Raw genomic sequence first — 58765 nt, 5'->3', positions numbered from 1 at the left:
ATTTCTGCTCACCTGCCATTATCTTCCGTGGCATATGTACTAATTTGACTTCCAAGTTAACTGAACGCAGACATTATTTGAATATTATTTTTCTACTTCACTAAATCAAAGGCTTGAATGGATAATTGGATATATAAATGCATCTTTTCTGAACCTACAAAATCAAGTTACCGTCATTTTAAAAAGAAAAATCATAAATTATTCTATATGACGTGGTTAAGTTATAAACATTGAATTACTTGGACGATCTAGATATTGCAAAATACATATAAATGTGTAAATTCTAAGATGCTGAGGCTCGAGATCGTACGAGATGTTGAGTAGTGTTGAGAGAAAATGTCATCCTATTCACAAACACGCCCCTCACTGATTGATGGCTAACTGGATATTTTCCTTAAGATCGGGGCACGGTGTAATAAGAAAGACTCCGCTTCTAGAAGAAGCCCCATTAACTCAGAGAAATGTACAAGCTATTTAAACAGCCACTTTTAATTCAACTAAACATTGAAGAATTAGGTTGTAAATCTAACGAGATAAGGATCACCATCCCTAGATTTTGATTTACTGTTGGTTTTAAAAAATAACAAATGTTTATTGCTTTTCTCCCTAAATAAATTATCATTATCTCTCGTTGATCCGTGTCAAAATAAAACTCCATGCCATTGAGCCATCTCACTTTCAGTGGCATAAGTTGTAATTTAGTGAAACGTTAGGGTCATTTTGACCCGCTGTAACGCATATAATGTCATGGCCCAAACCAACCAAGTTTGAATTGCCAGCCATTACTTCTCCAAGTTTTTCCCGGTAAAAACACAGAACCGGAGCAACGAACTCAACCACATCAAATGTCGAAAACACACCAATCACTCTCCGGCATCCCATCCTCCCTTCTCCTCCTCTGCATCCTCATCTCCCTGCCCTTCGAAGTAATTTCACAATCCACCGAGCAGTCGATCCTCCTCAAGCTCAAAGACCAATGGGGCAATCCGCCGTCCATCCATTCCTGGAACTCCTCATCCTCACCGTGCGATTGGCCAGAAGTCAACTGCACAAACGGCGCGGTCACCGGACTTTTCCTCCGCCAAAAAAACATCACGGAGAAAATTCCAGCGACCGTTTGCCACCTGTCGAGCCTCGCTGAGCTCCACCTCGCCTGGAATTTCATTCCAGGCGAGTTCCCCGACTCTCTCTATAACTGCTCGAAGCTCCAAGTCCTCGACCTCTCACAAAACTACTTTGTGGGCCGAATTCCAAACGACATTTACAGGATGTCGTCTCTCCGATACTTGGACCTTGGCGGGAACAACTTCTCCGGAGATATTCCGGCGGAAATTGGCCGGCTGCCGGAGCTACAGACCCTCCGGCTTTATGAAAACTTGTTCAACGGCAGTGTTCCGAGTGAGATTGGGAACCTGTCGAATCTCGAGATATTTGACATGCCTTTTAATGGAAATTTGGTGCCTGCCCAAATCCCAGCAGACTTTGGAAAGTTGAAGAAGCTCAAGCGTTTATGGATGACGCAGACGAATTTGATTGATGAGATTCCAGAAAGTTTTTCTGGTCTTTTGAGCCTCGAGACATTGAATCTTGCAAGAAACAATTTGGAAGGAAAAATTCCTGGTGGGTTGTTTTTGTTGAAGAATTTGAGCGAGTTGTTTCTTTTTCATAATAAATTGTCAGGGGAGATACCAAGTACTGTGGAGGCTTTGAATTTGGTTCAAATTGATCTCGCTATGAACAATTTGAGTGGTTTGATCCCACAAGATTTTGGCAAGTTGAAGAATCTGAATGTTCTGAACCTGTTTTCGAATCAATTAACGGGTGGGATACCAGAGAGTTTAGGCTTAATTCCGGAGCTGAAGAACTTTCGGGTTTTTATGAACCAGTTGAATGGGACTTTGCCACCGGAACTAGGCCTTCACTCCGAGCTCGAAGCATTTGAGGTCTCGGAGAATCAGCTGAGTGGTTCACTACCGGAACATCTATGCAGCAGTGGCCTTTTGCAAGGAGCTATTGCATTCTCTAACAATCTCAGTGGAGAGTTGCCTAAAGGTCTTGGAAATTGTGGTTCTTTGCGGACACTTCAGGTCTACAACAACCATTTTTCGGGTGAGGTTCCTCAGGGACTTTGGACTGGACTAAATCTGTCCAGTTTGATGTTGAGTAACAATTTGTTTTCGGGCCAGCTTCCCAGCAGCAATCTGGCTTGGAATCTATCTAGGCTGGAAATTAGCAACAACAGATTTTCTGGTGAAATCCCATTTCAAGTCTCTTCTTGGGAAAGTTTGGTTGTTTTTAAGGCTAGTGGGAATTTGTTTTCTGGGAAAATCCCAATAGAGTTGACCAGCCTTTCTCAGCTAAATACTCTGTTACTCGATGACAATCGACTTTCAGGGGAATTACCATCGCGGATCATCTCATGGGGGTCCCTGGATACTTTGAATCTCTCAAGAAATGAGCTTTCAGGCCACATTCCAGCAGCTATTGGTTCTTTGCCCGACCTGCTTTACTTGGACTTGTCAGGAAACCAATTCTCAGGTGAAATCCCAGCTGAGTTTGGCCACTTGAGGCTCAATTCCCTCAACTTGTCTTCCAACAAGCTTTCCGGGAAAATCCCAGATGTGTTTGCTAACCGTGCATATGAAGACAGTTTCTTGAATAATTCCAATCTATGCGCCGGTACCCCAATTCTAAATCTTCCCAGATGCTACACCAACATTAGTGACTCTCACAAGCTGTCCTCTAAAGTCCTTGCCATGATTTCAATGCTTTCTATTGCTGTGTCTCTAGTTACTGTTTTATTGACCTTTTTTATAGTCAGAGACTACCGGAGGAGAAAGCGCGGTCAAGACTTGGCAACATGGAAGCTCACCTCATTCCACCACAGATTGGATTTTACAGAGTTCATTGTGTTGCCCAATTTGACAGATAACAATCTCATTGGAAGTGGAGGGTCAGGGAAAGTTTATCAGGTTAGTACTAACTGCCCAGGTGAATTCGTGGCAGTGAAAAGGATATGGAATACCAGCAAATTGGATGAGAGGCTCGAGAAGGAATTCATTGCTGAGGTTGAGATACTGGGCACAATCCGGCATTCGAACATTGTTAAGTTGCTGTGCTGCATTTCCAGCGAGAATTCGAAGCTTCTTGTATACGAATACATGGTGAATCAGAGCCTGGATAAGTGGCTACATGGAAAGAAGAGAAGGTTAGCATCAGGCATGGGAGTGGTTCACCATGTTGTTTTGGACTGGCCAACCAGGTTGCAGATTGCAATAGGGGCTGCACAAGGCTTGTGCTACATGCACCATGACTGCTCTCCGCCAATAATTCATAGAGATGTCAAGTCCAGCAATATCTTGTTGGATTCTGAATTCAAGGCTCGTATAGCAGATTTTGGGTTGGCCAAGATTTTGGCAAAGGATGGAGATCACCACACAATGTCTGCTATTGCAGGCTCCTTTGGCTACATGGCACCAGGTAGGAGCTTCCATATATTCCATTGCACTCTCTATTTAATCTCTTAAATTGGTTTGTTTTCATTCAATTTTTCCAGATATCACTTTGACATTGTATGATACTTGCATTGCAGAGTACGCTTACACAACGAAAATCAACGAAAAGATCGACGTTTACAGCTTTGGTGTTGTGCTCTTAGAACTAACAACCGGGAGAGAACCCAACAGCGGGGATGAACATACGAGCCTAGCAGAATGGACATGGCGGGTATATAGCGAAGGAAAGACCATCACCGATACCCTCGATGAGGAGATAACGAAACCGTGCTACTTGGAAGAAATGGCTACTGTGCTGAAACTAGGGCTCATTTGTACTAGTACATTACCTTCAACTCGGCCTTCCATGAAGGAAGTTCTGCACATTCTTCGTGGGTATGGTCCCTCCGAAGGCTTTGAAGTGAAAAAGATGGGAAGTGACTTTGATGTTTCTCCCCTCCTTAGCAGTGCCACCTACCTTTCCAGTTACAAACGCAGTAAAAAGGTGGACGATAGCTTAGTTTACAGTGTGTGATGTACTCAAGAAATCTCATGTTAGTCATATGCCGCCAAACCACTGGTAGGGCTGGCATTTGACACCCCTTTAATGGAGAACTTTCCTGTCACTGGTTGTATAGGGCCATGTGTCTCTCTCTTATCACGCACGTGGCTAGTTACGCAATGTAATAAGAGAAATAGATACATGCCTGCATAACCAAAGACACGTAAGATTTTCTTCACATTATGAGACTCGGTTAGCCATCCTCGAACTTAAGACTCGTTTAAAGATCAGTATAGCTTGCACATAGGTTTTGACTACTCTTTTTGAAGATTCAGCTCCGTAAGACCATCCGGGAAGTATTGCATACACTTTTGTAGTTACAAAGGCTTTTTAGGCTTTTTACACAGTTTTGTCGTTGCTTTTTAGTCTCAATTTTTGCAGTCAAGGTTTCTTCTCATGCCAAAATATTCTGATTAAAATGAACTTTTGTTGCTACCTTATTCACGAATTATCTACTGCTTAAGGCAGCCTGCCTTTATCAGAGTTTGAAGTATGAGAATCTCTCTACCAACAAGGATATACAAATCTGTTTGCACGAGAGACACAGAGAGAGAGAGAGAGAGAGAGAGAGAGAGAGAGAGAGAGAGAGAGAGAGAGAGAGAGAGAGATTGCAAAAAAGTATTGATTAAAAAACTGTATTTACAATGGTGAAGTTACAAACTATAAAAGTTTGATGAGTGCTATACAGAACCAAAACAAGAAAGAAGACGCCTACTCAATTCTTGAACTCTACTCTTTGGCCTGGTTAAGGTGACTTCCATTCAGAGATACGGAACTTCCCACACCCACAACGAAAAGTCACAACAGCTCAAATAACCGGATCCTTGGAGACTACAAAGGACCAGCATACTTCCATGAAATTATGGTGCTTACATTTTTACAGCCACAGTGAAGCCCCAAGACCATATGCTAAAGCACCAAGCTATGCAGAGTAGTTTGCATGGCTAAAGCTTCCCCAGCACTTCGCAAGACATAACACACACCCACACCTGGAAACCCTAATGAAAGCCAGCAAGTTAATACGGTGCTTACCATTGTGCTGGTTCTTTCCTTTACAGAAGTGACTCCACCTTCAACGACTCACCTCAAAAAGGTAATTGACCTCACACTCAACCTGTTACAAAAGAGCCAGAAACAAACAGGCCAGTATAAAGATATAATGATTTGCTTAAAAATCATCATGAGTTTCAAACACTTGCCTTACTGTTGGCCAATGCATAGATTCTGTCCTAGCTCCAACGTCCAAATTGAAAGCAATCCAGATTGCAAAAGTTGGCTATACAACACAAAATCCAGGATCAGAAGACTTGGGTTCCCAAAATGTATTGGAGAAGAGGGACAAGATAAACACGAAGGGTATACAAAACTAGTAAGGTTTTAAGCACGGTTGCTGGTAAAAAGCACGTATAGTGGTGCAGGACCTGCCACCACAATATGCACCAGTTAATACATTGTCTGTGCAAAAAAAGAAGATAAAAAACTTAATGTAATCAAATAATCACAGAAGATCTAACAATATTAACCTCACCAATGTCACACAAATTTTTTATATAAACAAAATACCAGCATGTGAAGGAGCAGCACATAACCAAAGATTACACTATTACAATAGAAAAAGTGGACTGGCAAAAAAAGAAGTGCTGACCCAAAATATAGTGAAAGACAGAGGAAGGCATATGAAGTACCTAAGTTTTTGTTATTATAAGAAAGTGTAGAAAAAGAAAAAAAAAACGAAAACAGAAAGAAACAGGTATGCAAACCAGCATGCACAAGAGAGTTTACGTTCCAAACCTCAAATTCTTCTGACAAGGCATTTTGATATCTCCCATTCGCATTTATAGAGCCATTTTCCGAAAGCGACTCTGGTTCTACCAGAAGTGCATCATCCTGCAAATATCCCCTTCTCTCACTATTCCCTCCAGAAATGTCAGATTTCTCACTTCAATCTGGTAAAAATTCGAATCCACAGTTTTCAAAAGAAACTCGCTCACAATTGAGGTTCCGAGTGCTGGAAGTTGATCCCAACACAAATTCAGCATGCTCCACTCCCATGACTACATGGTTTGACTAGTTCTTGGTCGACACCAATAGCATTCGCTGTCCAATTCAGAAGTCTCCTAGTACAGTTGGTCTCCACATTCTACATGTCAACCAATGCCACATTTCCAGCTCTGTCCTCAATTAGGCTAATGTTTCCTTGGACTCTGAGAAAGATACTGCACATGGAACTACCAATTCATTCCAGGAAAAGAGGTTTCTCCAACTGTTCAGATGGCTTTACCGCACAACCCTCCTGTGAAGGCTTTGCCTCATTTCTGATTCTTGGGAATTCAGAAACAAGCATAGATGTGCACTCATTTCTAGTGATTGATTCATGCATAACATCTTCAACCACCCGCATGTCTCCCACGCTATCCTTTTCACTCTCCAACTGTCTAACAGGCAATCTAACATCGGAATTCTTATCTGCATCTCCAGTTGCCCGACACTCTAATCTATTGCCATTACTGAAGCTGATATCAGGTGTTCCACCAGATCTACCTGCATTTTTTGATGGGGATACAGACTCTGTACGTGGAGGACTAATAGCGGTCTGCTTCACTCGTTTGATTGGCCCCACATCCTCTGTTTTAGGATCAATTTTCCTCTTGATATGTCGTTCAGCAGACCCAGAACCAGATCCCACAGCATCTTCATAATTTCTTTCATCCTGCTGGCTTGCATGCCTCAGCGGTCGAGGACGTTTATACCCATCAGGGAAAACAAAGGGAGGAAGCTGCTTCCGGCGAACATGACAAACATATATGTCCATCCCAGGTTTCCAGAACATATACATGTTTATTTCTTGCCTGAACTCATCAACTGTTCCACGTATATCAAATTGCTGACCTTCTTGACCTCTCACTCCCTCTTTCCTCTGCAAACCCATAAAGAAAGCACAATGTGGGCATGGCTTGGATGTGTCTACATATTCCTTTGGATACGGATGGCACTGCAGCATCCCATTCGTGTCTCGCTCTATCTGCAGGAAGGCACATGCAAACCATTAATAGGAACAATACTATAATCTCCTCCATCTCGACTAATTGTCTAAACAGGCTCAACTATCAGAGATCCCATAAATGTGAACAAAACTCAACAGCCCGTATACTCTGTAAAGATTTACCAAAACGAAAAACTATACCTTCAGGGTAAGCTGTCTAAACCGGGATTCCACCCACCCCTTCCATGCCAGCAAATCATCAGAATCAGCTGCAACTATGTCCACCTGCAGATAATTTTTGTATGCCTCAAAAAAAAGATAAGGTTCAAAGAGAGCGCTCCACTGGGTCTTGTTCAGCTCAATCTCCTACAATAAACCAAAGGGGAAAGTACATCAGTGATGAAACATAGCCCTTAATGGAAGAAAAAACTCAATTCATGCACTCACCTCACATATCTTATTACCATGGTGGAACTGCTCTGTCATAACTCGTAGAGTACTTATTGAGACATTGTAACTAGAGTTCATGCAAGGATACGCAGGAGTTATTATTGGCATGTGATGAAAGCGGTCACGAGGGTTTTTACGAGGATCCCATGTAGGGAAACCAAGTTCATTCTCTTCAATTGAACATAAAGTCACAGGATTTGGCCAACGCCACTGAGTGTATACTCTGAAAAATCTAGAAACCAACATGCTAGGAATTGCATTGGGATAAAGCTGACATATCCGAGCGACTAAAATAGCCCAATTTACACCACCCAGGAATCCAGTAACCTACACACAATAGAAAAAAGGAACAGACCATTGCATAAGTGTTAAACTAAAGAGTTAATACCAATGAAGATTCTGAGAACTTAGACCACTGCCCTTACATTTGAATAAACACCACGCCTTTTAGCCCAAAACTTCAAACATCTGAGTGTCGTCCGGAAATGCTACAGTTATATAGAGTGTCAAAGGTTGAGTCAATTCAAAATAGAAATAAACCAGGTAAGGGATAAGTTATGATAAACCTCAACATTGGGGACAAGTTTAAGAATTTGATCTGCAACCCTGCAGCCATTCAGACTTCGAACAGTTTGCTCATCGACATCAAATAGCACAGATTCATGTGAGATGTCCAGATCCTGTGGACAAGTATGTTCCAACACCACATCAATGTCTTAAACACCACTATTCATTGTCTCAATCATGAAGCAGTATAAGTGTCTCAAAATGATTACAATGTTAGTACATTGTACAAGCAAAAAACAATCACGATATTAGTACCAGAGCATTAGATGGCCCAGATGACCAAACAAGTGAGGAAGGTAGCAAGATATTGTTTGCAGGGGCTTGGAAATAGTCCTTCTTATGGTCGCATGGTTATGAAGCACAATGGATAAATGGAACAAAAAGCAAAAGATTTTAAGAAGGTGAATTCTGAACCAACCTCTGGAACAACCAAAAGAGATATGCTTGCATACAAAAGATCTATTGATATTCCCCGGAGCTTGAATTTCATGACGGGTACATGAGCATCAGGAACTGGTTGAAGTTCAGTAACCTCTTTCATTTCAGCCAGCATATCATGCAAAATAATAAAAAAATCTTCCTGGAGAAAGAGTCAAATGTGAGGTAGAGCTGCGGGTAATAAATCAGACCGGATGCATTACACAAGAACTGGTTCTATATATAGACGGATAAAGATATATACACCTCTCGATTCACATACGATGGCCCAACACACAAAGTGTCTATGTCAGCTCCAGGCCCATGAACCTGTCAAAATAATAAATTTGTTCTTACATCAAACAAATAAAGAATGGTTATTGTAGAAAGAAAAAAAAAACATGAAAAGTGGGCAAGAAGTGGCAAAAATAGTCTCTCACTCAGTAGTTGGACCAAATAACCAAAGCAAGAAAAAAATCTAAGGCTTCACATTAACATCTAATCCTTTATAAAACTACAGTTGGTTATACTCAAAACAGCAGCAAGTTGTACAGTAAGATTAATGATATAAGAGTGGTTCAACATTGTAGAACTAACTGTTCTCAAAGACTGAAGCATAGATCAATCCGCAGATGTTATACATGTTCACATCCACTGGTAATGACTTTTCATTGAATGAGATCCAAATAATATCTCATTATAAAAGACTTTCCGGTAGATTTTAATATTAGCAATGGTCCTTTGCATTTTGGCCGTGTACCAGTTTCTTCATTATGAAGCATGGATCCTTGCTTGACAAATTTTAGAATGGCACATAAAATCACCAAAAATAGATAGCATACCGTTGTGGATCATAACCCAAATCTGTTTGTGAAACTCCTAATGATGAAATTGTACTCCACACCCAAATATGAATAACATCAGTTAGAAGAAATCATTGGGAACTTATATTTACCCCGAGACAATATGACCCAAACGTAAAAATGACAGCATTTGCATCCTCCACCATCTGATCTGTGTAGCCTCTTTGGCTTGTCAATTGCTTCACCCAGTCTTTCACAATCTACAGTAAAATTCAAAGTATAACCATTAATTACTTCATTAAACATAAGCTGCATCCAATGGAAGCAAAATGCAAGACTTCAAATAAATGGGGATGCCTGTAAATGAAGCATCGATGGTTCAATAAATTAGAGCCAAAAAGAACTCAATGACTGAAATTTATGCCTTAAACCACCCACCAACTGCGATAAAATGCTGCATTTCCCAAGATTTGCAAAAATGATAACTATAAGGGTGGCTATAACTGATTCTTCTCAAAGTCGACACTAGAACAGAGAATTATATACCCGATCAATGCGGCCAAGAACCTCTACTCTCTTTTCAGCTTCGTCTGTGCTCTCATAAAGCCCCGAATCAATCAAGAACTACCAAAATTAATAGAAAACAAATAAAGTCATCAACTTGTAAATCCAAACTAACCAAAATTAACCATTTTATATATAAATATGTGTGTGTGCACCTTTTCGAGTTCGGCATTTCGTTGAAGATCGGACTGGCTGGGCCCGGAAAGAAAGATCGTGGTGTCGTACTTCTTTGGCGGCTGTTGAGTCGGGGAAGAAGCGTTTGGACCCTCAGAACCCACCATTTCAGCACCCGAAATCCCAAACCAAAATACAGCCTAACCAAAAATGGGAAAATATTCAAAACTAATCTTCTTTTTTAAGAAATATATATCCTAGGAAAGATCGACTAAGATGAAACCTAATTTTAGCAAAATATTTGAAAAATGGGATCAGAAGGCAATTCAAGTTGAGAGTGTCAGTTGCTGCAAAAGCACTCTTGCAGAAGCTGAAATAATCAAAACCCTAATTAGTCGACGGAGAAGAATCGGAAACCTAATAAGCTCTAAAGCAATCAGACAAGGAAGTGAGAGAGGGAGAGATCTGTATTGGGCAATGAAAGCAAGAGAGGGACAGAAATGGAGGGAAAAAATAAGAAGAGCCAGAGATCGAGAAGAGAGTGAGATGCGGATTTTGAGAGAGAAGAAGAGACAGAGTAGAGAGAGAGGGTTAGTTGGGGTTGGTCTATGTTCGAATTCGGATTTGATCTGATGCGGACTTGGTTACATTATATATTTAGTCATATACCCATTTTTAACATTAAAATTATAAATAAATTCTATGATATTTAATTTCTTTAAACAAACAAAAAAATTCAAAAAATAACAGATGGCTCTGTTGAATTTAATTTTGATTATTGAATTAATTTGATGCCTTATTAAGTATTTTAGACTTTTTTATGAGGTTTTGGGATTGAATTTATTTTAAGAAATTAATGGCAGTTTTATAATTTTAAATAAGTTAAAAGCCTTTTATTATGTTGTAAATGAATTTTAAATGTGTTCTTAAAATCCATTTTATATATGATTTTTTTATAATTTAGAATCCTGTATTGTGTTGTAAATGCATGAGTTGGTGGATGACCACCATACCTCTTAATATTCCACCGTTGGATTTTATGTAACCTATGTACTAAGTATTTGTAATTAATGCTTGTAACCTATAGGTATATTGTAAATGATGGTATTCAATCTCCTATCTTGTAAGCCTATAAATAGGTGGTTCTACCAAAGATTTAGTAAGGAATAAACATGGTGAAACTTTGTCTTTAGCATATCACTTCTCTCTACATTTTCTCCCTCTAGTTTTATAACACGTTATCAGCACGACATTACTCTTGGTATGTTTTCTTTCTCTGAATTTTCTTTCTTCTTATATGAGCTAGAGTCATCACATGGTATAGAGTTTCTTTGTACTCACCATCAGACTTCATCATGCTTGTTTAAGAAAAAAAATTCTTATTCTTATTACACATGAATATAATGCCATGTTTTTGTTTTTATTTGTTTGTTTATTTAATTTTAAGTATGATCTTAATTATTATGATGAGTTTGAATTATACAAAAGATCAGGGGCCCGAAGTTCCGTAATCCTCATCATATAACTAGATTAGGATATAGAGTCCTTTTGATTGAATCAGAACCTGAAGTTCTTTGATTCCAAATAATTGAGGGCGTGAAGTTCCGCGAATTTAAAGAGCACATAAGGACAGAAAACTCCTCGATTTTGTATTAATCAAAATCAGAATTCCATGAGGCCTACATATGTCAAGAACTTGAACCAGAAGTTTCGAGTGCATATACATCGATTTGAGTATGAAGTTCAAAGCACAACTATTAATTCAATTTATTTAGATCTACGTATTCGTACCTGAAGTTTCGAATATATATTGATATGAACCTGAAGTTCATAGTTTTTCATGGATCTTAATACTATATATGAACTTGAAGTTCATTACTTATTTGTGCCTATATGAACCTGAATTGGTTGGAAATCCAATTCTTAAACTTGTAGTTTTATCTACATATTGAATCCACATTAATATTGGATTATCTTGGAATTTCATAATCTTTAATTGATTTATTTTATTCCTTGTTTATACCACTTTACTTATTTTATTATATTTTATTTTATTTATGTTAGGTTATTAATTAATTTCGTTTTACAATGGTAATGTTTTGTATTACCGCCCCAATATTGATAGCCAGATGCGTCTATTGGAGAAACTTCCTACTTTCTTTTGTGGGTAGGAAGTTTATGATGTTATGAACCAAAAGTTCTTGAGGCCCCAATATTACACAACTATTATAGTTGAAGATTATGATGTCATGAGCTAGAAGTTCATTGACCGAATAACTTTTATGTTGTGACATGACTATCTTGGCAATCCATGTCCCACAATGATGCATAAGATTTTTATAAATTTGTAAGGACATCGTTTAAAGACTCAAATTATTGTCTTGTCCAACAATATCATTACAAAGAACGCTCACAAATAAAAGCTGTCATAAGATCATCTCAGTCAAAAATTGACTTTGAGCCATCTTTCCTGAAATAATTCAAGGGGATATTTGTGAGCCTATACAACATCTAATTATGGATCACTTCACCAGTTTTACTGAATGTGCCTACTAAAATGGTCACATATTTGATAACGACTGTGAGTTTATTTTCCTACATTTTGAGACAATTTTCCCGCCGTTAGGGGAATAAATGACAATTCCTAAAGAATGTCGTGAAATAGTGTTGAATCAATCCGCTTTTGTCTCATCAAGATAATGCATATATAAGTTGTACATATGCTAACATGGATTGATATTCTCGTATCACAATCCATTAACATGGTGACTATATATATAATGCATGCCTGAAGCATGTCAGAAATATAGGTTCTAAAGACTTAACTCCTCAGAAATGGAGATTATTTGAAAAATTCAAGCCCTATAAAAAATAACGCTCTATAGGAGGTTTTGATCCACATATTCTAAATAATTCATTGTAAAAGAGATGTTTGTCCCATAAGTGACAACATAAGCCCCTGAAGAGGCATTGGTACCCTAAAGTAATGAGATGCTTATAAATTATGCATGCGCATGCATATGAGAATTGTGGGATCACAAATCGATGATACATTTGATTTATTAGTAGCTACTACAATCATCAAGGGCTATGATTATATTAAATCACGTTTCATGAATGTCGACAAGTTAAGTGATTGGCCAAAAATGGAAATAGGCAATTCCATTTATCACTAAATAAGAAGAGTTGGATATTGAACCTATAACTCAAACACCAAATTACAAATGTTCAGTATGAAGGTTACGAATTGGTGTTTGTGAAGTGAAATAAGATCACTAATATGACATAAGGTTTCCTGGGAGAGACATATGGTTTTAGTCTCCAATCTCATCGTAAATGCATTCACATTTCTATAAGTACGGTTGTTACTTTAACGCAAAACTTATAGTATGTGTTAAATGCATATTTATTAAGACTATATGGTACATGGAAATCCTCAAAGCTCATGAAATATTTGAGATATATCAGATGAAGCAACCTCTTGAAGGATATAAAGTACCACAATATTCTTAATTAAGAGTTAACACTAAGAGTTTGAGTATTTTGAATTCAAATTTGATATTGTTGTAACATATTCTAACTACTAAATTAGTTGTTGATACACCTAAAGATTTCAATCATTTGAAAAGTGAAAAGCAGGTTGAATAGTGTGATATATGATCATGTATGAAGACAATGTTGCTTGTATTGCTCAAATCAGAGAAGGAGAGATATTAATCAGGGGGAGATATCAATCAGGGGGAGCATCCCAATTCTACTACATTCAAGGCATATGCGCGTTGTACTCTTTTTTCCTTCGACTAGGTTTTTGTCCAACTGGGTTTTTCCTAGCAAGGTTTTAAAGAGGCAATATAAGCTCATCCAACACCATATCAATGATTCAGAAGAAAGTTTCACTCTTTTTTCCTTCGCTTTGGTTTTGTCCCACTGGGTTTTCTAAGCAAGGTTTTTAATGAGGGAACTATGTTATTGTATGGTGGACATCCAAGGGGGAGTGTTGTAAATGCATGAGTTTGTGGATGACCACCATACCTCTTAATATTCCACCGTTGGATTTTATGTAACCTATGCACTAAGTATTTGTAATTAATGCTTGTAACCTATAGGTATATTGTAAATGATGGTATTCAATCTCCTATCTTGTAAGCCTATAAATAAGTGGTTCTACCAAAGATTTAGTAAGGAATAAACATGATGAAACTTTGTCTTTAGCATATCACTTCTCTCAACATTTTCTCCCTCTAATTTTATAACATATTGAATATTATAGTGAAACTAAGTAAAGACCCTGTGCACGTTACATACAGTTGAGCTTTTTTTTTCCATTTGTATAATTACATAAAACTCCCCTGAATTTGGACTTATTTTCACTTTATAAATAAAAAGTTTTTTAAAACAAAAAATTTATTTTTAGCCCGTAACGTCACTGTCACTGTGCGTTTGCTACTCCCAAAGCGCGAAGCAACCAACCAACCAATCAAAACAAAGCACTCACATTTTCCTCAAGAGTTCCGGCGGCCTACATGCTCCTCCTCCTCCACCTACCCTCCTCTCCCTCCCCCGCTACTCAAATGGCGCGTTACATTCCACGCACCGCCCTCATGTCCAACTCATCTGCGCCGCACCTTATCTTCCCTCCCGGAACGCACAGTTTCGAGGCCTCAAAATCCCTGGTTTTTGGTCGGAGATTTCATGCGATGTGCGGAGAAAAATTGAGAGGTGCTGCGGGTGCGAGACCATTGCTAAGGGGACGAGCCTTCGCTGCTCAGAGAGACCTCAGAAAGGCGAGGCGGCGAGCCCCAAAGAGCAAGGAGAAGGAGCTGGAGCTCAGTGTCAGTGTTTCTATGGAAGAAGCTTTGCCTGAAAATCCTGAAATCTCGGTATGTAATCTGTGTACTGTGCAAGCTTAGAATGATCGCCACATGTTTGTATAAATGTTTCTCATATAATACGAGATTGAAAATTGCAGACTATTGCAGAATTGCTTCGTGTAGATGCTCCAGCAGCAATGAAACTGGCGTTTGACGGTCTGAAAGATTCGGTGTATAAAACAAGGGATAATGCGGTCAGCAATGTTGGTGGATATGAAAGCACCGAGCTTTCCGTGCTTCTTTGCAATGACGAATTTATCCGAAAACTTAATAAAGAATGGAGAGGGGAGGACCATGCTACTGATGTTCTTTCCATGTCCCAGCATGTCCCTGATCTTAGGCTTCCCATTGTACTAGCTCATTTGCCTTTTTCTATCTTTTGTTTATTGTATAATAGGTAAAGGGTGTATTTTTTGTGATAAATGCTTGACCGGCATTTCGTATGATTTGCAGCTTATGTTGGGTGACATCGTGATTTCTGTTGAGACAGCTGCAAGACAAGCCGAGCAAAGAGGCCACACGCTCCTTGACGAGATGCGCATTCTCATGGTTGGTTTTAGAATATGATTATTACTGTTTAATATATTTTGAAGAGATGAGTGTTCTCTGGGAGGAATATCGGTTGTCTATACACAGGAACATAACAAGCAAAAAGGCATAGTCAATAGAATGTGTCATTTGCACCTATTAAATAACTCGTATTAGAAACTTCTTAGTGTAATTTGATTAATTTAATCACTGAACTCTCCTGTAGGTACATGGTTTGTTACATCTCTTAGGATTTGATCATGAGCTTAGCAAAGATGCTGAAGTGGAAATGGAGAAGGAGGAAGATCTTCTCTTAAAGAGTCTTGGGTGGAAGGGAAAGGGGTTAATTCAGAGTGTATATGATGCTGAAACCCAAACCCTGGGGGACAAACTAGATGGTAATTTTATATTTTTCCAGCTTCACTTTTGCATCCTCATTTTAATTTGTTAATTGTATAATTTCTCCATTGAATTCTGTCTCTGCAATTTTTTTGGTTAAACTTTCATCTGAGTTCTTAAAAGACAGTAAGAGAGAAGGCAGCCTTCAATATAATAAGCCAAAGTTCAGATATGTTTTCTGTGATATGGATGGTAAGTTTGGGCTTATATTGTCCCACGCATTTATTGTATTTTATTTAACTTGTACCAATTGTTATTTATATTTATTTTTCTTGATAAACAAGGCACCCTTCTCAACAGCAAAAGTCAACTGAGTTCAACAAATGTGAAGGCTCTGAAAGAGGCCTCATCAAGGGGTGTGAAAGTAATGATAGCAACCGGAAAAGTAAGAACCTTTGTTGCTATTCATTATCAAGAGATACTATATTCAGAAATGTGATTTCATACTTCTTGGCCAGTATAAAGTTTACTTATTTTGAATGGTATATTAGTAACTTTGTGTTATTCTTGTTTTCTATTGTTGCTCAATATTACTTCTTACATGATTTCCTTTTTTATTGTTGAATAGTGTTGATTAAAAAAATCTTCTAATTGTTGACAGCTCTTTGGAACAGGCTCGTCCAGCTGTGATGCGCATTTTTAAGGAAGTTGATTTAGCTGGAGAAGATGGCATTGTTTCAGAATTTTCTCCTGGGGTTTTCTTGCAGGTTCTATCTTTTCTCCTTTGAAATTTTTATCTTAAGGTTGTTGCTAAGTTACATGTGATAAACATCAAACTGCCTTCACTTGTTAGATGCATACTTACTCTTTTGTCCAGAGAGCTGTTATCTTAATATTTTCAAGTTTGCTCTAGTTATATACCGCGGAATAAAGTTCTCACTTGTATCTACCCATGATCTACATGTGGTACTTTCTGTTGTAAGATTGATAAGGACACTAGAGGGAAGTGCAGTATCCGTTCCTGTTCTCTCTTAAACATTTACATGTTTGTCTGTCAATAAAGTTAAATGTTCCCAAGTATTTAACCGATGACTCATCTATAATGCTTGGTCAAGATTTTAAGAAACAAAATGCTCATTGGTTGTTGCATATATTATTTCTCCCTCTTAGAACTATTTTTGTTTCTGTCTCGGATTGATAGCAGTATGTATTGCCCTTATTGTCTGCCTCTTCTTGATTCCAGGGATTGCTTGTTTATGGTAGGCAAGGTCGGGAAATTTTTAGAAGGAATTTGGATGCAAATGTATGCAGAGAGGTAATACCTTGGTGAGGCATGCAAGAATTTATTGCTCTTTGGTTTGTAATAAAATAAATGACCATATGGTTTTTATGTGCAGGCATGTCTTTACTCTTTGGAGACTGAGGTTCCTCTTGTTGCATTTACCGAGGATCGTTGTTTAACTCTATTTGATCACCCACTTGTTGATTCCATGCATACTGTATATCACGAGCAAAAGGTGCCAAAAGATTAGTTTTCATCATGATCATAAATATTCTGTTATTGCCTGAGATTTCTTTTTCTCTTGTTTTATACGATTTACATGGAATGTATTTACAGGCGGAGATCATGCCTTCAGTTGAGCATCTCGTGGCTGCTGCTGGAATACAGGTATGGTCCTCAAGGAGGTAGAATACCCTCCCCAACCCCATCCCCCTCTAAAAATAAATAAAAAAGCGCCGGTGAACTTTTTATAAGATACCTATGTACAAGTTGTGTCCATTGTGAAGCTACTTTGTCTGACTTTTGGTTTGTTTTTTATTTTCATTCAAATCCATTTCAAGTCTTATGCATTATGAAGTTATGTATGTTACTTCACTCAGTTTTGCTCCTTAGTTGTAACTTTGGGAGGTTCACATTTTTCTTCGACATACACTTTGCTCTGAATTTCTCTTGATTCTTACAACAGTTATTCTTGTGTAAGATTGAGGTTTTCATCAGAAGGTCATTGTTTAGCCTCTCCAATTCATTTTAAAACATGATCGAACTAAAATGTTATAGTTCTTGCTGCTTTTGATTCATGTAATGACGCACACCTTACCAAATATACAGAAACTAGTCTTCATGGACACTCCTGAGGGAGTGACTACTGCTTTGAGGCCATACTGGTCAGAAGCAACTGGAGATTGTGCCAGAGTTGTTCAAACTGTGCCTGATATGCTTGAAATTGTTCCCCCCGGAACCTCAAAAGGCAGTGGAGTAAACATGCTGCTTGGTCATTTGGGAATCACTCCAAAGGAGGTATGGGCCAGCAGAGTTATTCTTCCATGTTGTTGTTTTTGGCTCTTCTGTTTTAAGGGAGTTACGGTATATACCTCCTCTTGATCGGAACGAGGTTTATAAACACAGATCGGAAAAAGTATGTTAACCATCCAAATCCACAAGTTTAGCGATGTTAGTGGATGATAAAGCTACTGTTATTGACTTTTATATAGTTCCTTCTTAGTTGTACACCAAATTTGATGTTATTCCTGATCTATTCTCATGGCTTATTTTTTCAGATCATGGCTATTGGCGATGGAGAAAATGATATAGAGATGCTTGAGCTGGCTTCTTTAGGCATTGCTCTTAGTAATGGAGCAGAGAAGACAAAAGCTGTGGCTAATGTAGTTGGTCTCAGCAACGACGAAGATGGTGTAGCCGATGCAATCTACCGGTATGCATTGTGAGCTTCCCTTCATACAAAGAAGAACTGGAACAAATATAGCTTGAACAATTAGGAAGGATGAGATATCTCATATGCAACTTGTCAAATTCTTTACAATAATTTCCAGTATGAAGAACTGCTAGTGAGCCTGGCGATAAAGATGGAAATTGTCATTTTGTGCACTTTATACAGACATTTGTGGTAAATACATTTTTCTTGTATTTTTACATGGAGTCATCCTCCATGACACTAGTCAATAATATTTACCAAAAATGGGAAAGAATTTTTTTATTTTATTTTAGTACATCTCAAATGAATGCAAAGTTATATCTTCTAGTATTTTTCTGATGGTTGATGCAGGTGAGTCTCATAAAGAACTCACATGAGTAACGGTGAGGAAGCGCACAGGCACTTGGTAATGAACATGGCAAAATCCTATTGACCAAAAAAAAAAACAAGGCAAAATCCATGTGTGATTTCTGAAAGTAGAAGGTTTATTAAAAAAATCACATGATAAAATGATAATCCTCTCAAAATCAGAAGCTTCACTTTCAAAGAATTTTTCTATTTAAACCATGCACTTCTCTTATTTCACCAAATATAAAGTTCACTGCAACTTCTAATTCAAATTTTCACAATTTCTAAAAAAATCCCACCATCTTCTCAAACCAACCCTAAAAAAGACAAAAGTCATCAACCTCACACCCCACTTTCTCCTTCTGTGTGGTGTTCTGTCGAGCAGAAGCAGTCAAGCCCTTCTCCAGGTGTTTGGTGAGGCAGGAGTTTTAGGCACCTCAGTCTTTTCTTGGTCCATCTCTTTAGAAACGGCTCTCCTCACCCCGCGGCGACAATTGAGTCAATGGCTGTGAGCTTTCTGGTTCTATTGGATGGGCTTTCTACGAGTCGAGGTTCTGCGGGCAGTACGAGGGATACTTAGTGATCCGTCCATGGTTTTCTCCGGAGATTGCTGGGGACTCGATTTGGATTGATTCAGGAACTCTTCAAGCCCTTCCACCTGACACAGTGATTTGCAGAACACTCAGATTCCAATAAATTAATAAACCCAGCCAGCGTGTGTTGTTTGGCTGCTAATGAAAGACAATAAATGGAAATAGAAAGAACATTAGATCTGTCAGCCCATAAAAATTGAGCTGACAGTGTATTAGAGAATTCAAATCAAAACAGAGGAATTCCCAGTATATATGAATCTGAAAATGCACTGATTTTGGTGACTTCCACTGTCACTTTTCTTGGCAACCAAACGGATTTCAAATCTATAATGTTAAAGAAGGTAGAACATGTGATTAATTAGAAAGTTTTTAAAGAAAAGTATATTAGAGAATCCAAATCGAACACAGCTATACCCGGTTTTTTCCTCTTTTTTTTTCAAAAATTGTATAGCCGAGCGGCTATACTCCTGATTACCTAATTTTTTTTAAAAAAATAGTATAGGCTTTAACTTTTTGACACGTGGCGCCAAGCGCAAAGCGGGTCATTTTTTTAATATATACAAATCGTATAGCCGAGCGGCTAAAACGGTTTCTAAAAATAGTATAGCCACACGGCTATACATATTGTGACACGCAGGTGCCTAACGGGCCCTCTTTTGTTTTCTTATAAATAGTATAGCTGAGCGGCGTTATTGGATTTTTCTTGTTTTAATTTTCTTAATAAATAGTATAGCTGAACGGCTATATTCTTTATATATATAGTGGCATTCTTTTTTGCTTTTAAATTTTTTTCCCCCACTTTTCATTTATCAATAAGAGTAGTTTAGAGCATTATCAATTACTGTTAGGCAATTATATGAGTCTCTATTGTCTTCTTTTGATTTTTTTACTTTTCCAAAGTTATTACCCATATAAACAATTTAGTATTTTTTACGTTTATTAATTTATTATACAAGTACATATGTATTTTTCAATAATACATCCGTGTTCTGCACACGTCTTAAAGACTGGGTAAAGTTCACGTTTTTTAAAAAGCAAATATACAATACCCATATTATACATGTAAGTATGTATTTTTCATGATTAATACACATATTGTTTACAAAAATTTCAATAAGACATACATAATTCTCGCATATTATTGAATAAAAATAATATAGTGGCCGAACATTAAAGTTGTAATTTGCAAAAAAAAAAATTTCAAATAAAACACGTGCGTATTTTATTCATATTTTTTTCCATTTCGTAATTGACTAATTATGAATGAATGTACAGTGGCGTGGCTACACTTGGTTTTTTTTTCACCTATCCTAGGTTTATAATTATTTTTAAAAAAATAGTATAGCCGGGTGGCGTTACTATTATTGACACGTACCACCTAGGAGTTAAGCGTGTCCCTTTTAATATATATATATATATAAATAGTATAGCAGTACGGTTATACCAGGTTTTTAATTTTTTTTAAATGGTACAGCCGCCCCGCTATACTTTGTTTTTAATTTTTTTTTAAATGGTATAGCCGGCGGCTATACTCGTTTTCCATAATTTTTTTTAAAAATAGTATAGCTGCCAGGCTTTACTATTTTAACACGTGGCTCCTAGCGCTAAGCGGGTCCTTTTTTAATATATGTATATAAAGTATAGCCGACCGCTTATACTCTGTTTATTAATATTTCTAAAAATCGTATAGCCGCACGGCTATACCTATTTTGACAAGTATGCTGCTAATCGCTGGGCGGCCCTTTTAAAAAATAAATAAATAGTATAACCGACCGGCTATACCCGATTTTTCCTAATTTTTTTTAAAAAAATAGTATAGCCTCTCGGCTGTACTGGGTTTTTATTGTTTTAATTTTTTTAATAATTAGTATAGCCGCTTGGGTATACCTTTTATTTATATAGTGGCATCCTTTTTTTCTTTTAAACTTTTTTCCCCAATTTTTATTTATTGATAAGAGTAATTTAGAGCATTATCCATTATTATTAAGCCATTACCTGAATCTTTTTTATCTACTTTTGATTTTTTTACTTTTTCAGAATTGTTACCCGTATAAATAATTTAGCACTTTCACATTTAATAATGTATTATACACGTATGTATATATTTTTCAATAATACATTTGTATTCTGCACACGTTTTAAAGACTCAGTAAAGTTCACGTTTTTTAAGAAGTAAATATATAATACTCGTATTATACAATTATGTACATATTTTTCATGTTTAATACATTTATTTTTTACAAAATTATTAAGACACACAAAATTCACATATTATACACATAATTCTCGTTTATTATTGAATAAAAATAATCTAATAATTTATATTAAAAAAATAATATAATGACTGAAAATTTCAGTTGTAATTTACAAAAATTATGCCGAATAAAACAGATATATTTTTTATTCATATTTTTTTCGTATTTTACTAACCAGGAATGAATCTACAATTTCAAAGGAATTTGACTTTTAAAAAAAAAAAGTTAAAAAAGAAAAAGAAAAAAAATATAAAAAAAAAGACAGAGCGCCGTTCTCTCATTTGTTGTGGTGTATGGAAACCTTCGTTTTCGTGACGTCTAATCACTTTGTCACGCACAGGGCGCGAAGCAGCCATTAACACACTGCCTTACCAGCTCCAAAGTCCTGGCCTGTACATGATTCTCCCTTCGTCTACTCTGCTTCTCACCCTCCACCTTCCCTCCTCCTCCGCCACTCAAATGGCGCGTTACATTACTCGCGCTACTCTCCTGTCCATCATCCCCATTCCCATTCGGCACACCGCCGCGTCATTTCCCGCTCTCCCGCATTCAATCTCCCCTCCCAAAACGCAGCGTTTCTACGCCTCCAAGTGTTCACTTTTCGGTTGGGGATTTCACTCTTTGTGCGGAGACGAATGGAGAGGAGCTGCGAGGCCACCGTTTTTAAGCGGGCCAATCTACAGTTCGCAGAAAGAGTACAGAAAGATGAGGCGGAGGGCCACAAAAACCAAGGAGAAGGAGAAGGAGATAGAGCTCGATGTCAGCATTTGCATTGAGGAAGATTTGCCTGACGATCCTGAAGTCCTGGTAAGCTCAGTACGACCACCACGTGTTTGTGTAAATGTTTCTCGGTATAATACAAGCATAGCATATTAGCTGAAGTAAAGTGGAGTTTGAAATTTGCAGAGTATTGCGGAATTGCTTCGTCTCAACGTTCCATTGGCGATGAAGCTAGCGTTTGATGGTTTGAATGGTTCAGTGTACAAAACAAGGGACAATGCCATAAGCGACGTTGGTGGTTTTGAAAGCGTCGAGCTTTCGGTGCTTCTCTGCAACGATGAGTTTATCCGAAAACTTAACAAGGAATGGAGAAACGAGGACCATGCAACCGATGTTCTTTCGTTGTCGCAACATGTCCCTGATCTTAAGCTTCCCATTGTACTAGCTCGTTTGCTTTGTTCTCTTTGTTAAATCTTATTTGTTTTCTTATTACATAACTTTAGTCACTTAGCATTTGTCTCATTTGCAGCTTATGTTGGGTGACATTGTGATTTCTGTTGAGACAGCGGCAAGACAAGCAGAGGAAAGAGGTCACTCACTTATTGACGAGATACGCATTCTCATGGTTGGTTGGTTTAAGTATATGTATATATGTTCTGAAGTTTATACTTTGGGGTGACACTTTTTGGTGTAATTTGATAAATTTAATCACTGAATCCTCCTGTAGGTACATGGATTGTTACATTTATTAGGATTTGATCATGAGGTTAGTGAAGAGGCCGAAGTGGAAATGGAGAAGGAGGAGGAGCTTCTATTAAAGAGTCTTGGGTGGAAGGGGAAAGGATTAATTCAGAGTGCACATGATGCTGAAACCCATGTTAATTCTCATGAGGAAAAACCAAATGGTAGTTTTATCTTTTTTTGGCTTCAGTTTCACATCCTTTTGTCATTGGACCTTATTCATTCTGTAGCTATGATTTTCTTATATAAATTTGTAGTGAGATAATCTTACAGGTGAATTGTTAAAAGACAGGAAGAGAGAAGGCAGCCTGCGATTTTATAAACCAAAGTTCAAATATATTTTTTGCGATATGGATGGTAAGTTCGAGGTTATTGTGCTCTTACACATTCACTGTGCTGTGTATTAAGCTTATGATAAACTTTTTATATTTATTCTCTTGATATACAAGGCACCCTTCTCAACAGCAAAAGTCAAATTAGTTCAACAACTGTGAAAGCTCTCAAAGAGGTCTCATCAAGGGGTGTGAAAGTAGTGATAGCTACCGGAAAAGTAATATCATCTTCTTTTTATTCATAATCAGGAGGATATTATACTCTAAATCTGTTTTCATTTATGTTCGCCAATATGAATTTTACTTATTTTGATTGGTCTATTTTGGTAACTTTGTTAATCTAATGTTTTATTGTTGGTTGAAAAATCTTCTAATTGTTCATAATTCTTTGGAACAGTCTCGTTCAGCCGTGATAAACATTTTTAAGGAGGTAGATTTAGCTGGAAAAGATGGCATTGTTTCAGAATTTTCTCCTGGGGTTTTCTTGCAGGTTTATCTTTTCTCCTTGCAAATTTCGTCCTCACCATGTTGCAAGTTGAATCTGATGAACAAAGCACTGTATTCACTTGTCAGATACATGCTCAGTCTTCTGTTGAATTCGATTGCATAATTTTCTCACTTGTATTTACCCAAATTGTACACAACAATCTGCATGTGGTTTAGACCTAGATGTTTTTCTTCCTTTTGTAAGCTTGATGAGGACACTATATTGAACTGTGCTAACCATTCCTGATCGGTCTTAAATTTTTTTCATGTTCTTTGTCTGTCACCAAACTTATAAGGTAAATTCGTAGTAAGTTTTGCTGACTTAATGGGTCATATTTATACCAAACAAACAGAATGCCTTACTGATTGTTGGGTATACTTCTCTTTTTTAGAATTATTTTTGCGTGAGTTGATATTAGCACTTTCTGTTCTTATTCCAGGGATTGCTTGTTTATGGTAAACAAGGTCAGGAAATCTTTAGAAAGAATTTAGATCCAAGTGTCTGCAGAGAGGTAATACCTTTGTGGGGATTGCTAGACTTTCATTGTTCCATTGGAAATGTATTGAAACAAAAGACATGTGCTTTTTTTGTGCAGGCATGTCTTTACTCATTGGAGAATAAGGTTCCTCTTATTGCGTTCGGCAAGGATCGTTGCTTATCTCTATTTGATCATCCATCTGTTGACTCACTGCATACAGTATATAATGAGCCAAAGGTGCCAAAAGATTACTGTTTCATCATGATAATAAATTTCTTTATTGCATGAGCTCCCCCCTCCCCTTTTCCCTTTTGATATAAGGCTTACATGAAAGATATTTACAGGCGGAAATCATGCCTTCAGTTGAGCATCTCTTGGCTGATGCTGACATACAGGTCTCCCTCTCTCTCTCTCTCTTTGACTTTTGAGTTCAATTGCCATTATGGTCTGACTATTTACGTCCAGTTTGATTAACTTTAGGGATGTTTATTTTCAATTTACATTCAAAACCATTCCAGGTTTATGCATTATGAAAATGTGCAAGCCACTCGCACTGAGCTTTGCTCTTAATTTCTCTCTAATCGACTGTAACACTGTCATGAAACTAATATATTGTTGCTCTTCTGTATATACAGAAAGTACTCTTCTTGGACACCGCTGAGGTAGTGGCTACTACTTTAAGGCCATACTGGTCACAAGCAACTGGAGATCGTGCGAAAGTTGTTCAAGCTGTACCAGGTCACCTTGAAATTGTTCCCGCGGGAACCTCAAAAGGGAGTGGAGTAAACATGCTACTTGATCATTTGGGAATCACTCCAAAGGAGGTATGTGCCAACAGAGTTATTTTCCTATCTTGTTGTTTTAGCCTCTAATGGGAGTTAGTCGTATACCTTTACTTGATAGCATTAGGGTTATTACCACCAGTTGGGAATATAGGCATCCCTAGTCACGGTTACAAATGTATATGATCACCTCCAGAGATTATCACCGTCTTATCAAGTTTTACTTATTTCCTTCTTAGTTATGTACCAGTTCTGCTTTTATTCCTGATTGATCCTAACAATTTATTCTTTAGATCATGGCTATTGGCGATGGAGAGAATGATATAGAGATGCTTGAGCTGGCTTCTTTAGGCATTGTTCTTAGTAATGGATCAGAGAAATCAAAAGCTGTGGCTAATGTAATTGGTGCAAGCAATGACGAAGATGGCGCAGCCGATGCCATCTACCGGTATGCATTTTGACCTTCAGTTCAGACAAGGAAGAATTTAGCACAGCCATAGCTTAATAATTGGATTGAGGCATGCAACCAGCCAGATGCTTCACGATGATTTTGTCTCCGTCAAATAGAACTGCTACTGAGACTAGTACAAGAGATTAAAAAAATGGTCAATTTTTTACCCTTACAAAGAGATTTTTACTATTTGTACATTGAATCTCCCTCTATACACTTGCGATCGACATTTCATAGGAGATGGAAAAGACAATTTTAGGGGCCTTTTGGCTCCAATCCTACCAAAAGATAAAAGAACTGTGATTCTTTTTACAGAGTATCTCATTTTACCTGCCTTGCCTTTCTGATTTTTTTCTCAAGAGCTACATGGCATACGTATAGCTTAAATGAAATGAATAAAATACCAATCACAGTAGCAAACTGAAAAAAAAAAACTTGTAATTCTATGCAATCCAAATACGTCACTTAACCCCAGCCTTATTAATGAAAAATCTCTTCTCCCTTGTTCTCCCTTGGCCAAAGAAAAGAAACGGGGATAACGAAAGGGGAATACAATATAAACACACGAAACAGATTCATGAAATAAACAGCACAAGCTGCCCCAGCCATGTACCATAACTTAAAAAAAATTCTTGCATACAAACGAGAATGTAGCCAACGAGAACTAATCATACGATAAACACATGATGGGTTTATTGTAGGTGTTCGATGCACCCATCAAATGCACTAATTTTTCAATGGCAATGCATTGAATGGTACCCATATCGCTTCAAGTTAGAGTTGCATGATATCACTGCTTCTGGCGTCTCAAGGAATCTTCCAACTGGGCATTTTTTCTGGCGCATGCTAAGATAGTTTTATCGGCAGTGATGAAGTACGAAGCAATTGATGCTGTTCATTAAGTAATAATACAAGTCAGATTTCCCATGAAGGCAAATTTTTCGTGGATATAGGGGCATTGAAAATTAAAGCTTTATGTGGGAGGATTAATAATTAAAGCTCTATATCCAGTAGAATTGCCCCACATCTCTGAACTCTGCACAAGGATAGCAATAAATGAATTTCAAATCATACCACCACATATGATGAGTGCTTGAGCAGTATAATTGAGGTTATGCTTTGCCCAAGGAATCATACGAACAGCAGCCAACTGGGAATATGAAGAACACGTCAATAGTAGTCATCAAAAAGTAAACCAAGATGGCAAGATCTGCCTTGAATCCAGAAAGGCAAAAATAGAGTTGCAACGAGAAAAATGAACATCCTAGTGCATGAGGCTCTCAACGCAAAATCTGGGGAGGACACGACATGACATAAACAGACATAGACATACCCCTTATTCCCAGAGGCTATTTCTGTGACTCAAGACTGCAACCACCCAAGTTTGGAGCAAGTCGGCCAAGGCACAGCCTCCAAATATAATACAAAATGTGTGAACTACATAGTCACAAATGACATAAAAACTTCAAAGAGAAGATTGAAGGACCGTTTTGCTTTTTCTCACAGACAACCATGCAATTTGTTTGCACTCCATTTTTCAATTCAGATGAGACCCATCATATCGACATTATAATTCAGAGATGTTCAATGGATCGTCTTCCATACAACTAAGAAGGCAATACCAACAAGCTAAAGAGCATAACCCACAAGGACATGAAGAAGATCAAACGTGCAGTAGCAGATTGTAGGAAATGAAAACTAGGATTCAGGCTTGTTGCTCATGTATAGTTATGCAAGCTGCCAATTTGTACCGAACAAATGAACTTATGGAAAATTTAGCAACATGACACATACTGTAGGCACGGTGGTGAGAGCACAAGCAATGACAGCGGCCTTGAATCCCTCTTTTGCACCCTCTGCAAATTACGGAAATGTCAAGTGATATTAGACAGTCTAACTGAAGAAAAACTTAGCTATCACAGGTTCATGAAACCGTTCTCTCTTTCTGACATGATGAACCGTGGTGATAAGAAAGAAAGAGAGACGGGTTTAGGGTTTCGTGAACCCGTGATAGCTAAGTTTTTCCTGTCTACAAGTCAAATGCATTACTAAATTGTAAATCAATAAGAAAATACAAAGTTTCCACCATTGGGTTGCTGCCGAATTGATCGAACATAAACAGCCAACTCAATCAAACATGACCCAAGAAAATTTACCGCTCTTTTTTTATTTATTAAATTACAATTCAATTCAGGTCAGTATAAACAAAAAGTTCCAACTTTTAAAGCAACAGATCCAATTTCTTTATTTCCTTTTCCTCGTTCTCGTTCTCGCCGATTCTCAGAACAGAACCGGACAGGAATTTCAAATTTTCCAAACATTACAAGTTAATTAACTAACTAATAACCTAGCAATCTAAATCAAATCAACCAGATGGTCGATCAATCAGACAAACTCAACTGGGTAGAGGATGAAAACAGAGCTTGCCCAAATTATAATCAGTGATTAACGAAAACAAACCTTGGGTACACTTTGCGGATCTTAACCTCTTCTGTTCTTCAGCTGGCGAAGGAATGAGCAACCCTTTTCCGCGGTTCACCCACATGTCCCTCATTTCCGATGGAATCCCCATTCTCTTTCTGCTAATCTCACTCGCTCCAAACAGACACACAATTTTCTTCTCTAATCCAGATTCAGAACACAGACAGAGAGAGAGATAGAAAGACAGCGGCTTATCGGTGTTTATAGTTTCAGATTTCGAGTAATTTTGAGTGAAGTGAACCTGTGATTCTACCTTTGGAAAAATATATATATATATATATATTAAAATATTTTTTTTAAAAAAAAAAAACCTGTGATTCTGCCACGTTTTTCTCATGTTCTTCTTTTTGTTCAGTAAAAAATATAAATTTTCGTACATTAACTTTTTTTTTGGGGTCAATTTTTATACATTAACGTTTCTGTCGCTTTGTCCAGATTTGCCTCTCGGCTGGTTGAACAGTTCAAAGTAGCGTTAAAAAGAAAACTTATGTCCTCCCCTCACTTAAAAGTCTCATTTCTTCTAATGTAGTGGTTATTGCTCTTTAAGATTTAAGTACAAGCCTTAACATTCATTTAATATGTGTGAGTTATTGACCCTTTTAATAATAAAAGTCCAATAAAAAAAAAATGACTCATTCCTTCCGAGTTGGACACTCAATATTGTAAGGCACTTCTGTTTTCTTTCCCCAAGAATTCTATAGTGAGGATGTTATATATAGTTATTAGGTGAGATTCTATATCTTAACCGTTTGATCAAATTAGTTAATTATTAAATTAAATTGATCAGCTATATTCAACAATTAAGATATATCACCTCATCTAAGAATCATATATAATGAACCTTACTATATAACGACTCTTTTTTTCCCATTCCTTCTGGGCCTTGATAAATAAATATATCATAAAAAATACGAGACTTGGGCTTTTGGCCCAGGGGCTCCCCTGCGCTGGTTTAGCTCTGTGACATTTGTACTCGTCTCTCCGAGGTCGTCTTCTCTGTAAAACATTGCGCAGAGTAACCGAGTCAGCGACTCAGCCGAACCCATCCTGGCTCTTCTTTACCCGCACAACCACCCCAAGCTCACTCACCTCCTACTAAGATGCGCCGCCCAGCTTACCATGCGCCACCTCTACCAAATCCAAGCCCAAGCGACCATCAACCCATTACCCTCCATCGACCCAAACATCATCGCCGTCAAGCTCATCGGCGTCTGCGCCGACCACGCCAACATCCGCCACGTGGCGCTCGTATTCAACCACTTCCTCACAGCCCCAAACATCTTCGTCTACAATGCCCTCCTCAAAGCCTTTGCTCAAAACAATGACTGGCAGCACACCATATATTACTTCAATCGGCAACTGGGTTCGCCAAATGCTCCAGCCCCAGATGAGTACACGTTCACTTCTGTGCTCAAGGCCTGCGCTGGCCTTGCCCAAGTGACGGAGGGAGAGAAAGTTCACTGCTTTGTTGCTAAATACGGGTGTGAGGGTAATTTATTTGTCAGAAATTCGCTTACTGATATGTATTTCAAGGTGGGTAATTTCGGGATTGCCCAGAAGCTGTTTGATGAAATGGGTGTGAGAGATGTTGTTTCATGGAACACTTTGGTTTCGGGGTATTGCTTGAGCGGGCGGGTTGATAAGGCCAGGTGGGTGTTTGATGGGATGGCAGAGAAGACTTTGTTTTCTTGGTCGACTATGATCACTGCGTATGCGAAGTTCGGTGAGTTGGGGGAAGCTCGCCGTCTTTTCGATGAGATGCCGGAGAGGAATGTGGTTTCATGGAATGCGATGATTGCGGGGTATGCGCAGAATGAGAAGTATGCTGAGGCCATTGGTTTGTTTAGGCAAATGCAACAGTATGGATTGGCGCCAAATGATGTCACGCTTGTTAGTGTGTTGTCTGCTTGCGCTCATCTTGGCGCACTTGACTTGGGGAAGTGGATTGATAAGTTTATAAGACAGCGTGGGATGGAGTTGGGTTTGTTTTTGGGGAATGCATTGGCAGATATGTATGCCAAGTGTGGCTGCATAGCCGAGGCTAAGCTGGTTTTTGGAAAGATGCATCAGAGGGATGTGATATCTTGGAGCATTATCATTACTGGGTTGGCCATGAATGGCCATGCCGATGAAGCTTTCTGGTGTTTCAATAAAATGATTGAGCATGAGGTGAAGCCAAATGACATTACTTTCATGGGCTTATTGACAGCGTGCACTCATGTTGGCTTGGTCGACAAGGGGCTTGAGTATTTCGATATGATGGACAAAAGATATGGGACCTTCCCCAAGGTTGAGCATTATGGTTGTGTGGTTGATCTTCTCAGCCGCGCCGGCCGCCTTGTTGAAGCAGAAGATTTGATCAACTCCATGCCTGTGAAGCCCAATGTTATAGTCTGGGGTGCATTGCTTGGTGGTTGTCGGATTTATAAAGACACCGAGAGAGGTGAACGCGTTGTGCAACACATTCTCGAGCTAGATTCCGATCATTCTGGAAGCTATGTCTATCTTGCCAATGTATATACTTCAATGGGTAGGCTGGATGATGCAGCAAACTGTAGGCTGAGGATGCGAGACAAAGGCGTAACGAAAACACCGGGCTGTAGTTGGATAGAGGTGGATAACATAGTCCATGAGTTCTTCATGGGAGACCTGTCCCATCCTCAGCTGGACAAGATATACTGGATGATTAGAGAACTAAGGAGGAAAATGAAGCTAGCTGGGTACAAACCGAAGACCGATCTGGTCCTCCATACTATTGATGAAGAAGAGAAAGAGGATGCTCTGTCGGTTCATAGTGAGAAGCTGGCCATTGCATTTGGCCTTATCAGTACTAGTCCAGGAACCACCATCCGAATTGTGAAGAATTTGAGGGTTTGTAATGACTGCCATGATGCAACAAAAATAATCTCCAAAATCGTTGAGCGAGAGATTATCGTGCGAGACCGCAGTCGCTTCCATCATTTCAAGGATGGGAAGTGTTCTTGCAATGACTACTGGTAACAAGTACTAAGTAGGAACTATTGTAGCCAGGACAAATTCTGTACAGTAGGGGATGCAGCAACAGATGTGTTCAATCTATTTGGATGACCAAGGGTGAGATTTTGTTCTTATTTAATTTATACCATTTCGAATCATGTGAGGAGAGATAAGAGAGTAGGGGCACTAAAAGCAGGATAGCGAAGTATTTTTATGTTTATGGTTCCCCAATCATGAAGCCAATGACGAGTCTATGAAGTACATTTGCCTAAAACTTCTTAATTCGGAACATTGTGAAGATACCAAGCAAGTTTATTAAATACATTTGCCTAACCCTCACAATGGATGCATAGTATAATATGTATGAGAAGAAGATTAACATTTTTAATTTAATATATATAATTCGATTCCGACGGCCAAGAAAATTGCCTTTCTCCCTCCGGAAACTAAATTATGGCTGACTTGCACAAATTTGCAGGCCAAATTGTTTGGCACTTCTCCAAATTCCACTCGTTATTTCAGTTAAATTGCGGAAATCCACAAGCTTTCTCAATGAAAGGGAAGGTAAGTCTTTCACCCAACTCGTTTTCTGATAGAACAAAACTACTTAGTACATAACCCGTTTCATTCATGGCATTCCAGCGATGACAACTCCAATTACATACGCTTTTCCAAGCAAAAGGACGAAAATAACTTAAGCAAAAATAATTGTAAAATTAAACCACTATCATTCACAAAGACAATCCATATCCAGAAGTCCCAGAATGCAAAGATAAATGGTTCATACATATACCCATCACATCCCGAGCAGCAAGCAACAACTTTGTTTTCAAACCAAGTTCACCATAACTTCAAATAAAATAGTCACTCTACACAAAAAGAGAGGAAAAAAAAAATGGTAATTCCAGTTGGCCCATAAAAGTTAACTGCAAATTAGTGAGTGAAATCGGGGAAATAATCAACTTACCGGAGCAATTACAGACCCTGCTCGATAAGGTAATCGCCAAGCCTTTCGACAATCATGTTGCACTGCCCTGGAGTCAAAGGCTCATCATATATACCAATGATGAGGGCCTGATTGGTCTTCTTAACAGTAATGCCACCAGAGCCCTAATATAATTTACACATTAAGTCAACAGAAATACATAGAATTATATAAAACAATCAAACATCAGAAGAAGCAAAATGACACAACGGCATGTAATATCTAAAATGATCATGACCAAGAAAAATGACAGCCATTAAACAAAGCACTTCTGTAAGATACATCATTTCTGAATTAAGCTAAATGCATTACATGTATAAGATGCTAAAGCTCACCTTCTTTCCTCGAATGACAGCACCGGCTTCACCTTGGATCACCATATACTTTGTCCCACCAAGGAATAAACCAGTTGGGGCAAGCGTTCCGGGTTGGTCGAAATCTTTCAGAATGGCAGCTATCTCTTCAGGCTTAAACTATATCACCAACCAAACAACAATAAATTCAGCGCAGAAAAAAATGCACAACATATACAAGAACAAACGCATCCATAATTAAACCAATCAATTTGTTCCAAAAAATTTAATTTACATTCTAATCGCAACATAATACAGTAAAAAATCAAGTTTCTGATTCAAATCAACAACCGATTACTCCAATACTCAGATCAATAACCACAAAAACACTTGTATTAAGCTCATCTATTTTTTTCCCTATAAAAAACATATGCATGGCGTTGATCAGATCACACACACAGTTGCCAAACAGTCACTGAGCAAAGCTACTTTCAGAAATCGATCAGATCCAGAGGACGAAGTAAATCTAGAACTCAAACCACAACATAGACATGAAGGAAAAAGAGCGAACCGCAGGAAAGGTGGCGCTCTGAGACCAAACGCTGCCGTCTTGGCCGAGGATTGCCGCGGCGGTGAGGCGGTTGCCGTCAATATCGCACATCAAGTGGTCATCGACGTACTGCTGCCACGACATCGTTTCGTTGCTTCTGATTTCTTCTTCTTCTTGCCTGCTTTGGCTGATCTTCTGCTCTGGCGGTGAGTGCTTTTTGGGGAGAGAGGAGAAGGTTCTAGAGCTGAAACGAAAATGGAAGGTGCGAAGATGGATGGAGAGATAATTGCTTGAAATAATATCTCGGTCCCTGCCTCTTACTTTTATAAGAATTGTCGCAGTAGGATACACGTGGCGTGCGGTGAGTTGTCCGTTTTTATATATTTATTGCTTTCTTTCCTTACCAAATCTGTCAATGGGTCCATGCCTTTTCTTAAGGAAGAAGAGCTACGCGTCTTTAGATCTATCATCTATTGCTCCACTTGGGTCAGTGGGCTAAACTAATATAAACTTTGATGTAATGAATTTGGGCCTCCAGATCAAATAAGTTCTTTAGAGAAAGCCCGCAACATTTGCATAGAATCCACACAAAACGAAACAAAACAAAAAAACAAAATTATTTTCTAAACACTTAAGAGTTGAGCGAGTTGGGTTGAAATCTTTGTATCTTATTGTAAAGAAGAATAAGTAAAGAAGAATAGGTGAAGCCCACATAGCCAACTCACACCCACTAAACCAAACCACTACCCAATTGATTGAAGAATATTAATGATGTTGTCTACCAATTATATTGTGAGGTGAACCACCAATGTCTTAGGCCTATAAATAGATACCTCCATCAAGAGAAGTGTGAGCTTAGAGAAGAGGAAGAGAAGGAAGAAAGAGGGTGAGTGAGTTGAGAGGAGAGAGAGCAAGAGAGAAATTCTCCAAGAGAGAAAATTGAGTGAGCCATACATATTGTAAACACTAAAGTTGTAACCCTATTATTTTACATAGTGGAAAAGTTACTACTGCTGCTCTCCGGGGACGTAGGCATAGCCGAACCTCGTTAAATACTGTGTCTCATCTACTTTACGTGCAGCTCAATATTCGCACATATCCCAGTTCATTTTACAACACGTTATCAGCACGAGAAGCTCTCAGGTATAATTTTTGTGCTGTACTATTATCTATACTACTAACCATTATGTTGATGTAAGGAAGAAAAGTAGTGGAGGAGCTGTGGTCTGCTAGAGAGATATACGAGCAAACCAACTAGAAGGATAAGCTCCCTGCCTCTTACTTTTTCTATTATTTTATTATTTCTCTACACAATTTAATACTCATACTAACATCCAAAGCTAGTGAAGTTTGCAAGTGAAAAGAAGAAAAGCCAACATAATTTGTCTAGCTTTCAAACTAATGAATCATGGTGTTGATAAGATTCCAACGAAAAAAAAAAAGGGGGTTGGAAAGCTTCCTGCAACTTTTAGAATTATTGCCTAAGGTCTTATGACCATACTAATATATTATATTCATATATATATATATACAGTAATTTTATTATTAGCTTTAACGGACGGTTTCACTTTTTATATTTTTAGTGGTGGTTTTTATTCCCACATTTATTTTATTTACTGTATGGTATAGGTTTATTACCCATACAACAGTATCTATTTAAAAGGGTGGTGCGGGTTTATCGTCCATGCCTTTACTTTGATTTAAATGTATGGAGCAGAATTAGTGCCCATACAAGCACATTTACTTTATTAAAGTATGATGTGGAATTAACCCTCATACTTTATGAATTTACTTTACTGCACATTTACTTTTATTTAAATGTATGGAGCAGAATTAGTGCCCATACAAGCATGTTTACTTTATCGCAAATTTACTTTTACTTAAAAGTATGATGTGGAATTAACCCTCATACTTTATGAATTTATTTTACCGCACATTTAATTTTATTTAAGGTATGGTGCGGGATTAACGTCCATACAGTAAGCAATTTAATTTATGAATTTATTTTACCGCACATTTACATTTATTTAAAGTATGGTGCGGGTTTATCGTCCATACCAGTAATTTATTTATCAACAATTTATTTTATGGATTAATTGTGCTGTATGATGAGTTTTTACAGTAAGCAGATCAGAACCAGAAGTTCCTTGATCCTCATCATACAATTACATCAGGACTTGAAGATCTTTGATGATGATGTTAATATGAGAGCTGACAGTCTCTCCGGTACTATATTTGTAAACATGTGATTGGACTTGAGGGTCCTTGATCCCTGACATGTAAATAAGGACCTGGGGTTCCTTAATAATGTACCAGTACCGTATTGGTTAATAGTGTCATACACATGAAAATAATTGTATTGGCAAATGTACTGTATACATGAATAGTGCCGTATACATGAATAGTGATGTATGCATTTTGGGTAAACTATCACTATTCAAAAGGGAACCTGCAGTTCCTTAAACTCATGGATGAGCAATTAAATGAGATGCCAGAAGTTCCTCAAGATATAGACAATTATGTAAGGGCTTGAAGTCCAGAAATATGCACAGAAAATTGTAAAAATGTCCATTCCATGAGAATATGTGATTTTGGCTTGAGGTTCAAAATCTAACAGTGTTGAGAACCTGAAGTTCCAACAATTAAATGAACAACCCTTGAGGTATTATTGCAAATTGTGGTACGCCACATATTTCTTTGGCATAAGAGAATGATGAATTGAGGCTCCCCACATATTTTGTTATATCTGGGCCGGAAGCTCATGAACCCAAATATATTGCGATATTATCGTGGCTTTTACTCAATTCATATTTCATGTTCATTAGAAAAAGGGCGAATAAATTCTGAGTTTTGTGTTTAGCCCAGGCCAAAAGTTCCGGACTCCCATACGTTGAAATATGAAATTTGGGAGAGTCAATGTGGTTATTTGAACCTATAAGGCACAAAGTTCCAAACCGTCATTTTGAAAAGACGTAAAAAACCACAGGTGCAAGTTTAAGAATGTGCGCAATTATTATTACAGGAACATACAACAGATAGATTTTTTCCACCTGCAATGAAGGTGCAGGCCCTGTAAAATCTATAAAAATACATTATGTTCTGGAAGCCTCTGAAGGAAGAGGACGACGCCTCTTAAGCTTAGCCATGAGCCTCTCGTGGTCTCCCAAAATTCTTTCATTGGAGACCTGCAGCATGTCTAGTCTTCTCAGTGTATCAACAGAGTACGAACTCACCAGTTTCAACAAGGCATTATTCTCTCCTTTAAGTTTCTCAACCTCCCGTTGAGACTCATGAAGCATTCTTTGAAGAGACGAATTTTCAGTTGTTAGCCTCTCAACCTCGTTTGCTCTAGCACGCAAACGATCAGCCATGTTAGAAACAGAAGCAGCACTCTGAATGCTAAAAGCCATTGAGTCATCAATAGCCTCTTCCTCAGATCTCCCTGTCAACAACATTTCATCCATTGGAATAATGAAATTCCTAGCTACTATGACAGCAGTAGCATCATTCATCATCACAAAATCATTAACTGTGAGATGACGATTTTGGGATACAAAGGATTGACGCCAAACTTTGGCATCATTGGTAGTTGTGGGAGCATCATTTAAATTGAAATAATTTGGGCAGGAAGAAGAGGAAGCCATTTTAAGAAGGTTTCGAAGAAAGTCTTAGAAAAACTAAAGTTTCATAAAATGAAGGAAGTTGAGTTGAAACGCAGTTGCTCCAATCAAGTCTTGCAAAGGCAATATCTATAGGAGGAAATATGGCTACAGTTTTCAGGATCCCAATATTATCTCAGATCCCCATATTCTCTTTTTCTTTTCCAGATTCCAAAACTCCACGCGGCCTCCATTAATGTTTGTCGGCACTTTCGGCGTCTTCAAGTATTATTTTCGTCAAAAGCCGATCTTGCTTTGCGGATTTCACGGAGCTATTTTTTCAAAAGTACCCCGAGAATCTCGCAATTTTCCTATGGTTAATTTGAAATTCACCGGTTCTACCTATTCCTCTTATTTGTGTATAAATGTGTTACTAACCAAATTTTCTTTGCAGAAGACATCCAGTTTTCTCCAAAACTAGTGATGCGATATCTACTTATTTTTCTTATCAGTGTGAGCACTCAATATGCCCGAGAAGCAAGACTATCTCTGATTATCCATTCAGGAAGCGAGACTATCCCTGATCACGTTTCCACTACATCAGGGAACTGTGAAGGCGATCTTATGCTCTAATCTCCGGAAGTCTTTCTAGACTAGGAGAAATGAGAGCTTATTGTCTGCTCCCACCAGCTTCCTTCCCTGATTGCTTACCTTACCTTGCAATCAATATCACATTTTTTTTGCATTTTTTCTCTTTTTGTAACTCTCTGTTCATAAGAGACTTTATTTCTTTAGAATGAACATCTGAAGAAAGAGTCCATGAAGTGATCCTAACTCTAAGGGTTATTTGTTTTGACAGAGGCAAAAGAGTTGTGATTTTTGCTCTTGCAGGATATAACTAGATCATCAAGCGCTACATTATATTTACTGGGCCGATACGAGCTTGAATGATACTTGAGAAAAGTTTTTCTCACCTAAGGATGTAAGCAATACTTGTGTTGTTTTATGCTTATATACTTATTTGATATTTTATCTTGAAAGGTAACCAAATGGGGAGATAAGTCTGTTCCAAAAGAATGGCTTGTATGTATCCATAAATTATTAACGCAAATTTTACAGATTGTAAGTTGGATACATTGATAATACACTGCACAGATTAAAGTCCCATAAGAACAGAATATGGGTATAGCAGTGATCAATATGATGCACGCCTGTTGCGTAGCAAATAATGTGGATTGAAGTCCCGAAAGGACAATCCTTTGACATGTCAATATTGATATTGTGCACGCCTAATGCGTAGCAAATTGTATGGGTTAAAGTCCCAGAAATTAATTGACATGTATGTATTAATCTGTGGCATGCCTGCAGCATGACAGATATATGGGTTCTAAATGTTCCAACTCCATAAATAGAGATTATCCACGCCCTACTGTAAAATAACGCTCCATTGGAGGTTATAATCCACATTCTCACATAATAAAAGCCCCATGAAGTGGCTTGGGTACCCAAAAGCAAAGAAATGCTTATAATTGATGCATGCGCATGCAAATGAGAATGGTGAGATCATGAATTGATGAATGACAATTTTTGGTTTTAGGGTAGCTACTCAAATCATCAATGAGCTGTGTTAATTGGAACCACGTTCAATTATTAAATGTCGACAATATCATTGGCCAAAATGGAATGAGGTAATTCCATTATAGATGAGAATGAACGTGAAAGAACAAACCCACAGTACGAACCCCAAAAGATGTTAATACTAAAACTTATACTTGGGTGTTCGGAATAAAAGAGAATATACCTACTTTGTATGACACAGTGTTTCTGGCAGAAACAAGGAATGTTTGGTTTTTTCCATATTTACAGATTCAATTGTGCCCCCTTACTGCACAATTACGGAGACCAACATATTATCTTTAAGGGTTATTAAATGCACGGAGCATATCGCCAGAAGCGATTTCCTAAAGATGTATAAATAGCTGGGTTAAAGCTATATAATGTGTCATAAAGTTTAATCCCTTTTAAACAAAATCCGTTGAGAGGATTGACATTGCGTAAAGCAAGTCCCTAAAGGACATATGCTTGAAGCACAAAATCTGTACTCAATATTAATATGCATAAATTACCTCAGTGAGTACATTGATTATAATGTGTTTGCAACACATTAAAGCTTCTGCAGAATTCATGTAATATTTGTCTCGACCTGAAAATCGAGCGTTATGCCAATGAGATTTTTGCTAAGAAAGTATTGAAGCATTTTTGTGTGGATTATCCGTTGGGCACTTAAATAATTTTCCGGACGTATATTAGACCGGACATTGTATATTCCATATAGAGTTCAACTCCATCGCCATCATTTTGGGATGATGCAAGGCACACTTGGTGCTATATCCGCATAACACCATATACAGGCATATTCTTTTCGAGTAAACTTACAAATAGCCCTGATTTTGTTGAAAACGCGGACTCTGAAAATTTCTATGATTTACATAGAGATAGTTCACTGGAAATATATTTACTCACTTAACTATATGAATAGTTGATGGCTACATCCTCCACTCACTCCAAAAGATTTTCGCTCCAAAAGATAATCATGAAGATATCAGGGGGAGATATTCATCAGGGGGAGCATCCAGAACTATGCTGCACTGATTACTGTAATTTTCTTCCTTCCATCAGTTTTCTACCTCACTGGGTTTTCTCCAAGCAAGGTTTTAATGAGGCAACCAATCTAGGGACATGTGGTCTCCAAGGGGGAGTGTTGTAAAGAAGAATAAGTAAAGAAGAATAGGTGAAGCCCACATAGCCAACTCACACCCACCAAACCAAACCATTACCCAATTGATTGAAGAATATTAATGATGTTGTCTACCAATTATATTGTGAGGTGAACCACCAATGTCTTAGGCCTATAAATAGATACCTCCATCAAGAGAAGTGTGAGCTTAGAGAAGAGGAAGAGAAGGAAGAAAGAGGGTGAGTGAGTTGAGAGGAAAGAGAGCAAGAGAGAAATTCTCCAAGAGAGAAAATTGAGTGAGCCATACATATTGTAAACACTAAAGTTGTAGCCCTATTATTTTACATAGTGGAAAAGTTACTACTGCTGCTCTCCGGGGACGTAGGCATAGCCGAACCTCGTTAAATACTGTGTCTCATCTACTTTACGTGCAGCTCAATATTCGCACATATCCCAGTTATTTTACAACATATCTCAAGTTTTAATTCGAATTTATGACATTTTTCAGAATTGAAGACAAAGAGGAAAAAAAAAAACCACATCCTTCGGCTCATTGCCACTACCATCACCGCCACTCAATCACCACTCACCTTACTCCCGCCATCCCTACTTCTCTACTGACATTGCCTCCGCCTTTACTGCCATCACTATCATCACGCAACGCTATCACCTCCATTTATCGGCCACTCACTACCACCTATCTCTCAACCAAAACAACATTAGCACCCCATCCATCGTCATTATTGCAGCCACTATATCTATGGTCAACATATTTCATTGTAGTTAATAAGTTAGTCAAACTATAAATTTTAAACATTCTAGTGGTTTGCCCAATCATTTAAAAATTCGTTACCTTAAAACTTTTTGGTTTCGACGAAGTAATTTCACGAAGAAATTAATTTTTGTTGTCGACACACTCTTCCCTATTGACAAATTGACATAATGTTCTAGGAATCCTACAGTTGTGTACCTATGTCGATGAACAAAACAACCCCCATGCGAAGGCCCATAAATTTATGGAGTAATTAAAAACCAGGGCCAAAAGCGACAATTACTAGTAATCAAAACAGGCCACCTGTTTTTCGCGCAAAACCTCCGGCCCAAAAACAAAGGAAAATACAAAAAACACCAGAAACACGTCGCCCTTGACTAGAGGCTGCCTTTATTCTACCGCCGCTAAATCCCGCCACCTGTTTTCACTTACCAGAACTGTATTCTTTCAAACTGTGCCGCTGATGTGGACCAGACACAAAAACTCAAAACACCCAACGACGTCGCTTTCCCCATATCACGTGTCCTCAACTTTTTTTACTATTTTATACGCGTTCCAGGCCCTCGCGGGCACAATCATTGCGGAGTATAAATACCCCTGCACCTTATCCAATTTACTAACAGCCCCTCCTCCCCTGTCCGAGAACCATACACTCCGATTTCGTTTCTGCTTCAATTACTTTCAATCGCAGATTATTCTTCTGGTTTTGTTATGAGTGATCAGAAATCCGCTAAAGCAATGGGGCCTACTGGAAACTTGCAGATGAAGGTCGTGAAAGGCGATTTTGGTTATGTGCTCGAAGACGTGCCTCATCTCTGCGACTACTTGTCCGATCTTCCTGTAATTTCCTCACTCGCCGTCTTTTTTTGATTCGTTTGATCGATGTTTTTTATTCTGCATTTGCGCTAATATGATATTTTTCTGAATTTAATCGATTTTGAGGGGGTGTTTGGTTGTGTTGCAGACTTATCCCAATCCGTTGCAATTCAATCCGGCTTATTCAGTTGTAAAGTACGTACTAATTCTCGAGAAGAATGGTCTCTGCTTTTGCTTTGTTTAATCTCTCAATACAATACAATGACTTCTTACTTTTTTCAGGCAGTATTTTGTTAATGTGGACGATACTGTTGCTCAAAAGGTAACATTCCGATACTTAGCTTTTTTAAAATTTTCTTTTTATTTAAAAGTATTTTTTTTTCAATAGAGGGTAGATCTCATTATTGTTAAATGATGCAATTTTGATGAATTATCTGTAAATTTAGCACCTTTTGTTTTTTGGCACTGGTTGTATATGTGAGCTTACAATGTGGTGGTTCCACTCTTTTTTTTAGATTGTTGTCCACACGGATAGTCCAAGAGGGACGCATTTTCGGCGAGCAGGACCACGCCAAAAGGTATGGAATTTATGCTGTCTGAATGCTGCTGAAGTTATGGTACTAAGAAATGTGCATTGTATGTAGTAGTGACATGCATTCATGTGCGTTGGTTCAGGTGTATTTTGACTCGGATGAAGTTCATGCTTGTATTGTAACATGTGGTGGTTTGTGCCCTGGACTCAACACGGTGATCAGGGAAATTGTGTGTGGACTTTATCACATGTATGGCGTCAACAAAGTTCTTGGGATAGATGTGAGTGGTTGTACTGACATATGCTTGGGGTTCAATATGTTTTGTGATGTAGAGAAAGGAAATAGTCTGATATTACTTCTGTGAAATAGATATGAGTGGTTTATGTTGACATTTCTTGAGGTTCAATGTGTCTCGCTAACAAATTCTATATTGACATATATTAGGGAGGATACAAGGGTTTCTATGCCCGAAATACCATTGACTTAACACCTAAGGTTGTCAATGACATCCACAAACGTGGTGGTACTATCCTTGGTACATCACGAGGAGGACATGATACCTCAAAGATTGTTGACAGCATTCAGGATCGTGGAATTAATCAGGTAAGGATTAGTTTTTCTTAACTATTTTTCTGTATGCTGTTAGCTATATATTGTAAATTCGAACATAAAATCTCACAGACAAGGCACACAGACGGGACTCTCATGGCATGCTTTTTGTGAAACAGGTTTACATAATTGGAGGTGATGGAACTCAAAAAGGAGCAGCTGTCATCTATGAGGTAAAATGACTCTACACTAAATGATGAAAGTTTGATGCCTCCGCATAAAGGTGGGATTTGTTATATGATATATATGAATTGCTAGATGTAGACCTTACAGTTTATTATGGAGGCCACCTTAAAGTTATAACTGAGGCCAATGATAAAGGATCGTGTCTACTTTCTAGTTTTTTTGGACCCTACTAAAGAATAACTCCATGCTTAACTGTATCTGACTTGTCTTGATGAATTATATGTTACAGTCTCGTTCTTAAAACAGTCTACTTCTCACTGTGCAGGAAATTAGACGGCGCGGCCTCAAAGTTTCTGTTGCAGGAATTCCTAAAACCATAGACAATGACATTCCGGTTATAGACAGATCCTTTGGCTTTGATACTGCAGTTGAGGAGGCTCAACGTGCCATTAATGCAGCTCATGTTGAAGCTGAAAGTATTGAGAATGGCATTGGTGTTGTGAAGCTAATGGGACGCTACAGCGGTAAAGATTCTCATTTTGGGTCTACATTTTCTGTTTCAATGCCGCAAAAATACCCCTAATGGCTTAAATTTTTTGGAACGTAAATTACAACAGTTAATTTTTGTACTAGTTATGTTTGATACCAGCCCTGTACAACTTTTGACTTAGACTGGATTTTTTGATGCAGGTTTCATAGCTATGTATGCTACACTTGCCAGCCGAGATGTGGACTGCTGTTTGATTCCGGAGTCCCCCTTCTATCTTGAAGGAAGAGGTGGACTTTTCGAGTACATAGAAAAACGACTCAAAGAAAATGGGCATATGGTTATTGTGATAGCTGAGGGTGCGGGACAGGATCTTCTGTCGGAGAGCTTGCAATCCATGAACCAGCAGGATGCTTCAGGAAACAAGCTACTTAAAGATGTTGGCCTATGGATTTCTCAGAGGATAAAGGTGTCGCTTGCAACCTTCTCTCTCTGTTTTTTTATTCATCACATCACACGAAGCTTTTCTTGTTCATGTAAGAATCTACTGTCATAAAAGTTCCCTTTCCCTCTTCACGTGGGTGGAATAAGAATTGGAAATTGTATTATAATTTAAAAGTAGAGGAAATCGAACTCTGTTTCTCCATTTCCAATAAAAGATCTCATCTACGACTGGCAACTGAGAAGTTATAGTTGATGCAGATATCTTACTGATGAATCTGTTTAAATTTCTTTTGTTTGGTTAACCATTGTTTGCTTCTGTTTCAGAATCATTTTGGGAGACAACAAAAGATTTCCATCAATCTCAAGTATATAGGTCAGTGGCCCCAGATTTTCCTCCTTTAATGGTTTCTTTTCCTCATTAAAAAATTCACCAAAATAAGAAGCAATAGCATCTAACCGATTAAATTGTTTGCCAGATCCTACATACATGATCCGTGCTATTCCGAGCAATGCAGCTGATAATGTCTACTGCACGCTACTTGCTCAAAGTGCTGTTCATGGAGCAATGGCAGGGTACACAGGCTTCATATGTGGGCCTGTCAATGGAAGGCATTCTTATATTCCTTTTAATGTATGTTTCACTTCCCTTACATAGTTATCCTTTATTTTACAAGTTATTTTCTGGCATAAGTTATTTACATAGCTGTCCATCAACTGCATCTACTCTAATTTCATGCTAGATATCTTAAATTTAAATGTTGCTCCAACAATTTGAAATTAAGACCGACCAGTAATTAATTTGTTTGATTTTTTTAATACAGCATATCACTGAGAAGCAAAACAAGGTTGTGATTACCGACAGGATGTGGGCACGACTTCTTTCTTCAACTAACCAGCCGAGCTTCTTGAACCCCAAAGACGTCATTGAAGTCCAAGAAGGGGAAGAGCCTCCAACTCAACTGCTCGAAGGGGAAAATTGTAAAGACAGCAAGTTTGCAACTAAAGATATTCCTAGCATGACATGAAAACACACGAGACTCTCGCTTCTTTAGCACCTTAAGTTATGATCAGTGGTCTGATGTTATTGATGTACCATCCCCAGATTGTGGATGAGGGAAATTCAAATTTTGACTTCTAGTATCTATAGAGCATGATTGTTTTCTTGTATCGAAAGATTCTTTCTCAATTCAACAAGTTCTATGAAAACGATGTCATATGCCGACTGTTTCTGCTTCCACAGATTTGCATACATGAGAACTGCGTTCTGTTGATATTTCTTTCAACTTTTCTTTGCTATGCTTCGATTTCCAAAAGGGTAGGGATTTTAACACTCCCATGTTACTCCATGTTAGTTTATGGCACTCTAAACTGAATATTCTTATTTAAACCCCGTACTTCTCTTTGTTCACCTCAACTTCTAATTCAAATTTTCACAATTTCTAAGAAAACCTCACTATCTTTCCAAACTACTCCTAAATACACACCTAGTAAAGGGGAAAAAAAAAACTCATCAACCTCACACCCCACACCCGAATCCTAAGATCTTCAAGTCCATCTTGCAGTTTCATACCAACATTTTGCAAGCATTACTGCATCATTATTCTTTTGCACCTGAATATATTTTTTTTGTAGGACAAGTTCTATAATTTTTCAATGTAACATAGTGTGATAAATATTTTACAAGTAATAGCTTACAAGTGTAGTCGTTCTTCATCAAGAATTTTGTTCTGCTCTGGAAAACTGATCTGGCATGGTATTTTAATATTATTTTCTTATTATATATATATATATATATGTTGTACATGGATGCAATAAACACTACGTTTATATTATTGAGGGCATTATGTCAATTTAGGAGAGAAATAAAAACAGAAAGCAGAAGTGTTGGGCCTTAGGCATGGAAGAAATCTGTTAATAAAAGAAAGAGAGAAAGAGAGAGCTGATGAAGGAATGCAAAGTCAGGGGAATTCGTAATATCCACTCCCTCCCTATCCACCTATATTACTCTCACAATCCTAATTTAGGGTTTGTGAAGAAAAGATGAGAGTGTAGTAGGTTTCTTGGCTTGAAAGAAGAATAATCTGGCAATTGGGTGCAGAGGGGTTTGTGTTTTTCTAAAACTTAATATGAAGAGTGGTGGAGTGTATGTATGAAGTGTTTTTCTAAAACTTACTAGGGTTTAGTATTAAGTTGGATGACCTTTTTTGTGTTTTTACACAATAATAAAACTTAAGAGTTTAATAATTTAAGTATTTGGGTGAACAAAGAAAAGTGTGGGGTTTAAATAGAAAAACTCAAAATTAAACTGGAGCTGGAGGTGTCAAAATCGCAACCATTTCCATAAATGTGCCCTGGCAGAAAATGGAAGGAAAATTTTCTTACATGTAGGAACTGAGGTCATGCATGAATGGGAATTTGAAAGTTTACCAAATGCAAACATTTCACTAATACGAGTCACTGCTTAGCACGAAGAAAAAAGAATTTTTATTAACAAACATTTTTTTTTATCAATAGATTCATACAAGAAAGTATTACATCACAAAGTTGGCTGAGGCCGGCTAGATAAATTGTTCAGATGTTCATAGAAAATTAAATTCTACAGCCATTATCTCCTTCGTTATATCTGGCTTGGCAAATTATATCCTATATACGCCAGAGGGCTCCGCGTTCTGAACAATCCATGGATGTTCTAGAAGCTTGTGCAATGGCAGGCGTTGAGAAGAGTCCTTCACAAGCATCTGCATTTAAAAAACAAAAAAATTCAGACATTACTAATAACACTCTGTTTTGAAGCAACAATGAAATAGCAAATACTCGAACTGAAGTGCAAAAGCATGAGGACAAGAACCTGACTAATAAGGTCCTTTGCATGAGAAGAGACAATTGGTTTAGGAGGAAACTTTAGATCCACTTGAACAATCCTGTGAAGACAAATAGCAGAGCCATATTAGCCATGTCTAGAATTCCATACCTCCCATTAATCTTTTTTCATTCAGAGAAAACTTGTATCATAAGATTATTGTTTTAATAAAAAGTATTTCATTCCATGGAGAATTCCTCATCACACATACAAGTTACGTGATAATAGAATCTATTTTGTGAACTTTAATCATTTTGCAGGTCACACTTTACCTTCTATATGTATCTGAATGCTCCTTGGCCTCAAAAGGCGGGACTCCATAGAGAAACTCATAGCACAGGACACCAAGGCTCCATATATCCACACTAGCATCATGCTCTACGCTCTCCACTGTTTCACAACTCAAAAGTATTAGTAAGATATAGTAGTAGTTGTGTTTTTGCAGAAGAATGCTATAAATGGTTTTTTGTAAAATTTCTCTTTAACACAGCGGTATGAAATACATGTGAAGATGATCAGTTTGGATAGACACTGTTACAAAAGAAGGAGAATATTTAGCTTGTTAACATACCCATCTCAGGAGGGAGGTAATCAAGGGTACCACACATGGTCCGCCTGCGGTTGAATGTATGCACTGACCACCCAAAATCTGCTATCTTGAGTTCACCCTGTCAAAGGAGATCCACATTGATTTGATAAAGACCAAATATGTATCCTTGAAAAATAAAAGATATAATAGCAAGGATGGCAATCCAAACCTGTGCACCAATTAGAAGGTTCTCTGGCTTGATATCTCTGTGAATTACATGCTTTCCATGGCAGTATATAAGGGCCCGTGCCAACGATGCAACATACTGGCCATGCAAGATAAGTACACACATTAGAATTTTTAGTCAAAGTTCTCAAAAATAAATGACCTAAATTGGTTTATGTCCCAAAAGAGTAGTCATTCTTGTTATAGGTGACATGGTAAATGGTATAAGCGCAAAAGAAACTGAATGACACTACATAAAAACAACTTACAGTGGCAGCACGTCTTTCACTGAAGTATTTACACTTCTGAAGTTCCTTGTATAGTTCACCTTTGGCAGCATATTCTAAAATCAAATAAACTCGTTTCTGCAATAAATAAATTTCCAAATGAATGGTAAAACACCTGTGTTTCCACTAAGTAAGACAAGTTTAAGATGTTGAAATATTAGCAGCTTATGAGGCTATGAGCAATATACCTGATCGTAAAAGTACCCATAAAGGCGTAAGATATTGGGATGTCGAAGATGACTTTGTATTTCAACTTCCCGACGAAGCTGATGTTCAACCTGAGACTGTTGCAGCTGGCTCTTAAAGAGGACTTTAAGTGCCACAATGTGATTGCTCTGTTCCAGGAATAAAAAGATCAAGTTAGGTGCACAATTGAAAGTAGGCAAACAAAGAGACACCATTTAAATTCCACTTCATTTGATAAGAATGCATATTATAAACCAAAATTTCTCACTCTCTCTCACACACATTCACCCTTCATCTGCTTTCCATTTTTTTTTTAAGTGAATAGAATATTGGCACTCCGGACTACATGAGTATAATTAAGCCACAAAAACTGGCAGTTCTATTTGTGGTACATAAAACATGTTTTTCAAAATTTTATTTTCTTCTTCATTTCAATCTTAGCTATCAAGAATGAAACCCAAGTCGACAGCTATAGAAGATTAATTCCTTGACTAAACAAACCCCATGAATGCTAGTACCAAAAATAATTGAAACAGCAGCTAAAGAACGCCAAAATTTACAAAATGCATGGCTATAAAGAAGAAGAAAAAGAAGAACATACCCGTTTCTCTCTTGCCAAATAGACGTGACCAAACTTTCCTCGGCCAAGAGGCTTTCCAATGTCGAAGTCATTGAGCGTCCATCTTCTTGTCTCCGTCGCTGAAACCTCCGAAGAAGCCTGATGAAAGCAAACCCATATTTAAAAATCCTCATAGAATCTAAATATATAAACATTTACCAATTAGCACTTTAAACCCCATTGAAGCTAATTGACCTACACCTCAAGCCCAAATTCCTAAATTTCAAATCAGAAAACCCTACAGTCAGAGGCTCGAATTCGAATTTTGATAATGCGATCTCAAAATTCACATATACCCAAAGAAACCATTATCTTCATCATCAAGAAAAATAATTAAACATCTCATCTTCAGAGAAAAACAAAAGAACCGAAAAGAAATTAAAACCCTAGCATTTGAATTTGGGGACTCAAGATCCCAACGGCTACAAAAAAATTGAAACTTGAAAGGTGACTTGAAAGGTTTTTCTTTAAATCTGACCTTCTCTTGGGCTTGGTTCTCAGCAGCGATTGCCATGAGAGAGAGAAGAGAGAGAAAGCGAGAGAGATAGAGAGAGAAAGAGAACGAGAGGGGCGAAAGATTGAAGGAGAGCGAAGGCTAAAGACGGGGCTTGAATAAGCATTCGCAACGGTCGAATTCTGAGTTGTCGCCACGTGCTCCTCCCGCTCTGGCCTTGTCTAAATATTTTCAAAATTTAGGGGATACTTGTCTGTTGCCGTGTAGATTTACCAATTTTTGAGTCTCGTTGGGGCCCACGAGATCGACGGTAGTAAACGCAAGTGATTTCACACGGTTTCTTTATTTGGATGAGGAGCGTCCTCGGGGATGTTTGACATGAGCAGCGCTATTGTCACCGAGACACCAAAGTCACAGCCGCGACAACATCCCCAGTCATTGCCAGCTGGCCTGGATTCAGTTCACACTGCGATACTGAAATACAGCCATGCTGTATTAATTAATATAATTTAGATTTCTCCACTATATAACACCAATAAATATTTATGACAAGGTTCTTTTGAACTATAGAGGTCTAAGAGATTTGTAGTCATTTACCGTTAGAGGTAAATTCAATGGTTCACTCACTCTTGCACTCATTTTAAGAAACTTTTTTGAACCATTGAATTAATATCTAACAGTAGGTAACCACAATCTCTCAAACTCCTGTTGTATAAAAAATTGAGACTGTAAATATCTATTTATATTATAATACATGAATAAATTATATCACGTAGTCATACTCTTTACCACACTATAATTACTCGACACTCAACATGACCACGTCGAGACAGGGAAGAATCTTACGTATCTTCTCAACTTCGTGAATTCAAACTCAAGCGACAAACCACTTGGCACACCCAAATGACATCTTGCACCACGTGTAGTTCAGCCCCTTCCTTAAATAGATTCCCATGATCTCTTCACATCAGTGTGAATCACAACCGTTGATCATGGTCGATCAGTCAAGTCAAAGGTCGATTGAATTTGTTGACTGTGCATGCATCTCACTAACAATCAAATTAATGATAAAAAGATAAAATTATTCAAAAGATAAGTTATTCCTATATCCCAAATGTTAATCCGTAGCATAGTGGTCCTTTTCTCCGAAGTGGGACTAGAAGACCCAAAGTAAACAAAACAAAGCTCTATAGTTATTCGAATCATCATTCTCCAGTTTTTACAAAAGTAAAATATTATTTTATAAAATAAATGCTAAATAAAAAGAAAAATCAATCATAAAAGATTGAGGCAGTGCGCAACAAACCAAAAACACCGAAACTATCAATCTTATAGATTGGTTTCTTCTTCTTTATTTGTTCCACACTCTTATTAATAATTGATAAATTGGCAGAGTGGAAAGATATAAAAAACGGATGTATGTAGGCTTGTGCCCACAGCAAAGCAACACAAATGAGAACCTTGTTTATCTTCTCAAGTCTGTTCATCTTCTCTCAAAACAAACCACCGTGAGAATCATATATTATAGGGTGAGATTTTTTATGGGGTTTGGTATTTATATTACCCACTCAAAAGTCTCACACAATATATCATTTAAAGAAATACATCAAAATCGGTAAGTTTTTTAATATTACCGTACTTTTTATAATCTTTTAAAAGTCTTAATTAAATACCACCAGACTTGCATTGATGATTTTAAAATCCTAATTGAATATCATCATATTTTTATTGATTACTTAAAAATCATAATTGAACACCATTAGACTTTTAAGCTTCAAAAAAATCTATTAAAATCCTAATTGAATACACCCCCTAAGATTTTAAAAGAGTTTGTAAAAATTTGGGTGATTCAATTCAGATGTCTATTGACTTTCAAAAAAGTGTATCGAAATTTAGGTGTATTCAATAAGTTATTTATTGTGAAAGAATTAATGAGTTGTCCGATTTTGTTAGACTTTAAAGTGGTAAGTATAAATACCAAAGGCCATGACAAATCTTATGTTAATCCTAGGAACTTGAATGTGCTCTATGTTTTCCATAATCTTTGAACGTGTGTGCTTGTCTAAGGTAAAAAAAATCTCATCTCTTATTTTTCTACGTATGTTTTTACATATATATGATCTTCTTACAATTCATATTGTTGTTGTACCCTCGTGTATGCCTGTCAAGTGGAGGTAAAAAGTCTCTTCTCTTCTCTTCTTGCAATCGTATGGTGTGCAATTTTCTTTTGTTATGTTATTTTTTCTTTGTTGTTGTACATCATATATAGTTTAGTCAAACTCTATATTAAACTCTATAAACTTTGTAACTCCATTGAACTCTTTTAAAATCTTAATTGAATACACCCTCCTAAATTACTTGGTGTGAGGTTCCAACTTAACTTATAAAATTCTATCACCAAAGTCGTAACTTAGGGTTTTATCTGTATAGTATGAGAGATTTTATCGCAAAAGACTTCAATGCTATTTGATACATGGCAAAAAGTCACTTTATGTTCCATGTAGTTAGACAAAAAAATGTGTCCCTATGGTTTTAATTTTGGCAATTTAACTTATGTGTAGTTTAATTTTATTGCAATTTAAAGACACATTTTAATTTTCATCTAATTTCTTGATGAATGACATTTTGGACAGAATTTTGGATGAATTCAAGAATCAAATACCAAATTGACAAAATTAAAACTACATAGATTAAAAGTGAAAAAATTGACAAACTACGTAGACTAAAAGTGACTTTTATAAATAATATATTGTATTTTATTGTATTTACTTCTCATGCTCTTTGAGCAATTAATGACATACAGGACAGAGGTAATAGAAGCAAGTAATTGACAACAGTTACAGTGAGAGCCACTGGCGGATTCATGAATTTTTTAGCGGATCTGCAATTTTGAAAGGCTAAAAACTCTTTGTGGATTGAACATTTAAGGCTTTTTATCTAGATTAAACATCTAAAGCTTTTTACCTAGATTGACCCTAGATCCCTTCATTCATTCATATCATACATGAAAAATTGTTTTATGTAAAAATATTGACTAAGTATGAAAATGGTTTTTCGAAATAATCATTTTCTCAAGATAATTTTTGGCGGCTTTTATTCCTTACACATCAAATAAGAAAACTTGATTTTATGGGATTTTATTACGAAGTATATATTGACTTAATAAGCCATCATTTTTAGCCTAAATCGTATTTTGCACTAAAATCGATTTTTCATATTTTAATTTAATTGGAATTTGATTTTCTTGTATTTTTATTTGAATCCAAATGGAAGGTACTTCCTTATTTACATTATAAACTTAAGTAAATAGAGTAATATAAAAATAAATAAAAATAAAATGACCACCTCATCAAAAACGTTTGAATTTTGTAGTTCAGATTCAGAAAGTGCCAGAAATAAGAACTGCCACGTAAAGCATTCATTCTAGTGCCACGTAGCACATGCATGTTTCCCATTTGTAAACGCAAAACTCATGCAACCCACCACGTGCCACGCCACATCCCCGTCATCGCATGATCACATCTATATATCGTCACCTCCTGCAGCACTGACTCTTCGTCACTGATCACTATGGCTGATCAATCAAGACACGTCACCCTGAAGCTCCAGGACCACGACCAGTCAGCAGCCCCACCATCCTCCCTTCGCCTGACTGGCAAGTTCTTGACAGCAGGCGCAGCTGGGACAACCCTTTTAGTCCTGTCCGGGTTAACGTTAACTGGGACAGTGATGGCCCTGATCATGGCCACCCCAGTGCTGGTGGTGTTTAGTCCAATCCTAGTCCCGGCTGGGATAGTCGTGTTCCTGACAGCAGCCGGCCTTGTTTTCTCTGGCGGGTGCGGCGTGGCGGCAGTAACAACGTTGACATTGATGTATAAGTACATATCTAGCTACGTGGCTACAAAGAAAAGAGCTTACTCGTATGGGCAGTACTTCTGCCCTTTTTGAATTTCAGGGTTGGTTTATGTATCGAGAAAATAAACTATCCTGTTGGTTTGGTGTTTTGGCTTTTTGTTTATGAAAATAAAAACTCCTTTGATTTCTCCTTTTCATAGCCCTGCTATGTACGCATGTCTTGGGTTCATTTGCAAGTTGATGGTCAATTCCCAGAGAAGTTGCTCCTAATGAACTGCATCTGTACTTTTGAAACACTGATGATCATTTACTAAATTTGAGTGAAAATTTTAAGAAGCGTTTCAAGCATTTTGATCAGCTGAAAACTAGATTTATAACAAAACAGTAACTTCGGTGTAAGACCATGTTTCTGAGGATCTATATTGACATCAAAGCAAAAGCAGACTAGAATGTGCAAATTGGGTAAGTTGGGTTGTTTGGATACACTTTTTTTTTGTTGAAAAATTTTAGGATCTTTTTTATTGAGAGGGTATATATATTAAAAAGAGGGGTATATAAGAGAATATATTAAACGAGAGGTATATATTAAACTCAAAAAACTCAAAAACACTGAGAGGGTATATATTAAAGAGGGGTATATAAGAGAATATATTAAACGAGAGGTATATATTAAATTCAAAAAATTCAAAAACACTAGACGGATGTTAAGACTCAAGCAATTACCCCAAATCCTCATTAGTCTTATAAACACTACATGCTGGATGCTAGGACACCTCTAACCCATAAGCTTACCTGGGAGCAATTGCTCCAAAGCAGTTATTCCATTTGCCGGATACACTTAAATTTAAACATTGCTCCAAAGCAGTTATTCCATTTGCCGGATACACTTAAATTTAAACAATAACCACAAGTCGTTTCATTGATATTAGACTTTCTGGACAACCCAAGTGCAGAGGAAAACAGAGCAGCCACCTCATCAACACATGGTGGTCTCCTTGTTGCTCACAAATTGCCATGCAAATTCACTTCTTTTGACATGTTTCCAGCTCACAAAACTCAATCCCATGCAGCCCGCCACGTACCACACGACATCACGTTTTATAAACCCCATAAATTCCACAGCATCCACAGGGTCTCACAGAGACTTCTTGATCAAACATGGCGAATCAATCAAAAGAAATTACCCAGAACCTCTACGGCCGGTCAGCTCCACCCTCACACCAGACAGTCAAGCTCTTGACCGCAGCCATAGTTGGTGCCACGCTGTTATTCTTGTCCGGGTTAACTCTGACCGGGACGGTGATTGCCCTGATCATGGCTACCCCTGTCCTGGTGCTCTTTAGTCCAATTCTAGTCCCCGCTGGGATAGTCATGCTCCTCATAGCAGCCGGCTTTGTTTTCTCCGGCGGTTGTGGCATGGCAGCAATGACGGTGATGGCATGGTTATATAACTATGTATCTAACTATGCGGCTGCGAAGCAAAGGGCTAATGCATACAGGCAGTTCGTGATGCTTGATATATAGAAATGGTGGGCGTGAGTTGGTTTATGGAGGAGTGTAAATTGTCAAATGCGGTTGGTGTTTTTGTTTGCTTGTGAAGCTAATATTTGTTCTGCTATAAATCCCCTAAAATTCACCATTCTCAATCACATTACATTCATTGATTGATGTGGAAGACAAACAAAAATAGACAAGAACAATGGAAAACTTAGAGGAAAGAATGTGCTAATCCATATATCTACATCTGCTCAAGTGATTTCATTGCCTGAGTGCATAACAAATTTGAGATAATGTGCTCATCTGTCTACAGTTGCAAGATCCAATTCGCAAAGGAAAATTAAAAAGCATAAAATTTTGATGCTAATAGGACTTTATCTCATCTACTCTTCTTTGAGAGAAGAAGCAAAAAGAGAAACTAGAAAACGCACCATTCGAATTGCAAGCCAATCATGAAGGTCAGGTCAATGCCCAGAAGTTACTTCAAAATGTACTGCGGGACCAAACTGAAATCTTAGATACTCCAATGCCTCAATTGGTCTAAAATGGAGCTGCCGTGATCATACTGAAATAACCAAAACTTGATGAAGCCAACCACTTTTATGAGTCAGATATTCAAGAATCTTTAGAAGCATTTTGATCCACTGGCCGTAACAAAAAGGGTGGAAGAAATGCTGGGATGGTGAACGCCAAAACCAAGCACACCAACACAAAGCCTACAACCCACCAAGCTTTGTACGGAATTCCCAATAGTAGTTCATCACAAACTGCCACCAACATGTAAGAGATAAGCTTTGTTAAACAAACAAATTGTAATGTGCCTTGCATTAAACAGCAAAAATTATAGTAAAAAAAACATGTTAATTTCTCATGCCAAATTTGATTGATATTACATTACCTATATTGAAAATGATGTGTTCCCTCTCCTGCACATTTGGTATTGCAACAACTCCTTCTGGCTCCACACTCACCAACACATACATGCCACCCTAAGTAGTCAGCAGAGTCCAAAACTCACTGAGCATCTCATGAAATTCAAATTAATGAAACTAAGTATTCAAAGATTCAGCAGCAAAAATCGAACCTGATCGTTCGAGCCAAGACTTTCAGTCTTGAAAATCAGCTTTTCTGTATTTAGTAATCTTCTGTTCCCAGTCAGTGCAGATTCCAAGTCCCCTCTCTTGAGTTGTACGGAAAATCTAGCAGGTATCTGTGAACACACAAATGCAAGTTAAGGAACCCATAAAGGGATTGCTGAGCAACATAAAGAAACTCCATTGAAAGTTTTAGAAACACATACAGAAGCTGGATACGATATTTTCACTTCGTACCAAGTATCAGGCTTCAGTCCTTGAAGCTGGTAAAGGCGTGAACCCATTTTTAGTGGCAGAGTTTCCTTCCACAGCTCTTCACCAACATTCAAAACTTTGCTGTCTGTCCTGTAAAAAGGTGCAGAGTAGTGAATTGGGTTTAAGACAATGTGCCCAGAGATTAACATCAAAGCAGAAAAATGCGCAAATTGGGTTTCATTTGGATATACTAACGTGTTCCCATGGCTTGAATTTGAGCAGCTGATAACGATGCAGATGATGTAGAGTGTGATCATAAGACTACGATTACGCATCTGACGCATTGTGGTTGTGGACGAATGTGGCACGCTGCTTTCTTACTTCTTCAACCTAACCAATCACAAGTACACATTTCAGTGGATTTGTTTCTCCACCTGCACATTTCATCAAATACTTGGTGGGTAATAAAAACTGCAGAGCAATCAACTGAACAACTTTATTTTCAGCGAGTGGGTGTTGAAGATTTTGATTTACGAAATAATACAAACCCTTCAGTCTTCTGAATCAATTCAAAACATGAACAACTAGTCGTTTTGCATGTAGGCTAGTTTTCATTACCTTTCTCAGGCTTTCTCGGCAACCAAACAGACCAACAATAATCGATCAGCGGTTACAATAACAGCTACAGGAACTCGCAATGCCCGAGTCCATATTTTCTCAGGAATCTATCAGTGAGCCATCAGCTCAACAAAAAACGAATGATCCAAAAAACAAAACAGCAAAAAACTCGTAAAAGGAAATAACAAACGCTTGACCGGAAAACGAGATAAGATTATAAAACGGTGGCACGTTTAAACGCAGCGTTTTAGTCCTTCTTGAATCTTGCTTGATAAAACCGCTAAAACGACGCGCAGTGTTTTGGCGTTTTAATCGTTTTCCCAGTGAAATCTCCCTCGCTTAATAACAGCAAGTGAGCTATAAACAATTTATTGTTTTCAATTTCTAAGGAAAACCCTAAAAATCCCCATAGTGAGCATTAGTATTAACTGAAAGCCCAAATTCTCTGCGAAACTGCTTCATTGCCGCATTCCAATTGTCGACTTGATAAACCCGAGACTTGGATTTGGGTTTGGAGGCTCAAATAAATTTTTGGAATACTAAAATAGTTTTTACAATATTTTTAGGTACTTAAAATAATTTTACAGGATTTTTAAATAATATAAACTATTTTAAAAACACTTTTGGAAAGTAAAAATAGTGTTTCAAGTCCATAAAAGAATTTAAATGAATTAAATAGTAATTTCTGAATTAAATAAAATATTTAAATACTAATTATTCACTAAAAATAATAATTATAAAGTAATTAAATAAGGCTAAGATATGACTTAATTATAAATATTAAACTATCGTAAAATACTAGGTCGAGTTATGTGAGTATCTAAGCCTAATTGAGTCATAAGTGTCCTAAAGTAGACTCATGGTTAGAGTTTGAGGCTTGAAAACGGTTTTGCAACAGGTTTAGAAGTTAGAGTTTTTTGTTTGAGACTTGGATTTCGGGTTTGAAGGCTAAAATCAATTTTTTGGAATACTAAAATAGTTTTTACAATATTTTTTTGGTAATTAAAAGAATTTTCGGGGATTTTTAAATACTATAATTTATTCACAAAATAAATAATAACTAAAAACTCATTAAAGTAATTAAATAATGCAAAGATATTACTTAATTATAAATATCAAACTAAACAAACTGATTTTTAAGAAATTTATTTTAAAAAGTCCAAAATAATTTAAAATAATTAATTACTATATTTGAGTAATTTATGAAATTAATTAAAATATTTAAAATATTCAAATACTAATTATTCACTAAATAAATAATAATTGAAATATAATTAGTATTTAAAGTAACTAAATAAGGCTAATATATTCCCTTTTTAATATATAAAAAATAAGTATATTTGAATAAATAAAAAGAAGAGTACTTTTCTTTTATATATATATTTTAACAAATCGTATAGCCGTGTGGCTATACGCCTTTTAAATATAACATACTTAACGAGTATAGCCGCGCGGCTATACTATGGTTTTTATTATAAAAATAGTATAGCCGGGCGGCTATACTTTTTTGACATGCCCAACCACTAGCTGGGCCCTGTTGTTTTTTTTAAAAAATTTATATAAGTCGTATAGCCGGGTGGCTATACTTGAGATTTTTTTTAAAAACGAGAACAGCCGTACGGCTGTACTGGGGTCTTTTTTATAATAAATAGTATAGCCGGTAGGCTAAACCCCTTTTAATAATCTATATATATAAAGCAAAAGGCAGAGAATGGTGAAACATTCAAAATACCAGAAAATGCCCTTGGTTAATGCAAACATTAAGAATTCAAATTATTAATTAAATGAGGATAATATGGTAAATTCACACTTTTTCATATTTAAACAAATTAAAAGAAAAAGAAAAAACAGATAATATATCCTATTTTTATGGAACACAACTACCCATTATCTTTTTTAATTCTAAAATAAATTTACTTATTTTTTAAAAAAACCTCTCGTAAGCGCGGAAGCGCGTGCAGAGAGGCTAGTATAATTAACGAGTATAGCGCGGCTATACTTTTGACCCAAAAATAGTATAGCCGGTGGGCTATACTCGGGAAATTTTTTTTTTTTAAAAGAGTATAGCCGAGTGGCTTTGGTAGGGTCTTTTTTGTATAAATACTATAGTTGAATGGCTATACGCTTTACATAAGACACTGTGATCTTTTGTTTAAAAATTATTTTTCCTCAATTTTTATTTATTGCTAAGAGTAGTTTATAGCATTATCCATTGCTATTAGGTCATTACCTGAGTCTTTATTGTCCCCTTTTGAGTTTTTACTTTTTTAGAGTTCTTATCCGTATAAAGAATTTAGCATTTTCACGTTTAATACTCGTATTGTACACGTATATACGTATTTTTCTTGTTTAAAATATTATATAGTGGCCGAACTTTTCAGTCGTAACTTGCCAAAATTTTGCTGAATAAAACACGTATGTATTTTATTCATATTTTTCCCGTTCCATATTTTACTAACTATGAAACAATGTGAAAGGCTAAGATTCTTTCTTACTAGTTATAAGAAAAATGCAAGATACTGATTTTGCAATCTCTTTGCCAACCAAAACAACAATTTCAAGCAAAGTTTTATGCGTATAGTAGTAAGAGAGGTGGTAGTATTTTTCATGTAAAGTGTTGTTTGAAAAGTAAAGCAATTACCAAGACCACTATAACTCAGCATGCAATTCTCAACGACAAATATTGCGTGTAGTAACATAATTTAGTAGCACTAGAGAAAACAAGGTAGATCAAAGGCAAACATTCCCATGAAAAAAAAAAAGAATAAAAAAATTGAACTCTCATATTGATTTAGTGTGAAATTTCTTTCTTTTCAATATATGTTTTGGATATGTTGAAACTAGCAAATTAATAACTCTAAGGTATAAACTAATGAAAGTAGGTCACAAAATTTCAAAATTGCTAGGGCACCCTTCTTTGCAAACTCTCAAACTAGAAAGCTTATGTTTTGCTTTCAGTGTAACCTTTCTCTGTTAACTGTATTTTCCGAGCAGAAGGATAATTGTAATACACTTATAGTGGGACCTAAGAGGGGCAAAGTAAAGGTTTATTAGTCTAATGATTTTCAAAATCACATCAATTTCGAGTAATTACCCTTGTATATAATGAGTCCTAAAACTCCAACAGCCAACGTTATTGCAAGAGGAACTGTCCTGGGCTGATCACGTTGAGCAATGGTGCTTTTCATGCTGTTAATTCTTATTGTGGATTTTATATTATAAATTTTATTCTCTTCAAAAACTTTTGAAAAAAAAAAAATTGGTCATTGAGGCGCTATTAGGCGGGTCTTTTTTTTATTTGTTTTTTAAATACATAGGAGAGCCACGCCGCTACTCCACCCCCCC

General features: G+C 37.3%; 12 protein-coding genes and 1 long non-coding RNA gene across 19 annotated transcripts; 7 read left to right on the top strand and 6 right to left on the bottom strand.

The window, feature by feature from the left end:
• LOC18790847 (receptor-like protein kinase HSL1) lies at nucleotides 703–4428 on the top strand. The gene is made up of 2 exons (XM_020564355.1): nucleotides 703–3480; nucleotides 3593–4428. The coding sequence occupies exons 1-2, from the start codon at nucleotides 846–848 to the stop codon at nucleotides 4027–4029; spliced, it is 3072 nt and encodes a 1023-aa protein (XP_020419944.1). The 5' UTR covers nucleotides 703–845; the 3' UTR covers nucleotides 4030–4428.
• LOC18789363 (nuclear poly(A) polymerase 4) lies at nucleotides 4659–10570 on the bottom strand. Of its 4 annotated transcripts, none has more exons than XM_020564363.1 (12): nucleotides 9996–10570; nucleotides 9823–9900; nucleotides 9429–9536; nucleotides 8741–8803; nucleotides 8475–8636; nucleotides 8056–8169; nucleotides 7915–7977; nucleotides 7487–7816; nucleotides 7241–7405; nucleotides 5848–7078; nucleotides 5419–5477; nucleotides 4659–5332 (listed from the first exon to the last, which is right to left on the bottom strand). In XM_020564363.1, the coding sequence occupies exons 1-10, from the start codon at nucleotides 10119–10121 to the stop codon at nucleotides 6293–6295; spliced, it is 1995 nt and encodes a 664-aa protein (XP_020419952.1). In that variant the 5' UTR covers nucleotides 10122–10570; the 3' UTR covers nucleotides 4659–5332; nucleotides 5419–5477; nucleotides 5848–6292. The 4 variants fall into 4 exon arrangements, with proteins under 4 accessions (XP_020419952.1, XP_020419958.1, XP_020419946.1 ...); XM_020564369.1 differs by lacking the exon at nucleotides 5419–5477 and having other exon boundaries at nucleotides 4659–5170; nucleotides 5256–5332; XM_020564357.1 differs by having other exon boundaries at nucleotides 4659–5477.
• LOC18791040 (sugar phosphatase YidA) lies at nucleotides 14360–18701 on the top strand. 2 transcript variants are annotated; one of them, XM_007222831.2, is made up of 12 exons: nucleotides 14360–14834; nucleotides 14924–15175; nucleotides 15279–15374; nucleotides 15580–15751; nucleotides 15876–15944; nucleotides 16037–16137; nucleotides 16367–16459; nucleotides 16936–17007; nucleotides 17090–17209; nucleotides 17311–17361; nucleotides 17803–17991; nucleotides 18252–18701. In XM_007222831.2, the coding sequence occupies exons 1-12, from the start codon at nucleotides 14478–14480 to the stop codon at nucleotides 18417–18419; spliced, it is 1740 nt and encodes a 579-aa protein (XP_007222893.2). In that variant the 5' UTR covers nucleotides 14360–14477; the 3' UTR covers nucleotides 18420–18701. The 2 variants fall into 2 exon arrangements, with proteins under 2 accessions (XP_007222893.2, XP_020410083.1); XM_020554494.1 differs by having other exon boundaries at nucleotides 14747–14834; nucleotides 14934–15175.
• Nucleotides 18869–19689, bottom strand: LOC109946485. The gene is made up of 2 exons (XR_002269626.1): nucleotides 19554–19689; nucleotides 18869–19412 (listed from the first exon to the last, which is right to left on the bottom strand). It is a non-coding gene; the product is annotated as an uncharacterized LOC109946485 (long non-coding RNA).
• LOC18792196 lies at nucleotides 21730–25909 on the top strand. 2 transcript variants are annotated; one of them, XM_007224573.2, is made up of 12 exons: nucleotides 21730–22409; nucleotides 22509–22760; nucleotides 22852–22947; nucleotides 23050–23227; nucleotides 23352–23420; nucleotides 23513–23613; nucleotides 23793–23885; nucleotides 24322–24393; nucleotides 24478–24597; nucleotides 24705–24755; nucleotides 24996–25184; nucleotides 25436–25909. In XM_007224573.2, the coding sequence occupies exons 1-12, from the start codon at nucleotides 21999–22001 to the stop codon at nucleotides 25601–25603; spliced, it is 1800 nt and encodes a 599-aa protein (XP_007224635.2). In that variant the 5' UTR covers nucleotides 21730–21998; the 3' UTR covers nucleotides 25604–25909. The 2 variants fall into 2 exon arrangements, with proteins under 2 accessions (XP_007224635.2, XP_020410079.1); XM_020554490.1 differs by having other exon boundaries at nucleotides 23337–23420.
• Nucleotides 26035–28333, bottom strand: LOC18790200 (early nodulin-93). Its single transcript, XM_020554491.1, has 4 exons — nucleotides 28054–28333; nucleotides 27388–27449; nucleotides 26668–26743; nucleotides 26035–26484 (listed from the first exon to the last, which is right to left on the bottom strand). Exons 1-4 carry the CDS (start codon nucleotides 28163–28165, stop codon nucleotides 26384–26386), a joined length of 351 nt encoding a protein of 116 aa, XP_020410080.1. The 5' UTR covers nucleotides 28166–28333; the 3' UTR covers nucleotides 26035–26383.
• Nucleotides 28421–31843, top strand: LOC109946484 (pentatricopeptide repeat-containing protein At5g48910-like). Its single transcript, XM_020554489.1, has one exon. The coding sequence runs from the start codon at nucleotides 29194–29196 to the stop codon at nucleotides 31072–31074; it is 1881 nt and encodes a 626-aa protein (XP_020410078.1). The 5' UTR covers nucleotides 28421–29193; the 3' UTR covers nucleotides 31075–31843.
• LOC18789821 (profilin) lies at nucleotides 31604–33212 on the bottom strand. Its single transcript, XM_020554492.1, has 4 exons — nucleotides 32900–33212; nucleotides 32371–32508; nucleotides 32018–32160; nucleotides 31604–31919 (listed from the first exon to the last, which is right to left on the bottom strand). The coding sequence occupies exons 1-3, from the start codon at nucleotides 33020–33022 to the stop codon at nucleotides 32026–32028; spliced, it is 396 nt and encodes a 131-aa protein (XP_020410081.1). The 5' UTR covers nucleotides 33023–33212; the 3' UTR covers nucleotides 31604–31919; nucleotides 32018–32025.
• On the top strand, nucleotides 40554–44252 carry LOC18788353 (ATP-dependent 6-phosphofructokinase 6). Its single transcript, XM_007223320.2, has 12 exons — nucleotides 40554–40826; nucleotides 40951–40997; nucleotides 41085–41124; nucleotides 41318–41380; nucleotides 41478–41615; nucleotides 41780–41938; nucleotides 42064–42117; nucleotides 42396–42594; nucleotides 42761–43026; nucleotides 43326–43374; nucleotides 43478–43632; nucleotides 43823–44252. Exons 1-12 carry the CDS (start codon nucleotides 40698–40700, stop codon nucleotides 44024–44026), a joined length of 1503 nt encoding a protein of 500 aa, XP_007223382.1. The 5' UTR covers nucleotides 40554–40697; the 3' UTR covers nucleotides 44027–44252.
• Nucleotides 45463–48334, bottom strand: LOC18791082 (serine/threonine-protein kinase Aurora-1). Its single transcript, XM_007221765.2, has 9 exons — nucleotides 48186–48334; nucleotides 47690–47806; nucleotides 47091–47237; nucleotides 46885–46980; nucleotides 46620–46715; nucleotides 46433–46529; nucleotides 46134–46251; nucleotides 45850–45922; nucleotides 45463–45739 (listed from the first exon to the last, which is right to left on the bottom strand). The coding sequence occupies exons 1-9, from the start codon at nucleotides 48219–48221 to the stop codon at nucleotides 45638–45640; spliced, it is 882 nt and encodes a 293-aa protein (XP_007221827.1). The 5' UTR covers nucleotides 48222–48334; the 3' UTR covers nucleotides 45463–45637.
• On the top strand, nucleotides 51732–52109 carry LOC18791465 (oleosin 16 kDa). The gene has a single exon (XM_007224615.1). It carries the CDS (start codon nucleotides 51732–51734, stop codon nucleotides 52107–52109), a length of 378 nt encoding a protein of 125 aa, XP_007224677.1.
• Nucleotides 53175–53540, top strand: LOC18791193 (oleosin 1). Its single transcript, XM_007224998.2, has one exon. The coding sequence runs from the start codon at nucleotides 53175–53177 to the stop codon at nucleotides 53538–53540; it is 366 nt and encodes a 121-aa protein (XP_007225060.2).
• LOC18791873 lies at nucleotides 53656–55703 on the bottom strand. Of its 2 annotated transcripts, none has more exons than XM_020554901.1 (6): nucleotides 55421–55703; nucleotides 55058–55236; nucleotides 54814–54952; nucleotides 54598–54723; nucleotides 54412–54502; nucleotides 53656–54280 (listed from the first exon to the last, which is right to left on the bottom strand). In XM_020554901.1, the coding sequence occupies exons 2-6, from the start codon at nucleotides 55144–55146 to the stop codon at nucleotides 54129–54131; spliced, it is 597 nt and encodes a 198-aa protein (XP_020410490.1). In that variant the 5' UTR covers nucleotides 55147–55236; nucleotides 55421–55703; the 3' UTR covers nucleotides 53656–54128. The 2 variants fall into 2 exon arrangements, with proteins under 2 accessions (XP_020410490.1, XP_007224788.1); XM_007224726.2 differs by having other exon boundaries at nucleotides 53725–54280; nucleotides 55058–55192; nucleotides 55421–55701.

This window comes from Prunus persica, chromosome G1 (assembly GCF_000346465.2).
Source record: "Prunus persica cultivar Lovell chromosome G1, Prunus_persica_NCBIv2, whole genome shotgun sequence".
NCBI classification, from domain to species: Eukaryota; Viridiplantae; Streptophyta; class Magnoliopsida; order Rosales; family Rosaceae; genus Prunus; species Prunus persica.
The sequence above is the reverse complement of the archived record's forward strand: the minus strand, read 5'-3'. Positions and strand labels throughout refer to the sequence as shown.

Bases quoted from the DNA above. Each gene is read 5' to 3' on its own strand.
- LOC18791873 (XM_020554901.1), bottom strand. From the start codon at position 55,146: ATGCGTCAGATGCGTAATCGTAGTCTTATGATCACACTCTACATCATC. The intron at 54,953-55,057 runs GTTAGTATATCC...ACCTTTTTACAG, and splicing joins AATTCAAGCCATGGGAACAC to GACAGACAGCAAAGTTTTGA. The intron at 54,503-54,597 runs GTTCGATTTTTG...CTGACTACTTAG, and splicing joins GTCTTGGCTCGAACGATCAG to GGTGGCATGTATGTGTTGGT.
- LOC18790200 (XM_020554491.1), bottom strand. From the start codon at position 28,165: ATGGGGATTCCATCGGAAATGAGGGACATGTGGGTGAACCGCGGAAAA. The intron at 27,450-28,053 runs GTTTGTTTTCGT...CGTAATTTGCAG, and splicing joins ATCCGCAAAGTGTACCCAAG to AGGGTGCAAAAGAGGGATTC. The intron at 26,485-26,667 runs GTATGATTTGAA...CTTAATGAACAG, and splicing joins AGCACTCATCATATGTGGTG to CATCAATTGCTTCGTACTTC.
- LOC18791193 (XM_007224998.2), top strand. From the start codon at position 53,175: ATGGCGAATCAATCAAAAGAAATTACCCAGAACCTCTACGGCCGGTCA.
- LOC109946484 (XM_020554489.1), top strand. From the start codon at position 29,194: ATGCGCCACCTCTACCAAATCCAAGCCCAAGCGACCATCAACCCATTA.
- LOC18791465 (XM_007224615.1), top strand. From the start codon at position 51,732: ATGGCTGATCAATCAAGACACGTCACCCTGAAGCTCCAGGACCACGAC.
- LOC18790847 (XM_020564355.1), top strand. From the start codon at position 846: ATGTCGAAAACACACCAATCACTCTCCGGCATCCCATCCTCCCTTCTC. The intron at 3,481-3,592 runs GTAGGAGCTTCC...CTTGCATTGCAG, and splicing joins CTTTGGCTACATGGCACCAG to AGTACGCTTACACAACGAAA.
- LOC18791040 (XM_007222831.2), top strand. From the start codon at position 14,478: ATGCTCCTCCTCCTCCACCTACCCTCCTCTCCCTCCCCCGCTACTCAA. The intron at 16,138-16,366 runs GTAAGAACCTTT...TCTTTGGAACAG, and splicing joins TAATGATAGCAACCGGAAAA to GCTCGTCCAGCTGTGATGCG. The intron at 17,210-17,310 runs GTGCCAAAAGAT...ATGTATTTACAG, and splicing joins CTGTATATCACGAGCAAAAG to GCGGAGATCATGCCTTCAGT.
- LOC18791082 (XM_007221765.2), bottom strand. From the start codon at position 48,221: ATGGCAATCGCTGCTGAGAACCAAGCCCAAGAGAAG. The intron at 46,716-46,884 runs GTAAGTTGTTTT...TTGCATGGCCAG, and splicing joins GTGAAAGACGTGCTGCCACT to TATGTTGCATCGTTGGCACG. The intron at 46,252-46,432 runs GTATGTTAACAA...GTTGTGAAACAG, and splicing joins TTACCTCCCTCCTGAGATGG to TGGAGAGCGTAGAGCATGAT.
- LOC18792196 (XM_020554490.1), top strand. From the start codon at position 21,999: ATGATTCTCCCTTCGTCTACTCTGCTTCTCACCCTCCACCTTCCCTCC. The intron at 22,948-23,049 runs GTTGGTTGGTTT...ATCCTCCTGTAG, and splicing joins ACGAGATACGCATTCTCATG to GTACATGGATTGTTACATTT. The intron at 23,228-23,336 runs GTAGTTTTATCT...ATAATCTTACAG, and splicing joins TCATGAGGAAAAACCAAATG to GTGAATTGTTAAAAGACAGG.
- LOC18789821 (XM_020554492.1), bottom strand. From the start codon at position 33,022: ATGTCGTGGCAGCAGTACGTCGATGACCACTTGATGTGCGATATTGAC. The intron at 32,509-32,899 runs GTTCGCTCTTTT...TTGGTGATATAG, and splicing joins AGAGCGCCACCTTTCCTGCG to TTTAAGCCTGAAGAGATAGC. The intron at 32,161-32,370 runs GTGAGCTTTAGC...AAATTATATTAG, and splicing joins CTGTCATTCGAGGAAAGAAG to GGCTCTGGTGGCATTACTGT.
- LOC18788353 (XM_007223320.2), top strand. From the start codon at position 40,698: ATGAGTGATCAGAAATCCGCTAAAGCAATGGGGCCTACTGGAAACTTG. The intron at 42,118-42,395 runs GTAAAATGACTC...CTCACTGTGCAG, and splicing joins GAGCAGCTGTCATCTATGAG to GAAATTAGACGGCGCGGCCT. The intron at 43,633-43,822 runs GTATGTTTCACT...TTTTTAATACAG, and splicing joins ATTCTTATATTCCTTTTAAT to CATATCACTGAGAAGCAAAA.
- LOC18789363 (XM_020564357.1), bottom strand. From the start codon at position 10,121: ATGGTGGGTTCTGAGGGTCCAAACGCTTCTTCCCCGACTCAACAGCCG. The intron at 8,637-8,740 runs GTGTATATATCT...CTCTTTCTCCAG, and splicing joins CATCGTATGTGAATCGAGAG to GAAGATTTTTTTATTATTTT. The intron at 7,978-8,055 runs GTTTATCATAAC...ATATAACTGTAG, and splicing joins AACTTGTCCCCAATGTTGAG to CATTTCCGGACGACACTCAG.